At 40.7% G+C, this 67897-nt stretch overlaps 1 protein-coding gene across 1 annotated transcript; it reads right to left on the bottom strand.

Moving 5' to 3' along the window:
* Positions 1-21526: 21526 nt before the first annotated feature.
* On the bottom strand, positions 21527-57456 carry SLC25A22 (solute carrier family 25 member 22). The gene is made up of 9 exons (XM_018556041.1): positions 57303-57456; positions 55392-55517; positions 49687-49742; positions 43784-43874; positions 37404-37519; positions 34742-34898; positions 30480-30634; positions 26432-26507; positions 21527-22073 (listed from the first exon to the last, which is right to left on the bottom strand). The coding sequence occupies exons 1-9, from the start codon at positions 57320-57322 to the stop codon at positions 21920-21922; spliced, it is 951 nt and encodes a 316-aa protein (XP_018411543.1). The 5' UTR covers positions 57323-57456; the 3' UTR covers positions 21527-21919.
* Positions 57457-67897: the final 10441 nt, after the last annotated feature.

Below are 67897 nucleotides of genomic sequence, written 5' to 3'. Positions count from 1 at the left end.
CACACACACACATATCACCCAGGGAACGGCAATATCTGGTTGTTGTACAGGGGCAATGAGGGCATGCTGGGACTTGTAGTTCCCTAGCTGATATGTTATGAAGCTGTATTAATTACTGTCCACCTGAAAGTACTACAATGACATTATAGAACTAAGAATAGAACATAAAATAAAACTTTTTTTTTTCTAATACTCACCTGATCCCTGTATCCACCAAGCGCAGCCTCCCGTCTCCCACGCTGTTAGAAACTTTACACAGCGTGTGCTGGTTACTACTTAAACCTGCGCGCGCTGTGTGCAGCTTCTGAGAAGATACGCTATTAGCGTAGCGGGGAAGCCGCCTGGGCATTTTGCATAGCTCCCACTATGCTAATAGCGTATCTTCTCACTGCACGCGCCAGTTTAAGTAGTAACCACCACACGCTGTATGCAGCTTCTAACAGCGTGGGAGACGGGAGGCTGCACTTGTTGGATCCAGGAATCAGGTGAGTCGCAGTGGCCTCGGAGGAACGAGCGGCCGCCCGATGACAGAGCCGCGTCTGATGCGGGCCGGCCGGGTGCATGTGGCAGAGAGGCGGTGGAGGGAGGGAGCCACTGCATCTGCGGCCAGGGGCTCCGTTTAGCGGGGGTTGGTGACGGCGCCCCCCCTCAGCCTGGGGCAAGCGCACCCCCGCCCCCCGGTTGTTACGCCACTGGACGCCTGCACATACATGCACCTGAAGTTTAATGGCATCCCAGTCTTAGTCCGTAGCTATAGTCTGGAATCATTCAAGAGGCTTTTGGACGATTTCCTGAGAAACGGTAATATACAGGGGTACAAGTACTCCTAAAAACGAGATGACGCGAGGATCTTTACACCCACACACACACACAATAGGTTGGACTTGATGGACATATGTCTTTATTCAACCTTGAATACTATGTAACTATGTAACCATAATCCCTCCTCTACCAAACTTTACACTTGGCACAATGCAGTCAGGAGAGTACCGTTTTCCTGGCAACTGCCAAACCCAGACACGTGCATCAGATTGCCAGACAGGGAAGCGTGATTCGTCACTCCAGAGAACACGTCTCCATTTCTCTAAGATCCAGTTGCGTAGAGAACACGTCTCCATTTCTCTAGACTCCAGTGGCGGCGTGCTTTACACCACTGCATCCGACGCTTTGCATTGCACTTGGTGATGTAAGGCTTGGATGCAGCTGCTCCCCCATGGAAACCCATTCCATGAAGCTCTCTATGCACTGTTGTTGTGCCAATCTGAAAGCCACATGAAGTTTGGAGGTCTGTAGCTATTGACTTTGCAGACAGTTGGCGACTTCTGCGCACTGTGCGTGGCCTACCACTTCGTGGCTGAGTTGCTGTTGTTTCCATTCATCAGGCCGGCCATTGCACCCGCCCACTGAGCACAGAGGTGGCTGGAGGGATGGTCCACGCCTGTTGAAGCAACACAGGTGCCAGAAAAAGCTGTGCCAGATTGTGAATCTGCTGTGGACTGGTGCAAGCAACATCTGGCAGCGGTGACACCAGCCAATACAGTGAAAAATCCTGCTCTGACTACTCGGAGAGCGCAAGGGGCTGAACAGAGGCCCAGCGGGTGTGCAGTTGTCAATAGCAACGCCCGTGAACGCAGGGTTGCTGACTGCATGCCATGGAGGTCGCCTACAGAGGAGTGGAGCCAAACAAAGATGCCTGGAAAGAGGATCCAGTGCCGCCAAGAGAGCCAGTACCCAGATAGCAAGGATAACTTGCTACAAACTTGTGGCAGGGTGAAATTGTAATTTTGTTAACTTGCTGCACACATTCCCTGGCAAGTTGTAGACTTGCAGAACACTCGAAGCACAAGTTCTAGTTGACACTTTTTGATTTTGTAGCAACTTTGCTTGGCAAGTCTACAGCAAGAGTCCTGCAGGTCTTAGCAAGAGCTCTGCAAGCTCGCTGGTCTGGAGACTTGCAATGCAGACTTGCTGTAATTGTGCAACAAAATCGTGAAGCTTGGCAAGTCTGCAATAGTTTAGCAAGTCATTTTCAAACTTGCAGCACAATTTCTTGCTATCTGGGTAAGTGTCCAAGGGGAGGGTGCCATCTCTCATGGCAACAGGGAAGCATGTGTCACGTGGAGAGAGAGTCCAGCACAGCCAGCCAGTGCCCAGAAGAAGAGCGCCATTTCCTATAGCAACGGGTAAAAGATTATCACCATGAGTGAGAAGCTACAGAGGAGATGTGGCTCAGGCTGACCTGCGTGAGCTTCAGCGTGACCTGACAAAAAGTTATTTTGATAAAATTCGGCCTGCACCCTGTGGAGTGTGTGGCCAGCAAGGGCAGAATATGGTGACATGCCCTGAGCTGTGGGGTCCACCACAGCCATCTCCCTGCCTGGAGTGTGGCCAACGGGGGCATGGGATTGCAACATGCCCTGTGCTATGGGGCACACCTGGAGATGCTGGTGGGCATGAGAGGGAGCCTGAAAGCCCCAGTTATGGTGCTATTTTGCCTACTGTTGTCCATGGCAACGCTGGGAAAAGTTTTATGGAGCCTACAGGAGGAGATAGAGAGAAGTAGTCAATGTCATCGCTCACCCAGCGCTCTCAAATGAAGACAACTTGGCTACCTGCGGTGGTTGGTAAGACTGTTATGAATTAACTGTCTGCTTGAACTGATAGTGCTATAGTGAAAGAGACTGACGGTAACACAGTGTGTGAGCTGGGTGTGACGCCAGCTGTGCAACCTATAGAACATTTTGCGAGAGACTTGCTCCTACATAATGCGTTGTGTAGTGGTGATGCCAGAGACAAAAACGCATGCGACAATGTGAGGCAAAGCAGGACTGAATGTAGAGGGCAACTTACTGCCCCCACACCCGGAACTTCCCCACACCGCTGCCGCACCTCTGTACCTTGCCGCCCCGAGGCCGGGCCACGGTGGCCTTGTGGGGAATCAGGGCCTGGCAGGGGTGCTGTGAATGCAAAGACAGAAGGCTGGATGTGCCTATATTTCTGTGTACGCGGCCGATGCGTTCCACACTGGGACGCAGACGGCTCGCGAAAGGAAAGAACGTTACAGGACCCCCCCTGCAAGGGAACACCACCGGGGTTCCCAGCCGGCCCCGGTTTCAGGGGGTACCGAGCATGAAATCCCCTCGTGAGTAGGGGTGCATGCACAACTCTAGCGTTCTCCCAAGAATCCTCCTGCGGACTGTAGCCCTTCCACCTGACTAGATACTGAAGGGGATACTGAATGGATTTACCCCGTCTCCTGGAATCCAGTATCCGCTCAACCTCGTACGCCAACTCCCCATGGACTTCTACTGGAGGAGCTGGTGTCGGAGTCCTGTGCGGGAAAGGATCAGCTAGGTAAGGTTTGATTAAGGAGACGTGAAAAGTGGGGTGAATCCGGAGTCCAGGAGGGAGCGTAAGTCTCACGGCATTAGGATTAATCACCATCTCAATGATGTAGGGACCGATGAACTGCCTCCCCAGTTTCCTAGAGGGGAGTTTCAGCCGCAGATTCCTCGTGGAGAGCCAGACCTTGTCGCTGACCCGGTAAACTGGAGGAGGCCGTCTCCTGAGGTCATAGTACCTCTTCTGTCTCTCTTGGGCGAGGTGGAGGTTGCGGTGTAGGAGTTCTTTGGTCTCAGCCAACTTCGACAAGTAATCCTCCGCTGAGGGCACATTGGAGGGGAGAACACCGTCAGGCAGCTGAGTAGGATGGTACCCGTAATTCGCGAAGAAAGGAGACAGACGAGTGGAGGAACTGGCGGAGTTATTGAATGCGAACTCAGCTAGTGGAAGTAGGTCTTTGAATGCCGTCTTCCACTCATCCCCCTCTCTGACTCTGATCAAGTTGTAAGCACCCCTTAAGTCTAACTTCGTGAACACCTGGGACTGTTGTAGCCTCCCTATGAGTTCTGGTATCAAAGGGAGAGGGTACCGATTTTTCACCGTCACTTTGTTAAGTGCTCTGTAGTCGATGATTGGCCTGAGGGTACCGTCTTTGTTCCTTACGAAGAATATCCCAGCACTGGCTGGGGAGGTGGAAGGACGGATGAAGTGGGGGACTGACTTTAGGTTCAGCAGCTTCTCTGTCTGGAGCTGGTGGTGGGGCATTGGCGTTTCTGAGTGCCCGATTTTCCCGCCTGATGGCCTGCACTGTGAGGGTCAGTGCTTCAACCTTTTATGTCAGAGCGAGGACATGTGGGGTGAGTTCCGCTGAATCCATCGCTTTTTTTTAAGGGTTCCACTATTCTGTAATGCTCCCTTGGATGGAGATAGGTGAGATGGATTTCAGCTGCGGAACTAGGCAGGAATTCTTATAGGGTATGGCAATCAGGTTATGACCCCAGGCGTCTCTCTCAAACTTAACAGAGAGTGAGGGGTTTAACGCATCATCTGCCACAAAGCAAAGGTTTAAGGATGTGACCCTGTCTGTGTTATTCCAGTCATAACAGGAAGGGTTCCATATGCATCAAACTATAAAGGGATGAATGTATAAGTGTAGCAGTCCCAGGAGTGAGGGACCTAGAGTGGTCCAGGTGGTACTAGGGTACAGGCAACTATACATGCAGATAACAGCAGTCACTTTAGAATATAACCCACATAACAACAAAGTCTTATGGCGGAATGCCTTTCCCCCACAGGGGTGAGTACTTGCGGTTAAGTGCTAGCACTTGGTGGTCCTAGGAGCTGGAGTGGTGGCGACGGCTGTTGAGTGGCCGGAGATCCTGTATGCTGCTGATGAGTAGTGAGGCTCCTGAGGTCGGAGGGGCATCTGACCCAATAGTGGAACGCTCTTACAGCGTTCCTCGTGTAGTTTTATCGCCGCGAACGCGGAAGTGGAGTCCCGGAGCGTGACGTCACTTCCGCGAATCACGGTGGAGAGCAAGGAACCTCCCCTTCTAGAAAGGAGGCGCCCTATGTGACGCGGCCGATGCGTTCCACACTGGGACGCAGACGGCTCGCGAAAGGAAAGAACGTTACAAAAGGCTAACTGCTGACAGATCACTAAAATTAATAAGTATTACCTGTTTGTTTTGGAGAACCAATGGGGGGGACCCTGTTAGTCAGGAACTGAACTGGATTTAGTTAGCGGCTTGGATAATCAGATGTTTTGTTTGTTTTATGCTATGGACTAGTTGTACAAAGCCCCCTGCATTGAAACAGTGTTTTCTTGCTGCCTTGCCGATTAAAAGTACACGACTACCCTGCTTGGACTGTTTCTAGGTGCCCCCGTCTCATGGATGGTTTACCATGGTTACCAACAAAACCAGTTGGGCCTGCCCCCATTATAATATATATGGTTTCCCATCTGCCACATATTTACATTACAGATTAAAACATATCAAAGCCATCTGCTATTTTTAAATATTATTTTCACTTTCTTTTTTAGTACACATGCAAAAATAGATGTCAATATCTTGTTAGTATTTTAATCATTAGCTGGTTTGCTTGGTGTGATTCAGAGCTTTGACCTTGAGCCAAATGAGTAAGTACAGTTTAGGGCCAAATTGTATTATGTAACATAGGTTAGAGTTATTAAGTGGGCACACAAATATAAAAAGTCAAGCCGAATAAAAGAAAGGTGACTTTCCAAAAATGCTAAACTAATTCTGGATGTACACAATCTGCTCTGAGTCCAGCCAGTAAATAGGTCATGTCTTTATACTTGTAGCTTGTAAATTCTACTTTGTAGTAATTGTAATCACTTGATGTTGGTAATACATTTATTTTTGTGTCTTTGTTTAGCTGTAACAGAGGCACAAATACAATTTTAATCTGTTCCCCAAAGTTGTTCAAAAGTCAGAATATTGGCATATTTATGTTACAATGAATGGCGAGATGCATTCTAATAGAGTGATATTAGCTCCTTTCTCATTGGGTCATTCATTTTGGGAAAGGGACTGACCGCTTTCAAATAACAGGTCACCTGTCTTCAAAGACTACCAATGAGATTAGATGTGTACTTTTTCTTTTAAAACATCAGCAGTCTGGTTTCATAACAAGCAAATCTTTTGGGGCCTCATTTTCTGGTGTGGGCATATTTAATCAGCCAAAAAAAACAACTTTCATGACCTAGAAGGTGGAGGATCCAAACCTGCACTAGTCTCCAGTTTAATTGTAAGGAAACTTTCCGAAACCACACAACACTGAGACACAAGAGATCGATTTTGTGATCAGATTTAGGGCCTCTTCACACATGCAGTATGTTTAATTTATTTTGTATTGTGCATTGCATTTTGGATTGCATATGCAGGTGCATTGTGGTGCGATGGCAGCTACTGTATACTTGGATTGGGATACCATTCTAAATGAATGGCACAGCAATGGCAGTGCAGAGCCATTCATTTAGAATGTAGTAAACATAGTACTGTGTGCTAATATGTATTGTGGAAACAAGCAGTAGACGCGCATTTTATTCTGCATGGTTGCAAGAAGTAGGAGTGAAGCCTGCCATTCAGATGAACTGATAAAAAATGTACCGGTATATGACCCCCTCGTTATTCTGTCACCACCTTCTTCCATCCAAGTATGGAGTCTTCAGCTGTCTTGATTTGCCGGTCAGGTAAGATGTAACTACTGTGCATGCGGTGCCCACAGCATGCTAAGATTGTACACTGAGGTGCACAAGTGTACAATTAGAAATAAATATGCTAGTTGGCGGAGAAGAAGCATTTAGGGTACAAGAAACATATGGGGAGTGCTTTACTAAAGACAAATAGGCTTTTCACTTTACAAGGGAATTTGCACTTTGCAGGGGAAGTTTCCCCTTAGCTTAGTGAATGAGGTGAAATTTCACTTTGCAAAGAAAACCCAATCATCAGCAAGGAAAATTAAAAAAACATTTTTTTTGCTTGCATGTGATTGGCTGATGGAAGTCAGCAGAGCTTCACCTCATTCACTAAACTAAGGGGAAACTTCGCCTGGAAAGTGCAAATTCCCTTGCAAAGTGAATAGCCTATTTGCCTTTAATAAATCAACCCCACAGAGTCACAGTGAAAGTTACCTTCTAGTATCTATTAATAAATTAAGTTGCACTTTAAAGTTTTGAGTAACGTCCTACCTTTTAGCTATTACAGGGCACAACCCTACCGCATTCTAATGTAGTGACTTCTCTCTACTGTTAACTGCCTAGTGCCTATGTGCTTTGAGAACATTAACCGATTTGTACTGCTACATCTCCATAGATTACATGTGGCATCTGCTGCAAGAGGTCCTGTATCCATCAGCACCTTGGAGGAGCATTGTGAGAATTATACCTACTCAATAATGCAGGTCAGTGACCAAACCTGGTTTTGTAGCTCTCCTCCAACTGTGTCAGTTTAACCCATATCGGAACTATGTATATGTCCACTAAAGAAAGATATGTGCATGTAAGTATTTAGCGTTTTGCAAGTTAGAGTAGGACTGGACACAGGGACAACTTTTACAGTTCTGTGAAAAAGAATGTACACCCTCTTTGAATTCCATGGCTTTAAAGTGACATTAAAGTAAAAAAAAAACTCCCCTCCCCCCAATGTTAATGTTAGCACTTACCTTAAATGAGGTTTCTTAATCCGATCTTCCTCTTCTTTCCTGATGTTTACATCTGTCCCTCCAGCGGTGCGGCGGCTCTCGGATCCAGCGCTGACTCCTCTCTGCTTTCAGGCACTTCCGATCCAGCAGTGTCTGCATGCGGGTGCACGCGTCCATAGACTTACCTTGCGTCTCTGCTCGTCTCCCGCCCGAAAATCCAAACTTTTCTTGGACGGGAGCGCGCGACAAAAACAGGGTAAGTGTAAACCGCTGTTAAATCGTTTAAAAAAAAAAAAAAAAGCCTTTTGCCAATATCTACTGCTTGGTAGCAGTAGATATTGGCAAAAAAAACGGAGGGTTTAGAACCCCTTTAAGTATCAGGACATAATAAAAATCATCTGGTCCTTAGCAGGTCTTACAATTAGGTAAATACAACCTCAGATGAACAACACATGACATATTATACCATGTCATTATTTATTCTTCAAACATAAAGCCAAAATGTGAGGCCATCTGTTCGTTTGATTTTTTAAATAGTTAATTGGGTCAAATCAGCTCCGAAATATGAAAAGAATCGAAGGGGCAGGATGAAAATTTTTATTGAATGAACAAAATAAATTCATGAAACTCCATTCATTCATTGACACAGGGACGGTTAAATTAAATGAAGCTGCCCAGCTTAAGCCACAAGATTGAGGTAGCACAATCAGAACCGGCCTCCACAGGACTTATGTGATTCAAATGCTGCTGAGATGTAAAGATAGGTCACCAGCAGTCCAAAATGCAAAGAAAATAAAGTTTATTGCAAATAACGTCACATAGGTCAAAATAGCCAATGTTTTGAGGTAGGGACCCTGAAACGTTGGCTATTTTGACCTCTGTGAGGTTATTTGCAATAAACAATATTTTCTTTGCATTTTGGAATGCTGGTGAACTATCTTCACAACTCTGAGGTTCTGCATGGTGGTCACTACGGGCACCTATCTTATCTCTACCGGTCACAGTGCTGTATGGTGTGCAGCAGGCACTTTCATCAAATGCTGATGAGACTGCAAAAGGAGCAAGTGTCCCAATGTCCTACTCCTGAAGGTGGCGCCGTAACCCAATGGTCAAGATCTAAAAATCTCTGCTGCGTCCTTCAATGAATGAAAGGGAAAGGATCCTGGGAATTATTTTTTGCCTTGCCTGGAGTTCAGCATTAAAAAAATCTAGTTGACCAGTGCACAACTTTAGTTGAAACAATGTAGTTGGTGACATGTAATTATATGCACAAATAAAGGGCTGAATAAAAGGTTGATAAAACATTGTCATTTAGATTTATTGTACATTACAATACATCAAACAAAATTACTATCTACTCTCCTGTAAAACATTGTAAAATAACATTTTGTTTTGTTTTCAAAGCAGCATTTTCAATGACATGTCATTGTCCGGTTAAGTACAATACTTTTCACAAAATTAAGCATGACGAGTTCAAACAGAACATAAACACTCACACAAGTAAACAAAATATAGGAGTATGACTGAAAGGAAAATGGAATGCATCAGACGCAAGGTAACAAAAGGTTCTTCCAAGCATGATCTGTTAACACAGCAACTTTCCCAATGTGTATCACAAAATACAGATTGCGTGTAAGTGACGTTTAAAGTAACGCCTCCAAATGTCTATTATCTGACAACAGGTGCATTGGTTGTAGCAAAGTAATGGTCACTACATCAAGACAAAACATTCTACTGATTCACATGAAAGACAGCAAACTTTGCAAAGTACAGCACAAGTAACTCAAAAAGGAAATTTCCAGAAAGAAAATGGGGTGAACGTAAAATGAAATGACACTGGGTCTATTTCAGCAATGCAATAGTGAAGAAGGTTGAGAAACAATTTGGGGAAAACTCTGCCTTTTTTAACGTGCAACTGAAGCCAAAACCTTGTTCTTAGTCTTGGATAGAGTGGAGAGGGATTAGAACACCCGTCAGGTTTTTATTGCTGTCTGTGTCCCTGTTAAGGAGGTCCACCATCCCCGTTTGTCCTGGTGACTGTTATCAATGAAAGTGAAGGAAAAACCCAAATTTTGGATTGCCATCTGAACAGTAACAGATGAGAAATCTTTCAATGGGGACATTAGTTCTGGTGACTCTGCTGACCACAAGTGATGTCTCTCACTTTGGAGGGATGTCCCCTCCCTTGCTGTTGTTGCTATCAGACAGGGAGCTAAAGAAAATCTCCCCAATGGTACAGAAATGGCAAAACACCCTGATGGGGTTATAATCCTCCCTTAAAGGAGAACTATGGGGTCAGTGTTTTTCCCCATAGTTCTCCTTAGGGTAACGGGAGGACACAAACTAGCGTCCTCCCGTTACCCTAAGCTCAGTATACCGTGAGCTACAGCTCGCGGTATAATGAGACGCCGCACCTGGAGCGGATCCCGACTTAGATGATGGGATCCGCCCAGCTGCGTGAGTGACAGCTGGCGCTGCCTATCTAGAGGCAGAGCCAGCTGTACCCGCCCCCTCCCCCGTCCGTTCCGCCAGTCAGCGCTGGCAGATCGGAGCGGGGAGAGGGGAATCCAGCCCCTCCCCCTGTCACGGCAGAGAGCCGTGACAGGATCGAGAGGTGAGGGAACCCGGTATGTGTTCTCTCACCTCCCGATCTACTGAGCCGACCTGTGACAGTCTCATTGTCACAGGTCGGCTTAGAACTATGAGGTGAGTGGAAATCACTCATGTCATAGTTCTCCTTTAATATATCCAAAACAAACAAACAAAAACTTTGGGATTCAGTTCGACTGTAAAGCACATATGTAGACTTCTACTGCATTAAAAGACAAATTAGCATTTTTTTCTCTTAAAAGGTTTTCATAAAATAATGTTGCTGCAAGAATATTCTGAAGTCAGCATCAAAGGCCCCCCATACAAGATATTGCTGCATGATGTGCCTTAATAACACTGCATATAACACACACACTATCATATTGGGAGAACTGAATCTGTATCACAAGCGAGAAAATGTCCTGGGAACTTTCATATGGTATTGTTATGACTCCTGGTGGTAAAATATTTTTTTGCACAATGCGGTTCTGCTTCAGAGGCAGTAACAGTGAGATTACCTGACTAGTACTGGATGGTGGTTGTGCATGTTAGCTGGCCAAGTAATAATGAAGGGACTCAGTTATTCTGTTCAGAAAGGTTAGATCTCCAAGTGTATGAACAGCTTTTCTTAAACTTCATACATCAGCTCTACCTGTTCCCTGCATAAGTGGGACTCTAGCTACAGGAAACCCTGTACCGCTATTACACGTCTGATAGGAACACTCATGCTACAGCCAGATCCTTCGGCAGCTTTGGGAATAGACCCCTATATCTGCTTTTCCTACATGCAAAGCCTGGCCCTGAACATTACAGATGAGTCATACATGCTGCTATCCACAGTAGACCAACTGAAAGGCCAAAGGTTGCACTGGCTAGAGGACTACCTTGCACTGGCTAGAGGATGCCTCTTGACAAAACGTTCTAACCTTGCCTGTGCCATGGAACATCTTCAGTCACCTCCAGCTAACTTTTATTTCAACATCTGCTTATATTTTATATATGACCACAAGTGCCATAGTCTGAAAGAGATAGTCTTTCCTAAATAATTCCAAGAGCATTTAAAGCACATGGCTTAAAAACAGGGATTTACTGAACTGTTGCATTACATTGATCATCTTAGAGTCTTCTGTACAAAACAAGTACCATTTTCCACCTACATAACCCTAATCTTTCACTGCAAAATATAATCAATTGCCAGCAAGGGGCTTTGGTCCGTTTAATGGATGAGTGCCGAATCTCAAAACAGCAATTTATTTGACCTGCCTTTTAGTACATGCGTTTGAACTGCTTTTGGTGCATTTCCATTACTCTGAGGCAGCTCAAATGGATATGAACAGACGATACTCCATCATAAACAACGTAGATCAAAAATTTCCCAGAAGAAAGCAGAACTCCAGCAAATCCTTCTTTTTGCTTTTGGGGAAGGATTAAACCTTTTAAGTTTTTACTGTCCAATGTGTCCCAGAAGAGATTTCCTTTTACTTTCTGTCCTGGTGACAATGTTTCACTTTGACAAGAAGTAAGGGGAAATCTCTCTATCAGGGACAAAATAGCAATAAAACACTTTTTAGCAGAGTAGGGAAGGGTTAGAACCCCCATCAGCTTTTGTATCACTGTTTGAAATGTTCCCTTACTTCATGTGCTGGTGACAATGTTGTCAACAACAAAGGAAGTATGGGTGAATTTCCTCTATGGGGTTACAGACAGAAACACATACCACCCAGAGGTTCTAACAGTTCTCTATTCTACCAAACCTAATAGTTACAGCGGATTTACACATAAACATCTGCATGCTCATTCACATCAAAGTCAATAGAGGTCAGCTGACTTGCACTTGGACCACGTTTCATAAGCATATGAAATGCACAAAAACACAACTTGTCAACACGATTCCAAAAACTGGTTGGCAAAAAAACTGGAGGGTATATCTGCAAATACAGATTTAAAAGGCAGAAAATGTCACATTTTGTAATCCAAATGAAACATTATGATTTGAGCATGCTTCTAAATCTTGAAGGTTAATGACGAGCATCCAATTCATATTTCTATATTGAGTAATCATTTATCAGAAATTGTACCGTGAAAGCTGAATATCTGAATTAGGCTCCTAGCATCATGGAACGCACATGGCTTTAAGTAAGGTAGCAGAATATTGAATTACATCATTGGTAAGTAAGTAGGCACTGTCTGAAATATCTGGTCAATAATAATAAACTAAGTTCCACCGCTACTTAATCATTCCAAGCTTATAATACACCTTAACAATGTTATAATAGGACCATAGTGGCCAATAAAACAAGTTAAGATACACCATTATATATTATTCTAGAAATGAATTACATACAGTATATTAGTCTAGTAGGAGGAACTTACTACACAATATTCATATACATCTTTCATCTACAGTACATATAGTTCATCTATTTAGGTGCTGGTATATAGATATATACTGTATAGTAACAAGTGTGTTTATTTGGACTCCTGGCTAAATTCCTTTCACAGACAGCTTCAACCTAATTGTTTGATTTTAATAAAGAGACCCTGTCAACAGACCATACACTTCAACACTTCAAAATGTATGTGCATTTGACTTATTTTATGCATATTTTTTTCCCTCTAAAAGCTTTTATTGCCCAGAGAATACTGCTCTGCACCGCCATCTTGGATATGATCAGCCCTAACAGACTCAGAGCTGTCAGTCAAGTGACACTCTATAGTATTCTCTTTTGCTCCTCCCCAGCAACTACATAAAAGTTATGCAGGGTGGGGGAGTTGAAGCTGGGTCAGGACAGACAGTAGTTAGACACTCCCAAGAGCAAAGAGGGCTATGAACTCATATATTTAAAGGCACATTACAAGTGAATCATGATGATTTAGAGCCCATTCACACTATAGTGTTGTGCTAATCGCACAGCACTGCTGTCCCAAAGCATGCCTAGCATGCGGTACCATGTGCTAAGTACATTGTATTGCCATTTATTTGAAAAGCACCTTAAAGTATTTCCTCCGGCCATGCATACCACAAAAAAGTAGCACTAGGTGAGCCGTGCGCTAACAGTAACATGCATTTATCACAATGCTATATTGTGAACAGTCCCTAAGTTTTAACCTGTAATGTTTTATTTGGTGACAGGGTCTCTTTAAGGAATTAAAGGAAAAATACAGGCAAAATGCTCAAATTAAATACGAAATATGGATAGGCTTCACTCCTAGGAATACAAAATAATGTATCAAACAGTGTTTGCCCTGTAACAACACATACGATTTGCTCTGTACACCAGCTAATCAGTACATACAATGCAGTACAGTATAACAGTGGAATCTCCCTCAGGTACGGAAGAGCCTTACTAACAACTTTGTCTCGTCAGAGAGAAATTGATTCAGCAGCTTGTAGTGCAGGTACTATTGTAACACACCAGCAACACATAACACCAAGTGCACATTATCACCTGATATTACATAAAGCAGATTGCATGTTTCTTTTGACTGAAGCTCTCCTTTAATAAACATATACCCATCCCTTAAAACATATCTAAACCCCAAAACCAAAATACTGCAGCATACCACTCCCTAGATGTGATGGCTGCATTAGTTTTCTATTTTCAAGCTAAGAACATTTTCAGCAAGTGCAGAATCTGCCGGATGATTTGACATAAATACTGTTTATAACTTCCTGTCTTTCTTGTGTAAACTACTAGTCCCTTTAATCCACCATGCAATGAAGATGAACAAAGGTAGACACGTTTGAAGTCTTTCCTAAGTGACAACCATGGCTGCCCCCATTGACTAAGTGGAAATATGAGTGTAACAGGACAGGAAGTGTGTTATTTACAAGATTGCCAGGTGTAAATAAAGGTAAAGAGCCTGAAAAAAAGAAAGCTAATGCAGCCACCACATTAAAGGACTGATAAGATGCAACATATTATTTCTTTTTTTTTTAGTTGAATAAAAAGAATTTGGTTGCACGGGGTGCACAGTGCATGACACGTCAGGGATGTCAGTTTTCATTGGGTTAAATTGAGCTTGTACTCAAGTGCCCCTGTCATTGTCTTCAGTCTGTCTGAGCACTCCTGCTATTATCTCCCCCAGATATGGTGTGTAATGTGGCCTGTAACCTAATCTAATCCATACACGGTTCCCAATGCTTGACCTAGATGTCAATGTCATGAGATTAGGTACACCTTTAAAATGTAACTAATGTGTGATATCTATAAACACATTATTACATTGTATTTTTTTTGAAGAACATATTTCAAATACTGCATTACATATATGTTATCCCTTTAGTGCAGCAATAGCTACACTTTGGCCCTCCAGCTGTGGTGGAACTAAAAGGTCCATAAGGCATTGCAGGACTCTGACAGCCACAGGCATGACCTCCAGAGGCAGATGCATTATAAGAGGTGTACTTTCACCAGAGCTGGAGGCCTGAAGTTTGGCTACTACTTTAGTGGCTTTCAATATGGCTGTTGAATTAAAATCTCAGCGTCTTAGAATGACAAATGTTACTCTACCAGACCTAACTGACAGATTTGCAGTGAAAGAGCGAAGTGAAAGTGTAGCAAAGCATAGTCCACTGTGCAGCAATAATAAGCAGGAAGCAGAGGCTGCGTATATGTACATAATACACCTGACACTTTCCTAATGGCTGTGCACACTTCAGACACAGCATGTTCTATCTTATGTGCATACACTTGGAGGTGTATTTATAAATAGTTTGCAGAGCCATTTGTTCTGCAAAACTGCATGTACATTTGTTCTGTGCAAGTGGGGGACAAAAACAAATGTTATTAGTATGTTTTCTTTCCAAGTTGATTGTAATCTATTCATAAGATTAGAGTGAATCAAGAAAATACCACATTATGGCCACTAGATGGCGACGAGGGTCATAGGAAGTAAATACTTATTTTGTATGATCCTTGGCTCCATCTATTGGTCTTAATAGGGTATTTTCCTGATATTACATTTGACCTGGATAAAGAATAAACATTAATTTTTGCTCGAACAGAATGAAAGTACATGTATAGTGCCGCGGAACAAATGGCTCTGCAAATTATTTTTTATAAATACACCCCTTAGACAGTGACCAATAGTAGTAGCCCATGATCCACCTCAGAAATACCCTCTCTATGGTAAAGCCATCATAAACTCTATGCAGGAGTGCAAAACATAGATGCCCAATGACGGACACATGAGAACAACCCCTATACTTCTTTACCATAAATATACAGATTGTATAAATGGAGTGTACGTTGTAACTGCTGGGTATCGTGCAACAGTTTGCAGCATAATACAGTGCAAATAATAAACATTCATTTTCAAGATCCTTTGATGATATAGGCTCACTTCTATTTTTTAAACATGTATAGGGGTCCCTTCACACTTGTAAATGTCACTGCATTGGGTTAAGGTGCATTGTGTTAGGGCAGCCCATTCATTTAGAACTGGCTGCCATTGCAAGGTACCGTGCAAAAAAACCCACTGTCCCTGCAGCATGCATTCCACATTGTACGGAATGTGCATCCTGGTGTGCAGAAGCACATATGAGTTGCCATCTACTGTAGTTGTAGGCTGGGGTTCCATTCTAAGTGAAGGGCACCATGACACAACGCACAAAGTGCCAGGCATTACCACGATGCATAGGTGTGAAGCCAGCCCATATGATTGTGTTTACCAAGTTCCCCTGCCCAAACAGCTGTAAAAGTGCATAGTGATTATATTCTGATTGTTATTAACCCACTGACTAAAATAAGGCTGCATGGAGTCAGTCAGATTAGAAGACCTGGTGATTATCATTTACCATTAGCAATTCATCTGATGTGTGAATCATTCAATGGTTTTTTTTAATATATCTTAAGGCAAAGATTAATCAGGGTTTCTGCAATGTTATTAATAATGAAACAATGCCATTGTTAATTGGTGGCTAATCATCCGACTCTCATATTTTTCTTATAAGGGGCCTATCTGGCCAGTTACCATTACTGGCTTGTATTCAAAGTGTTCTGCTCCAGAGCTGTCATCATTCTGCTTACTAGCAAGTCACTAACTCGGAAAAGCATATGCAAATCAGGTGTTGTGTGTGACTGTATCTTGCCAAGTAGTGAATCAAGGATAAGTATGACAGCTCGGAACATGCACCCTCTGAACCAAGTCAGCAACAGCAGGTCACATATACCTGTCCTGACTAGTGACAGTGGTGACTCCCAAATCCGGTGCACCTCTTAAAGGAGAACGTAAAACAAGACAAAATTCATCAGTAAAATATATCAGGATATAAGTATATGTCCACTTGTTTATTCAACTCCTAAGTCCTACCATGCATGGAACATCAGCTTTTTGGAAACAATTTTACCCTGTGTTCTAATCTAGTGTTCTAAAATGAAAAATGTTGAAGGTATAGTTTGTTATTATTCATGTACATAGGGCCAGCCACTTTTCCTTAATTTGTGCCAGGCTGATTCTCTGTTATTATATATACAATGATCCCAAGAATTCAAACCACTGTGGGAGATTACATTTCAATACTCATCAAAAAGCTTGACGCCACACTAGGCCACCAACCCACTTGTTTTCTAAAATATCATATTTTATTGTATTAAAATGTTTGCTTTCCTTTTTCCCTATACAAGTATACATAAGGGTCCCAGCATTTTTTTTTTAAGGTACATCCCATAGTGGTAGCTGTGTAGTAATCCTTTCTATTCAAATCTGATCCTTTCTCTCTCTCTTATCTCACCTATATAATAATCTTTTCTTTTTCCTCTTTCTCCTTATTGTCAGGATTTTTCTCAAACTCATATATCATCTAATCCTGATCAGAAAGAGAGAAAATACAGAGAATAAAGAGAAAATAGAAAGGATCACTACACAGCTACCACTATGGGATGTACGAACAAAATAAATGCTGACACCCATGTGTATACTGTATATATGTATAGGGAAAAAGGAAATTACATTTTTAATAAAATAAAAGTTGATCATTTTAGAAAACGATTGGCTTAATAACCAAGTGCGGGGGCCAATCTTTTTTGTTGAGTATAAGGCTTACAACTAAAGCCTGATAAGGTTTAATGATTGGTAGCCAACAACATGTGATCTGGGCTGCCTAGAAAGGGAGCGGCATTTTGTTATTCATAGTAAGAAAGATGTAGTTCTTCACTTACAAAATGAATGTGATTTAATCACATTGACCTGTTCCCTATTGATTACTGTGACATGGCCACTTCAACACTTTATCACATCTAGTCCCCATGAGGTATACTAATCAACAGCATTGATTTTGGGTGTGATTGCTTTTTTTTCAAGTCAGCAGGATTTCCATGCATGTTGAGGATAGTTGTCCTCATGCCACAATCAGATTTTTTGAATATTATGGTAGGTTGTAATGTGGAACCAAATGGTTATCCCGAAGCAGGAGATGCATGCTGAAGTTTATGTTTTGTCTGTAGTTCTCCTTTAATCCTAAATATATATCTATATAGATATAGATACAGTATATATATATCTATCTATCTATATAGATATATCTCTCTATATAGATATATCTATCTATATAGAGAGTTACAGCTAAGCAGTTTTATTGTTTTGGTTTTAGCCAGCTATGACGGGTGGCGACGGCTGGAGTCCTCTAACCATTATGATGGAGGAGAATGTCCATGTCCTAGCTATGACAAGCCTATTGAAATGTTACATTGACAATATGGAACATTTTGGGTCAATTTTCAAGTATAGCACAATAAGTGGGTAAATGATTTGTAAAAGAAACGTTTTCTTTCTATGCAGCCTCGATAGTTTAGCTTTGGCTCAATACTACAGCATAAGGACATTTAAAAAATATCTTTTCTACAAACCTACAGAGTTTTTAACAAAAAAATAAATAATATACCAATACAATCTCTGCACACATGTAAAGTACACTTTGCTGCTGATGCTTGTGACTTCAATAACATCTAAGGGGCAGTGAGTGTGACATTCACCAACATTTTAATACAGGTGAATCTTCCTTATACATGTGTTTTAAATTACAGGAAACGATTAACTACCTGGTGAATGTCACATAAATATGCCCCCAAGCATTAGCCCGTAGATATTAGATGTACATTTAGAAACCAAGAAACCATTGTTTAGCCTGCCCATGGTGTGAATGAATGAATGAACATACCTTTACAACCATCTGGTTCACTAGAAAGATATTAACAGCATTCGTAATTTAAAAAAAAATACTGAGCTGACAAAACAGGATAAATATTTTTTTGTTGTTATACTGTTGTTGTTTTTTTGTTGTTGTTTTACTGTTTTGTTGTGTTCAGTATTTTAACTGCATTATACAAAAAAAGTCAATGGGTGGTAATTATTGAGAACACTGATGGACAACATGAGCTGCAGATGCCGTTTACAGTGCTGTCATTTGACAATGGATCACATATGGATGACAGATATATTTCTTATGTCTATGGGTGTCCTTAAAGAGTCAGTCCATTAAAAAAACCTTGTTATTTCAGTGTTCTGTAGAAGCTGGAAAAATAAACCACCTACAATTCCCTATATCTCTCAGTGAACTCTGTACTTGATTACTCAGGTCTTCACAACTTCTGAGGCCATCATGGCATTCCTCTCTTCCTCTTGATTTTTCTGACTATTTCATATTATGCAGAAAGTAACAGAAGGAATGTGAGCACCCCAATGGATAGAGATCTCCCGTTCTACCCTCCATAAATATAAGACAGCAGGTGCCTCAGTCCTCTACATCCCACCTATAACTACGATATCACTTTTGGGTGAACCGACCCTTTAAATAGTGTGCCGTGCCACATGGGTCTGCAACACATTGTTGTTTTCAGAGACCACAAACAGATTTGGTCCTGTACTTTAGTAGCTTTAACATTCTACACAATGATAAACTGAGATGTAATGCTTGCTCTGCCATATGAATACATCTACACACCACAGTATATACATATATATTCACAGAAAAAAACAATGGCAGTACGATTGTATTTGGTTAATAACCAAATCTTGTGCTGTATTAAACGTTTTCCATCTTATAGTTATAGCTCCACAATGTACCCTACCAAATATACTTGAATTTTAAGGGGTCAAGAAAATGACTGTAATTCTCTAATCAATGTACTTAAAGTCTGACTCTAGCCATTTTTTTCTTTTACTTTTAGATAAAGTGGGAAGGGGTTAGAACCTTTATTTATTTCGCTGTCTTAGTACCAAATGGGGAGATTTACTCCTGGTTAGCCCTGATTTACACGCGCAGCGAGCATTTGTATAATTTAGGAGTTGTAAAGTCCCAGCATATAATCACCTATAACATCAGAATTGTAATAGGAATACATACTAGAGTTGTTTTCATAATGCAATCAAAGCTTACTTGAAAACATCCCTTTTATGTAGTGAGTGCTGCCTTCTGTCTGCCCATCACTTTCAACAACTTGATGTGATGCAATCTGCAGTTCTCAAGACTACAAAGCCCATAACGCATTGCTTCCAGAAAGCAATGATAATGTTACATTGTTCAGACATTTAGTTGTACTTCAGAAGGCAGGCTCTGAGAGGGTTCTAACACAAGGTAGTATGTACTCACAGGGCTGAGTGAAATTGTTTCAGTGCATTTAGGAAGTCCATCCTATGTAAATTTACTAGAACTATAGATTGATTTTTAGTGTTTCACCATAGATACCCTTTAAATACAGGAGAAATGTATCCAGGAAGTATAAACAAAGTTTATACTTCCCAGATCAAATTCTACTGTGTTTTAATGCATTTGTGTTTACATGCATTGTGTTTACATTGCTTTTACAGCGTTTACACACGTTCAGAGTATCTAATCTAACCTGGACGCACAGATTTCTATTCTTTCTAAACACAGTTAAACTGTAAGTAAACATACAGTGTGAATGAGGTACACCATTTAACATTTTACATGCATTTATATGTGTTTACAAATGTCCTACAAATGCATATAATAGCATGTCCGTGTCCATGAGGCCTTTCAGTTCCAGTCACCACTGCCCATGAAATAGGAAGTGAGGGCATTTTCCACAAAGGGAACACAGACAACAATAAAAATGGCAGTGGTATTAACACTTCCTTTTACTGTTAAAAAAATGTTGCAATTGCTGTTTGTGTCTCTGTTGGAAAGATTTCCACTTAATTCCTGTCTTAGTGACTAGTGCCACCATCACTGGGGCGCTAAGTGACAACACCGCCAACAGCTTCCCCAGTTGAAACAAAGACAGCAAAAAAAATGGACACAGATTGTAGCACTTATCCAATTATCTAAAGTAAAATATTTTTGAAGGAGTTTCCACTTTTAGGGGGCCTAGGGTGACAACACTTTAGAGGTAATTAGGCAGCACTTTTTAAACTGGGCCTCATACATAAAACGTGTCTGAGACAAAAAGTTCTGTGTAGCCAACAGTGACCAATCATATTGCGGCTGTCGTTTCATAAGCATGCTAAAAGTACATAGAAGAATCTCTCTGATTGACATGACCAACATAAACATTTCACATATTTTATACATGAGGTCAAATGTCTTTCTGTGTTATTACAACACAGCATAAAGTGGCCTAGTGGCACGTAACTGGAATCCAGTGCATCTGCCAAATATACCATACTTAGGTAAAGGAATGATCAAACAAAGACTTATAGATATCAAATTTTGTTACAGTACTTTGGTCCTAAACAGTAACTCCTTTAAAAGCATTTAAAAAGGAACTCTGGCAAAATCACAAACTTACCCTTGCAGTGGGGCTCCCTCTGCACTGCAAGGGTTAAACGCTCATTTTGTCTAGGGGGCCCAAATAAAGCTGTATTACTCACGAGATCCTCGGTCGGTTGCCGCTTACCTCTCTCCCCCTTCACTCTGGAATGTCCCTTGGAGTCCTCACGTCTAATGCGAGTCAATAGACCTGCATAAGAATTGATTACATTAGCGGCTCTTAGAGGTCCTAGAGGGGAGAAGAGGCTACACACACAGGTCTAGCAGCCTGGCGGGATCGAGGATCAGGTGAGTAAATCTGCTTTATTTGAGCCCCCTAGCAAAAACAAGCACTTAACAATTGCAGTGCAAGGGTAGCCCCACTGCAAGGGTACATTTTTATTTTGCCGGAGTTATTTTTTAAATCAAGCAGATCAACTATATACAATGAAGAGAACTATTTTGTGTATTGGAGTATATTTTTGCACTAGCCTATCAATTTTTTTAAAATATCTAGTTGCCTAGTAGGCTTAGAGTATAAGCTGTATATATGTGTATGCATGACATGTACTCTTTAACAGTAGGTATCCTGATTATTCTCTGGTAAACCTAGCACATATAAAATCACAATCCCCATCATTGTTTTTTGCTTGCTTCAACTATTCATATTGATGTCTGACAATTTAAATTTGCAAATAAATTAACCATCTAAAATTGTGGACGTGGCCTTCCACGTACGGCATGTTGCAGGTCCATGCAGCAGAGCTTAAAATAACAACATGATTGTTAGGTCTGAATCAGAGACCTTTACCATTTAACATAATAAAACAAAATGTGTTCCAGCAACGTAAGCCATAACAACCAGACGTACTACAGCTTTCTTGCCTGTCAGGTTTAACACTGTGTCCTGCTTGCCAGTGTGGAATGCTACCTAACTAGCTGCAAGGCTCTGCAGGTATTCAGGACAGATCGCACTTGTGAAAGAAGGTCTTCCAGCTTATGAACCCACAAGTGACAAAAGGCAGGGCCAGGAAGTGTCCACACGTGGGCTGTGTGGCAAGAAGAGCTGAAGTTAGGGTGTTGCTAAAAGAAGGTGACTGAAGGTTGTCGTTAATCACGCTTGGAGGGTAAGAAGCCCAGGATAAATTCACCAATGCCTACAAAATAGATGACTTGTGCAATGCCAAAAAGTGGAGCAATAACCAGGGCTCTGCAGTACGCCCCCTTCAGGAAGGCAGCGGGACCCTCGCTCCTCCAGATCTTCCTGAAAATATAAAGACATATGTTGAAGAAACAAAATTCCAGTACAATACATGGCAAATAAGCAGCAATTAAAACTGTTGAATGAGAGATTCTAGGTCTTATACACACCTCAACCATTTGCAATGATGCAACATATTTCTCAAATTTACTGTAAGTCAAACATTTTTTGCATTTTTTTATTAGAGTTAAAACTTCTGTCAGGACTTGGAATTTGAGAATTCACTTTCTGTCCAGCAGACACAACAGAAAACTTTGAGGAAATCCTTGCAATGTGAGGTAAATCCAGCTGTCACCGGAACAAATGTCCCCATTAAGATGGCCATACACCTATAGATTTTCTGCAGATTTTCTATGGTCAGATGGAAAAAGTGCAACAGATTCCTCCATCTACACTAAACTGTATGGATGGAGGAATCTCCTGCTGGGCCAAGCTTCAGTATCTTGCTAGTCGGCCCCACTGGCTGTCAAAATACCTAAACAATCTGATTGGATGCAGGCATTGTTCAGGTATTTTGAGAGCAAGCGGGGGCGACTTGAAAGATACTGAAGCTTGGCCCAGTGGGAGATTCATCCATCCACACAGTTTAGCGTAGATGGAGGAATCTGTTGCACTTTTTCCATCTGACCATAGAAAATCTGCAGATAATCTATAGGTGCATAGCCAGATTTAGATATACAGTACCTTCTTTTGCTGTTCTTGTGAACTCAACTTTTTGTGTTTTTTCTCTCACTTTCAGTCTCAGCGACAGTGCTTACCAGGACAAAGAGAATTAATCTTTCTAGGAGGGACACACATATCAAAAAATCCTAAAAAGATCCAACTCCTCACCATTCTATTCAAAACTACAAAAAACGTTTTGCCTATGGATACACTTTAAGGTCTTTTGAAACTGAAAACAAGCTTCAAACTTAAAGAAGTTTCCTCATCTGTCCCTAATGCTAAAGAATCCCCAAAATTGAAAGCATATGTAAAGTTATTTTTTTAGTTTTGAATAGAGTGGGGCTGCATTAGATCCTCTGTCTGATTCTTATTTCTGAATGGTCCTGGTGACCATTATCTCTGGTACAGGAAGTGATGGAAAATCCAAAATGTTGGACTGGTCGCAAAAAACAGGTGAGGGGAAATCTTCTAATGGGGAAACTTCTTCTGGTGACAAAAATCTAAAAAAGAACATCCCCTCACTTTAGAGAAACCTCCTTTTACATCCTGTTGAGGCAGGAAGCGAAGGGAGATCTCCAAAACAGGACACAGACCGGTAGAGAAACCTACAGGGACATCCATCCAGCATCTGACCCTAAATACCACTGATAGGAAGGGCATGGCTACTGGTAATACCGTATTATGGCTCGTAAAATAGAAAAAGCCAGCGTCAATAGTGAACCACAGTTGTTTTTTGAAGGCATAAACATGACAAAAAGTGCCAAAGAACATGTTCCTCCACCAATGTTGTGGGGCCTTATACGGCCCCTTTCTAAAGACAACAGACAAAGCACACGTTTTGTCTGACACCTTAAGAAAGCGGTCCTGTGAAGTCCCAAAATGTTGATGGAGGAACATTTTTTTTGCCACTTTTTCTTTGTCACTTGTCTCATTGAGCCCTCAACAAATAACTAAGGCTCATTATGGGACAGTGCTTTTTCTATTTAATGAGATAAAAAAAAACCTAAGGATTGTTTCAACCATTCTCTGCTCTATTCAACACTACAAACAAGGTTTTGGCTAAAGCTTTGACTTTACATCCCCATAAGGTATATGTAAAGCAAAAATCTTTTGTTCTAGTTGTCAGTTGTCTGGTTTAGCCTTTGGGAGATTTCCTCTCACCTTCTGTTCCTTGACAAATTCTTCTTACCTAAACACATAATGCTGAACTCCATGCATATAATCAACACGATTTAATGTAGTTAGGCATTCCTTTATAAATAGTTAAATGTATCCTTACATAAAATTAAAGTAAATAGTTGAATTTGGCTAGGACGTATGCGTTGATGCATGTTGCGGTAATCCATGTTTTAACATGTTACTGGAATGTATAAGTCTAAATGGACAATAAAGTTAAACCAAATCCCCAATTCTGTGACCTTAACATTAATCTAATCCCTATTCATGACAGCGCAGTACCAGGATACAATGACATGACTGATGCACTTTATGACTAGCCCATACTAGCAATTCTGATATCTGATCCATCTCCATTTGTGGATTGAGTGGCCAATTCTGTTATGTTCCTCCCTTCTTTTAACAAAACTCCAGTGTTTACTGTACTCTATGCAAGTTCTGTGCCCAGCCTAACGGGCTCACTAAGCAGGGTTTGGTGACAGTACACTGAATATTTTTACGCTATCAGTCGCAGCCACATACATAAAATATGGGCTAATGTCTTTGTGTGACAGAGCTGCTCTTTATTCCAAGTCTGACCTACTTTATGATCTGCCCTTGAGAGAATAATATATAATAGATGAAGAGAAGGACCCAATCAATTGCCCATAGTAACCAAAGCGCACTTGTCATTTTTCTTTGCAGCCTGAAGAATGAAAGAAGAATGCTGATTATGGGCAAAAATATTAAATTGTCTTTACCTCCAGCTGCTTGCAAAAGTTTAAAAGCATTGCCAGAAGACATGGAATGAACTGCATATACATTGCCCACAGCTCCTAAGCACATATGCAAACTATGCAGTTATTACAGAGTTTCATAGTAAGTCAGTTTGAAAAAAGACACTTCCATTGAGTTTATTTTACAGGGTTATTTATTATAAATATTATTGGCCAGCTGTATTCTGTGCATTTACAGTAAATCTATTCTACATTTTTACTGTTCTCACTGCAAAGAAGCCTTCCTGAGTAGGTTAAACACTTCCTCCAAGAGGGCCCCCTTGTCTTATGACTTTAAAGTCAACAATTTTACACCAAGCTATATGAAACAGCATTTTTATAAGGTGATATATCCCCCCCTTGAAACAACTCTGTCGCTATTTTTAAAACATAGAACAAATGCCTCCTTGGAAATCAAGCAATTAACACTTAATTGTCCTGCAGACCGTGCCTCAAAATTCAATTGGGTTGTTGAGATAGTCTTGCTGAAAGATCTTCAGCATCCAGCACACTTTTGGGTGTTTTGTATGCCTGGTCCGGCACTGTGCATTGCGGTTCCGATCCTGTGTCCTGTGGTGATGTAGAGGCAAGCAGAGGAACCCACAGAGTGCAACGAGGAATACCAGCATCAGACACTCCAGGAAGTGTTGAATGTTACAAAATGTTGAGCAAAGCTTCTCTCTTCAACTGGAGGAGTTCAGCAGCACAGGTAGTGGGTCAGGTAGGTATCAACTGCTTGCTGTGCAGGGGGGCATTAGCTTTATGTCTTAAAACCACCAACAGAGTAGTTGTAATCACCTCTTCTCAAGGAATAACACATTGAAGCCCAACAAACAAACCCATGAAGTGCACCCCCCCTCCCCGCGCTGTAAGGGTTGAATCCTCATTAGGTCTAGGGGGGTGCAAAAATAGGAGATATTACGTACCTTACTCCCCACTCCAGCACTTTCCTTTTCTCCCTGATGCTCTGGGCTAGTTATTAACCCTGCACTGTATTGGAGCAGGCAAGTATGCGACCATGGCGGGGTTCACCTTAGAGAGAAGGCTTTGCGAGAGCTATCACATAGATAGAAGGAGCCTACTGGAGCAAAGCGTGAAGTAAGTATCACTCCTTATTCCTGCATTCCTAGATTTAACGATGAGATAACCCTTGCAGTGCTGGGTGGGTGGGGTGGTTGATGGCACTGCAAGGATTTTTGTTTTGTGCCCAGAATTGTGCTTTCAGTTCAGCTAATCTTTCCTCCATGCTCCTTAATAATTTAGTTTGCATTTTCAGGACTCTTTACAGCTAGAAAACATTTTTTTAACTGGTTATTATTTTCAATATTTTATATAGCCCAGGGTGCTCAATACTTGCAAATTCTGTTACTTGTAATGACAGGTGATATGAGATGTGCCCATCATGGTCTTTTTCACCCCTGTGACAGACCTGCTAACTTTCCTCTTCAGCTTGCCAATACTAAGCACCAGAACATGCACAGTAGAAGCATAAATGCAATTGCTTTGTGGAAAAGGAAACACTTTCTTATTGTTCACACAGATTATCCAACATGATGAAAGTTTTCTGAAGGCAATTGTGATTATTTTTGATAATTGGATATGCTTATGTACAGGACTTTACTAAAATGCCCAACAGAAGCAAGTTTGAAACAGTCCCATTGAAACAGACAACAGCATTCTCCTTCAGTATGTGTCACAGCCAAAGGCCAAATACAGATGGCCATATTTGTGTATAAATGGACTACCTCTGTCAGCTTGACATTTTACCTGGCACAGTCTATGATTCCTGAGTAAGTATCTTCATTTACTCCTCGCTGCAATGTTTGTAATCTTGTTTTAATCACTGGGAAAAAAAAATTTGATGATTAAAAAAAGGTTATTTATAATGTTGGTCATTACTGTACTCATGTAAACATACACCCTATATAACGTTAACAGTGTTCTCCATAATACCACTAAAACACTAATCAGAATTACCGTTGGCCTCTTACAGCTTTGGCATTGTTACAGTACGACCCAGCACCGGGCATTTGTCAGTCTCAGTAAGTGTTTATAATAAGCTGTTTTTGGATAACGCTGTATGTATGTATGTAATTATCTTCCCTCTTCTTACATGATACACCATGGGCTGTAGAGCTTTTACCCCATTGGTTTAGATTTTCTGCATATACGCAATAGAAAGTGATGGCATTCCACCTGCTGCATGTACTTAAATAAAAGTCTGTCATTATTTTCTAAGATTGATCCTTGTCCTTAGACTAATGCCTACTCTGGGTTGTCCTATAGGAAATCAGGGCTAAAGGAAGGAAACCTTCACTGTGACAGACAGGCCACACAGGAAGGTCATATAAGTTACACTAATATATTACACTTACTGCTGCTAGGCCAAGGACCACATTCCTGGATTTTATTCTAAAAGCACACCTATAACAGGGGTGGAATAATGACTATGGAATTCAGGAGCCAATTCGTCCAACCAATTTGTCCATTTTTTTTTAGAAGCTAGCTCCATTGACAACAACTAGAGAAAAACTGGAATGTTGGGCACCAGCTGTAATTTTTAAGGAGCAATGGCTACCTGTGTACAAGGGCTGGACAAACTCCAATGAATGCTCCATGAATGTTTGAGTGTCCAGCAGAGTAAATCTCTTATGGTATCATATGACTGACAGCCACCGCTCCCCACAGGGATCCCCCCTCTGACTCGAAGGACATACAGGGGAGGGAGCGGGCACAGCTGACTCTGACTTTAGATAAGCAGAGCCAGCTGTGAACTAGGTAGTGGGTGGATCCTGACAATATTGTTGGAATCTTTCCCTGCTGCAGGTTGGCACTGCGTTGTGTTAGCATATAGCGGACAAAGCCAGCTATTTGGTGAGTTTGGGCTCACAGGAGGACATTAGTAAGTGTCCTCCTGCGACCCAAAAAGCAAACTAACTAAATGGTTTAGTTCTCTTTTAACAACTCCTCTTAAAGTTGATCTTTACCCACCAATTCCTTGTCTCTCAAAACAGTTACTGTTAAGGCATGCCAACTGTCAAGGTTGCCAGTGTGCTTATTTCAGCTCTCCACCAAACTTTCAAGCCCTGGTGTCATAGTTGATCACATGTGCAGCACCACGCAACTGCAATCCAAATAGAGGCTAAGATGGCACCTTCTTTGGCTGTAAGAGATAGTAGGTTGTAGTTCTGCTTTAACCTTCATCTTAGAAAGAGGTAAAGAAGTCAGATGATAAAGCCTGTTTACTTTTTTACACTTAAAGTGACTCTTGTTGCACCTAAATTAAAATAACGACTCATAAGACAAAGTAAACAACAGAAGGACACGGTTGATGCCAGAGCAGCAACCTGTTAAACATGCAACTAGAGAGCCATCTGTCACCTATTTAGAGAGAATGGAGGAACTCTGGCTACAAAACATAACCACTATGCAATTATTTCATAAAATATAAACCCCTTTTGTCACAGGCACATGTGAAAAATACTTCTTTCTCGGCATGTCATTGGTAAGTAGACCTAAACCAGGGAAATTGTTTCTTCCTATGATAATAAAGTGAGTAGTCACTATTTTGCTCTATGTAAACTGTGGTATCAGTATACAGTGAAAAGGGTGGACACAGACACATAAGACACTGTAATTATTAATAAACATGTAGCCTGCAAATTGGGTTTACTTCATTTAGTTGACCAGTTTTAAGCAGTGGGAATTCAAATTGCCTTCATCAACAAGCCTTCCATTTCCCTCTGCTAAATGTCATTTATGCGGCCTGTTCTCCTTTCAGTGGTTGCTCTCAGAAGTAGGCTGATAAAAAAAGACTTTCAGTACTCTATATAAACCATCTTTCTTTATATGCTGTATCCCTCAGGTTCTTATAGGTTCATGGTATACTTCTGCTTACTTAGTAGGTTCATCAAAACATTTTAAAATTTTGGTAATCATACATAACTTAATTTGTTTGATGTTAAAAATATATTGGATTGTTTAGAAAATATCATACACAGTTGGAGTTTTTTGCCCCTTACATTAAAGGGTATTTTAAAGGATGTGAACCATACCAGGGGTAATTAATTTTTTCTTCATTCATTGGTTTGAAGTAGAACATTTAACAAACTATGAAATTGGCAATGTAATCATTTACAGGTATATATACCTGTAATGTAAGTATTTGATCTTTATACATTGTCAAGAGTATGATATACATACATTGCTTCAAATAGCATGCACAAGTTAGACATACCATTCCATGACAGTAGAAACTTTAACCTAAGACCAGGCCCACTTAAGTTGGGGTGGTGGTCCAGTCGGAAAGTGGATAGAGAATGGAAGGATAGAAAATGGAAAAGGAAGAGATGAGGGAATCCCCTCAAACCTCAATGATCCAGTAAAAAGTGTTAAATTCATGGGTCTCACGTCTTTTCCAACTTGATTTGTGTATTAGGTAAAGTACGTATGAGTTTATCATTGATCATCACCCAATTTAGTTTGTGTTTGAAAAATATATAGAAATAGTGGGTTTCTTTCAATTCTTTGCTATCACTCTGCTTGCAATTAGAAATATATTGAAAACCAATCACTTGGTAAATTTGAGAAGATTCTGATTTCATTTAAGAACTAAGCAATCTCGGGGAATGTGGCAATGTGAGCCTGGGTTACAGAATATATTGTATTGTAATTCTTACCCTTATTGTATTGGATTCTTATCTAACTTTTCTAGACCTTAGGGCATTGCCAACAAATGTGATACATGGGCCCCAGTTGACCAAAGTCTCTAAAACACAGTGGATATACTTCTGAAACTAACTTACAGGGCCTGGAGGGAGCCATATCGAACTTCATCAAGGTTTTGTAGTCCGATTCTATCAATTATGTATTGACTGTTATCCGTAATTCTAATAATTGTTAATGGTCTCTGGGATTTTCACATATTCAAACATGTATTTACACAAATACCCTGTCTTCTATCTCCCCTCGGCCCTTCTTCTTCTGTACTTAAGATGAATAGTGGTTTTGTACACATTTAATTTCCTTTTTTTATGGCTACGACTGATCAAAATAAACATTTTGATATTTAAAAAAATATTTATGCTTGTTTTAGTTGGTAAATATTCAATATTGCAAAATGTTTTTATGCAGTCTTCTATGCAGCCACTAAGGGACCTCCAGACCCCTTTTCCCATATTCAGCTATTTTCTCTGTCAGTTGTGTTGAACCAAAAGGACCTAATTCAGCTACCACAGCAGGGACCTATTCCTTCTCAGATGGCTTACTAGGAGATTTCAATCAAACACAAGTAGCCTCATACAAGCATCCTTCTCTTTAAGTAACCCATTATGCTTTTAGAATCATTTGTCCTGTATTAAATGTGTATTTGTAAAATTATAGTTTCCCTTTAAAAGTAAAAATCTAACATTAAATCTTACTACCCCCATCTTAGATTCTAGAAAATACATACCTGTACTTTAAAACCTTAACTGAATAAGACAAAGAACAATATGAACCAGTGTGGTAACTCACAGCAAATCACCTTTCATTGCCCTAAATGCTGTTCAGTAAGCAAATATGATATCTGACTGGCTGCTATGGGTTACAGCACACTTAATTGCAAAAAAACCTGACTGTGCATCTCTCAGTGCACCTACTTGTACCATCTACTGATTATTTCACATGAATACAGTGTTTTATATTTTTGCAGTGCTGTGATTCAAATGTGTGTATATTAAAGGCACAAGCAGCAACAATGGCAACATTTGGCACAGGCTGCAATGTAATCTGTGACTACCCCTCTATGGTGTCAGCACTACCCTACAAAACTTACCATCACATGGATTAACAGCAACAGCAGCAGTGCTCCCTGCTGCACAGCCAGCAAGGAAAGACACAAAGAAGGGAGATTTCTCATCTGGAGTTTTCTGACCAAGTTTGTTCAAGTTGGCAAAGAGGGGGAAATATATTATTGAAAATGGTACATCCCTGAAGAGAATAAAACATGCTGATTAGATTAAAGAGGATAAAACAAGTACTTTATTAATAATATAATAGTAATAATAATAATACATTTTATTTCCAATATTTATCATAGTTACCCTAAATGGAACTAAGAAGTTGTCTCTTCAATGTATTTGCACAAGGCTGTCTCATCTACATTTCATGTTTTTATTTTTGATCCTCTGGATCAACAGGGGGTAATTGTGGGCATAGCATTGAGTTTAGGTTTTTCTTGCTTTTTTTCTCTCCATATTTATAGGTTGAACTGGATGGACATGTGTCTTTTTTCAACCTGACTAACTATGTGATTATGTAACTATGTAAAAGGGAGCAGAAAGGCTCACAAAGATTACTGATTACTGATCTTGTAAATCTGCTAGTAAATAATGGCAAATGACAAGTAGAAGTAGGATATGTTACTGTTTTAACTTTTCTTTTCCCAAAGTCATGTTTTACTGATAGCAATTTGAGTAGCCGCAAGTCTGTAGCCGATTACAGAACAATGAGCTACACATGGTCCTCTGTTTTTCTTATACCTCTAAAGACGGAATAAATTAGGTGAAAAGGAGAATGCTGCATGTACAAACCCTACTGTACACGCTCCAAGTTGCAGACATAATGGTATGAAGGTACAGACAAATAAAGGTATTCGGCATTTTTGAAAAAAGGTTTGAGGCCTATAAGATCACTGATTAAAGTATATGTACACCAAGTCATTAAAATATCATATCAACTTTAACACGTTAATGTAATTTCAAAAGTCATTTTCAATATTTTATTACTGTAATCTGAAAAATTAATTAAAATTATGCCTGGTGATCCTTCCGTGAAGGTTCATGTCTTGGGCACTTCCTGTTATAGAGAGACAACCCTCTGTTCTAACAATTGTTCTTCTACTCTGTCACATGGTTTTCCAGTGGAGACTACAAGCAGCTTTGATGATGCACATTACATGGGCAGGATCCTTTGTTGTCACCATCCAGAAACCCACCCTAAGAAATGCCATGTTGCCAATGCTAGCAAGCATGCATTTAGATAGTAAGTATGTAGAGCACATTATGAACAATAGATGGAGCTGGGGATAATAGAAAATAAATACATGTTAGTAATGAGATACAATGCATTTATTTCCTATAATCCTCAGCTACATCTAGTGGCCATAATGCAATATCTTCCCCATTCACTATGTTCCGTATGAATTAACCTACTGAAGAACACTCCACCAGAAGAGAAAATACACGAAGAACATTTGTTTTTGCCCAAATCTTACAATAGTTGATTAACTCTCACCAAACTAATTTAGCTGTAGCTTCACTGGATGAATATATAAACTATGCACCTTTTTAAGAACATAGGTCAGGTCATAGGTTAAATGTTAGGGTCATGTAAAGTATTAGGTATATGTTTCATGTTTGGGGCATGGATGTACATTTTATTTCCATTTATTAGTCAGATTCCAACAATAATTAAATAGCCCTGGTAGTAAATGGGTTAACGTCATGCATGAGGAAAGTGTATAGGTGTGTTGAGCTTAACGTTGTTTTTCCAAAAAGAGCGAATGGCTTCAAGACGCCTTATTCTGATAGTCTTTGTCTGCCAGTGACAGGTGCATTTTATGGTTTTTATCACTATGCTGCAATTTTGTTGTCTGGCTTTAAAAGTCATTGCAATCGCTGACAAAAGATGCCGGCGCAGATGAAGGTGTGAGAGTGTGTAGACAATCTGGCAGAATTACATAGCACATGATCACAGGCTTGGTCCAGTTATTTTGTATTGGCAGGCTGTAACACAGAGTTATTCTGTTCCATATATAGAGCGCTGCTATTTTATCTGCGTCCATCAGTAAGTGTGTTCTGTATCCAAGACAAACTGTTGTCCTTAATCTAAGCCTGGTTCATGGCCTTGTGTTATAATACATACTGGGTTACATTCCACATAATACAAACTACAGCTGATTTACTTCTTCTGTCTAGCCAGATATACAATATATTCCTGAATATGTGTACAACAAAACTGCATTTATGTTCTACAAAAACAACTTGTAATAATGAGGTTTTAGGGCTCACCCAAGAAAGAACCCCCATCATCTGTATAAAAGCAAATGGCAACAGATGTATAAAGTTGTCTCAGTTCCTATGTTAAAGTAAAGTTAAACTCTCAATCTTTTTTTCAATAATGAATTCCGATCAAACAAATATATATTGCCCTGCGAAGGATGAGAGGGGAGCTGTGTTTGTGGAGACACATGCAGCTTACTAGCACATACAAGGGTGGCTCCATAGGACCCTGCAAGGGAAAGGAGCCACCCTAAAACAGAATATCAAAGCCAGTGTTCAGGGGACCAGCTGATTCTGCAGGTAAATTAAACATTTAAACATCAAGGAGCAGCATCACTTGAAAGTCATTATGGGCCAATTTACACCAGATGCTGCATTATTTGCACAGCGTCTAGTGTGCGGTGCCCTGACACAATGAAGGTGTGGCGTTCCTGGCACATTGCATGGTGTTCTTTTTGTTTTGGAAGAACTTTATTGAAATCTCACAAGTGACATTTTGTTCAGTTTTACAGGCACACTGGGGTGCGAGGCACTTGTACTGTGTCACATCCTGCTGTGCTGAAAAAAAGTACTTTTTTCAGCACACACCACCGCATTCCCATCGCAACGTGGTTGTGTGAACTGATCCAGTTTGTGACAAGCCAAATTGGTTTGTCTTACGTTGGGGCTGTGCTGGAAACAGCCAGTACTGCCCCAACGCATCTGATGTGGATCAGCACTTATTCAGCGTTTGAAATAGCTTAAAAACATTTTGACTTTAACATCACTTTAGGTGAAAGAGACTGCCAGACAAAGGTAATAATTGTAACAATAACTGTAAGGTTTCCCTTAGACTGCGCATGAGAAATAACATTGAGTGTATAATTTATAACCAATATGGTCACACCAACCATGTCAGACTCTAATGTGGTTTAAAGTGGTTGACAGGTAGAAGAAAGCAAAGGTGCCAATGCCTCCAGATTTAAATGGAATCATGGAATTAAAGAATGTGGAGCAGATTACCTCTCAATTAAGATTTATGCTGCCTGAATCTGTGTAATTGAGCAAGGCTTAAAAAGTTCCTCAAAGAGTGCTGTTAGACGGTATAGGGCTGCCGAAAGTTATATCCTGTGGCTCACTGTATAGATGTGGGAACAAGAGCTGTGTCAACTTGTGGTCAGCGGGGAACAGACTCTCTGGAGGAAGCTGCACATGCACAGACTTTCATCTGGGTGATTCCATTTTATCTGAAGACATTGTCACCTTTGTTTTCTTCTACCTGTCAGCCCCTTTTCACCCATATTAGAGTCTGACACAGTTATCGTTACTCTCTATTGGTAATAAATAATACATTCACTGTTATATGCAGTTAAAGGAGAACTATGGGGTCGGGGCTTTTCCCCATAGTTCTCCTAAGGGTAACGGGAGGACACAAACTAGCGTCCTCCCATCACCCAAAGCTTAGTATACCGTGAGCTACAGCTCGCGGTATACTGAGACGCCGCAGCCGGGACAGATCCCGACATTACTGTCGAGATCCACCCACACTGGAGGATCGGACAGGGGAGGGGGGGATCGCTGCAGGGAGCCGTGAGTGACAGTCACGGCTTTCTGCGGGGAAAGATCGAGAAGTGAGCGAGCGACGGTATGTGTTCGCTCACCTTCCGATCTATTGAGCCGACCTGTGACAGTTTCATTGTCACAGGTCGGCTAGAACTATGAGGCTGAGGGATTTTCACTCGCCTCATAGTTCTCCTTTGAAGGGAAACCTTTGCTTGATACAATCGTTACCTTTGCCTGGGGCTCCTTTAACTTACTATAGAGACTGAGACAATTGTATACATTTGTTGCAATTTGCTTTTACAAAGATTAAGGGGAACCTTTCTTGGGTGAGCATTCAACCTATTACAAGTTGTTTTTATTGAGTTTTTCTTGGGTGATAAGGGCAGTCAATATCTAGAGGTTGAATAAGCTACCATCTTACAAAAAAAACTTTATTCATGCTCTGAGCACCACTATTTTTTACTGTTTATCTCTGGATTTATGTTCTAGTTACCTTAAAAGAGTAGCTCCCAGACCTTTGTACAATCCAGCTATCCCTTTACTCCTCAGTAGTTCCCGGGAGATTGCAATGGCTGTAGGCCGTGCCAGACTGGCCTCTGCTGCTCCACTGTTTGCTCCTGCTTGTCCGGCCATGATTTTCTTCTGAGCAGCTGCCAAAACACAAGTAATAACAAAATGTTACTGTATTTAGCGGTTAATAACATGGGTGCCAAAAGGGAATCCTTATCAATGGTTTATTAAGCTTGCTGAAGGCCCCCTGAGTGTAGGTTAGAAACGCTAAATGAGCCTTAATGCACACAAAATAGTGAGGTGTGAGCTACTGTACATATCACATATCTGCATCTTACGTCTAAGTGTACCTTACCTTTTCTCTGCATGTAGCACGTGCATGTAGAACGTCCTGATCAAATTCGTCCTGCCATTTTTAAGCAGCTTGCTCAGTTTACCCACCGCTGTCCGAACACGCTGCTAGCAAGGAGATGGAACTTTGTGTGACAGTGCTGATTATTTATTTATTACAGTAAAACATCAATCTGTGTGATCTATCTGTATCTGTAATGAAGCCACTGTTCAGAACGGGACCACGTGCTGTATGCACTTGGTCCCCTGTGGGATTTTAAAAAAGTTTACATATTTTCATGACAGTTCTTTTTAAAAGTGGAATTCTAGGAAAACACAGTTGAAGTAAACATATGTCAACTTGTCTTATCAAAGGATTTGTAACTTTATCCATCCACTTTTGTGATTCATACAACTCACAGTGCAGGCAGGAGTGTGACAAAAATGTCTCTGTTAAGGTGCCCATACACTTCACAACCATCGCAAGACCTTAGTCTTGTGGTGGTTGTAAAGTAATTTAACCTCTTGCCGTCCGCCCGTTAAGAAAAATTAGCATGCTCCTTAGACAAAAGACGTGCGACCGTACAGTAGAAACGGTCGCACGTCTTCATTCACACTGCACGATTCTCGTACGATCGCGGGATTTCCCGCGATTCTCGTACGAGAATCGTGCAGTGTATGGGCACCTTTAGAGTAAAAGAATACAGTGATAAGTCGCCAACTTTGTTGACTATGCTCTGTCCACCTGCCTGCATGCTCCCTTTCAGTACTTGGACATACAACAGCGTCTGACTGGCTCCCAGTGCTGTGCCTCCGTCTGCTGTGTAGGTGATGACAGCAGGCAAAATTATGACTAGTATTTTGTAAAAAATATATTGTAAATTGTATGTAAAAAATAAACCGCGCTTTTTTATATCTCTCTGGAGTTCAGTTGTAAAAATCCTTGCACATTTCAAACATCTACCTAAACATTTATCTACAGCTCATCAGCATCTTAATGTAACTGTAGACAAGAACTGAGATCAAGGAAGGCATCTGCTTAATTTGAATGTTTCATGTTTTTACTGCTAGCGTCCATAAATGTTTATTTCTATACTGCAGGGTACTTATGCAGTCAATGGGGATCACAAACTGCTAGACAAAATAAATTGGGGTTAATTTACTAAACGAGTAAAGTGAATGTGTACTTAACAACATGAAAGCTAACTAGATTTTGTAAATACACTGAAGCTGTGTTCACCTTGAATACCCAACCATGTGCAAAGGAAACAGGATTTGTCCTTGCACATGACTGGGTAATTGAAGAGAATGCAGCTTCACCTTATTCAATAAGCTAAATTTACATCCATTAAGTCTTTAGTAAATGCTAAGTGAACAGATTCTACTCTGGTACTTCTATGTAAGTAAATCAACCCCATTAAATCAAACAGGTATGTGGAAAACACAACTTTCCTTATTCTTCCTCCGAGTCTGCAGTTACAGTGTAGACACAGACATTCTGCATGTAAACACAGCAAAGTTACACTGCCATTGGCTTATACTTAGGGATGCACCGATACTTTTCAGATACCAGTGCCGATACTTGGCATTTTCATGAGAACTACCAGGGTTGCAGCGGTTGCAGCTGGGACCTGCCTCTGGCACTCCACCACTGTCCTGAAATCATTAGTCGATATTGTTTTAGAAAAACTGTCACATGACAATAAACAAAAATTTATCAGTACTTTGTATATGTAAGTACTTGGGCAAGTATCAGTACTTGGAAAAATGGTATCAGTGCATCCCTTCTATATATTTATAAAAACAAAATCATACATTAAAACAGAGATGTACAAATCCCAGGAGCTCCGTGTGCTCCTTACAAATGACAGCTGCCTCCTAACTTTTGAATTTTTCTCTAGTCTAGTCTTGGAGCTCAAAAAGTATCTGTACTTGTACCGAGTATGGTACTTGGTATCGGTGCAGCCCTACTGATAATGGCAGATTCCCTTTACTTTCTTACTAGAGACACACCAGGAAGTGAGAGGAAATCTTCCCAAAGTGGGGGGAAATCCCTTCTTAGTCAATTGTCATTGGAATAGGTGATCCCGTTGGAAGATTTCTCCTCTATTGCTGTTAAGGTGACAACTGTAAAACATTTGGATTTTCCTCAATTTCTGTTCTAGTGACAACGGTCACCAAAGCAAAAAGATGGTGAATCACCCCAGCACGGATGCAGACAGCAATATAAACTGGACAAAGGTTCTAAAACTCTCAGATTCTAAATCTAAACAAAAAGTAAAGGATTTATTCTGTATGAGTGTTATCTGAATTACCCAATCTTCCTGCATCTTGCAGCTGGATTTTCAGCATCTCCATAGGGGTGGTAACAATTACTTGGCATGTGCCAGCACCACATCCAGCCAGCATCTCCTTAAACAGTGTCAGCTTCCTGTATAGAAAACAATTAGAAAACAAACTAAATCATGTATAACAACAATACAAATTTATACATTTTAATGTGCAAAACTCATGCATTTTGCTGCATAAAAATACAAGTAGAAATCTCACTCCTTCCCATAGCACTGTTCACGTCTATGCAATGCAGTTTATCTAAGGTTAGGGGTACATTGGCAATTTGTAACCGCAGAGACTACACAGGTCCCCTGAAGGAAAAATCACTTTAGTGCTACTTCAGGAAATTATTGGACAATTGTTAAGAAAGTGGTCTCATTAATCTTGCAGTATAATCTACATTAAATTCTATGGAGGACAGAATGTTAATTACCAATTCCTTCTGCTACGCAGCTAAATTGCATGTTGGTGGGACATCAATTACCTAATTGTACAGCTGCAAATCTCTTGTGTATCAGCTCCTATTAATGTGACGCAAAGGAAATGATTGATCATGCGCACAGCATCCAATAAATTTTTGCAGCTAAACGATTTGACCATTTGTTCGCAGTCACCTTATTTGTGGCATGTTGAAATAAACGTGCTTCTGATGAGCTGGTTGTCAAGTAGTTAAATCACTGTTACGCACATAAACGCTAGTAGCGCGCACCAAAACAAGCATTTTTTTATGCTGGATTTTTCTGCCAGCTTCCGTAGATGGCAGTATTTTAATATGTGCATGAGCCCTTGGAAGCATAAGGATTAAACACAATGAGGGGAATTTATCAAAACTGGAGCAGACAAAAACTGGAGCAGCTGTGCATGGCAACCAATCAGCTTCTCCCTTCAATTTGTTCAGTTAAGATTTGAAAATAAGACAGAAGCTGATTGGCTGTCATGCACATATGCTCCAGTTTTTGTCTGTTCCAGTTTTGATAAATTCCACCCAGTAACTATAGTGCTTGTTTGGTTATATGTTGTATCTGTTCAAACAAGTAATGCTGTGCTGGCTGTGACAGGCCCTCTTTAAGAAAAAATGGGTCACACTATTAAGTGCAGCTTAATAACACAGAAAGACAGTGGGCATATCAGAGAGGAGAGAAGAGAGAGACAACACATGGTAACAAGATAGTTTCAGTCAGTGTGATTAGAGTGTGTTCCAGTTGCATGGAATTTATGGGCTGAGTCATTGTGATATTATGTACATTTCTCACCAAGGACGCTGAGCCAGAATCTATTCTCAGCCTGTTTAATTAATGGAACTGCACACACTTATTAGCTGCTTTGCAGCAGGTGGCTGCCCAATCTGTGCTATGGATCTGCTTTCTATGTCTAATTGGGCTTGTAAAATAGGGAACTCAATACGACAAAACTGGTTTCTGAATTGCAGTTCCTGATTGATAACTGGCCATTTCAATTATCAAAATGTTGTTTAGCGCCAGCTTGTGCGGAAACGTAAAGCATAACCATCCAGCACAGCCACAATACAGCTCACATACTCTGGGTCAGGGATAAGCAACCTCGGCACGCCAGACATTGTGGAACTACAAGTACCATGAGGCATTGCAGGACTCTGACAGCCATAGGCATGACTCCCTGGGAGGGACGATGGGATTTGTGGTTTCATCACAGCAGGAATGCTGATGTTGCCTACCCCTGATTTAGGCTGATCTCTGCTTAGTCCAGTGCCAGTAGAGATGAGGCTGGGCTTGGTGGGAACTCACCATGTTCGCGTAAGTTCACCCAAGCCCGCTCATAACTCTGCACCCTGACCAAGTCAGTTGTGGAGAGGTGTCTTCCTTGCCCTGCAGCTATGTATCACAAAGGAGTGGAAAATGCCCCAACGGCAACTGCCGACACTGATTGGGAGGGGGTGGCAGTTAGAGGTATGTGTGCTTGCCACTTTTGTGCTGTGCTTCATCTCTCTGTCACTCTGCTCTCTCCTCCCATCACAATGTCTTTTGTTAGCACATGAGCACTACAGCATAACTGATTGGTTCCTTGTGCCGTTTTCCTAATCCCAGGACTTAGTTATATATACCCCCCTACGGATCATATATACCACTCTATGCCATATATATACCCATCACTGCCATTTCCACTATACATATCTTCATCATACCCTCATAACCCCTCTTTACTATATTACACCCTATAATCCATATATACCCCTCTATACATAAATCTATATATACAGTATATCTATATACTGTATATATATATATCTATATATATAGATATATATATATTTATTATATATATATACACCCCAATATCATACATTATGATATAAGGGGGATATATACTATATATAGGATAGAGGGATACATATAAAGTTTAGGGGGTCTATATAATTGGTGTAGAGGTGATTGGGGGACCAATTTGCATTATTGAAAGCAAGGAAGGTACAGTTACAATTTTCATGCAGTGCCTTAATTTGTTAGTTAAAAAATTAACAAGTTTGACTTGCATCCATGAGGTGATATTATGGTAACAGTATCTAAAATACAGGTATGCAATGGGATGTTTGGAAAGGGGTACAATTTCAGTGCTTGCCATAGGCGTTATTTTCCATAGATACGCCTCTGATTATAAGTAAAAATCCCATTCATTCCTATGGGGCTGGTTCACCTCTATGTGCCGAACTTTAGTCCCTGTTCATACCTAAGAGTTTTGTCGCACAAAGCTAAGCGCAACAAACTCTCAAGACAAGAAATCCGATTGGCTTGTCTTCAGCGCGACAAAGTGCTTAATACAAGGAATCCCATTGGCTTGTCTTCAGCACGACAAAGCGTCCAAGACAAGGAATCTCATTGGCTTGTTTTCAGCATGACAATGCGCTCAAGACAAGGAATCCCATTGGCTTGTCTTCAGCACGACAAAGCGCTCAACACAAGGAATCCCATTGGCTTGTCTTCAGCACGACAAAGCGCTCAACTTTAACAAGTTTGACTTGCATCCATGAGGTGATATTATGGTAACAGTATCTAAAATACAGGTATGCAATGGGATGTTTGGAAAGGGGTACAATTTCAGTGCTTGCCATAGGCGTTATTTTCCATAGATACGCCTCTGATTATAAGTAAAAATCCCATTCATTCCTATGGGGCTGGTTCACCTCTATGTGCCGAACTTTAGTCCCTGTTCATACCTAAGAGTTTTGTCGCACAAAGCTAAGCGCAACAAACTCTCAAGACAAGAAATCCGATTGGCTTGTCTTCAGCGCGACAAAGTGCTTAATACAAGGAATCCCATTGGCTTGTCTTCAGCACGACAAAGCGTCCAAGACAAGGAATCTCATTGGCTTGTTTTCAGCATGACAATGCGCTCAAGACAAGGAATCCCATTGGCTTGTCTTCAGCACGACAAAGCGCTCAACACAAGGAATCCCATTGGCTTGTCTTCAGCACGACAAAGCGCTCAAGACAAGGAATCCCATTCATTTCTATGACCCCTGTTCACACCTGAGCATTTTGTTGCAAGCAGAAAATGCCTGTCGCAGGGAAAAGTACATGAGCTACTTTTCGGCAGATTGCAGCGCTTTTTGATCCCATAGACTTCAATGGGAAACGTTGTGTGACAAAATGCGCAAAAATGCTTAAAACACGCTTTTCCATTGAAGATAAACCATACCATATAATATGAATTATTGCTTTTACTTTTGAAGCTGTTTTCACATACTCTTTTAGCACTTTTATTACAGAATAATGTGAATATAACCTCTATCCATTTCTGAAGTAGGACATATTTAACCTTTTAAAATTATTGGTTTAAAAAAAATGATGTAAAAACTAATAAAAACTGCTATGAAGTACTTCATGCACATTTTTCTATTCTCTTATAATAAAACTGCAATACTGCACACAAGCATCAGGTGGCAGCAATAAGTAGAGCCACGTCTGCCGCAATATAATAGCATACACAAGCTTTTATTTTCCAGTACATGTTTCCTTGTTGCCTGGGGTAGGTTAATCTCTAGTTCGCTCATGTGGCTGTCTGCTACAATACAAATGGTTTTTAGGTAGAAAGTAGCAGAAGGTATGTGTTATCTTTAACTGAACAATAGACAAATATCTGCCTGCACAAACATACAGTATCTATATAAGATGTGTCTTCTATCCCCCATTCTATACTAATGATGTGCTTGTTCTCCTCTATCTTGTACCTCTTATACACCCTGTGCCTTCTTTTTACTCATACTTCTCCACTTCCTAATACACCTAACAAAGGACCTTCCTCCCACCATCTAATTCACAGGAAAGCATTTACCATCTCCATAGAAAACCTGATGATGAATGTGTCACTTTGTGTAAATACAATGAACAGGTGTGGGGCTGGAAAAGGGGAATTCTTTCTCTTTCTCTCTCCATCCATCTCTCACAATTAAAGAAAAACGAAACCAAAAAATTTAATATATTGCAGCCTACATGTTCTCATTTAGTGCCCTTGGCTTTCTGTTGCTCAATCAGTGCTATTGGCTTTCTGTTGCTCATTCAGTACCCTTGACTTTCTGTTGCTCATTCAGTACTCTTGGCTTTCTGCTGCTCATTTAGAGCCCTTGGCTTTCTGCTGCTCATTCAGTACCCTTGGCTTTCTGCTGCTCATTCAGTACCCTTGGCTTTCTACTGCTCATTCAGTACCCTTGGCTTTCTGCTGCTCATTCAGTACCCTTGGCTTTCTGCTGCTCATTCAGTACCCCTGGCTTTATGCTGCTCATTCAGTGCTCTTGCACTTGAAACCACTTGCACTTCACATTTCCCTTTTTCTCCAGCACACACTCAGTTCTCTCCCACTTTATTTGGAACATAACATCACATTTACTTTGTAAAAAAACAGAGTTTCACTTCACCTTCTTTTTATAAGAAAAGAAAAAAACAAACCTTCATTCACCTGCATTTTATATTGAATGTGTGCGCTCACTTTACCTTAATTTTAGTTAAGCCTTGAAGGGCCGCATTCATTTAAGGGCCTGAGTACAGTTAGGTACTGCATGTGGTCTCCAAATTCTGTTTATCAGCCCTTTGTACAGCAATGCTTCACAATGTTTGTCACCTTAAAGAGGACCTGCACATTTACTTTAGCATTACTTCATTAAAACAATCACGCTGAGTGACTTCAACAAAAGACCAATCAGAGAAAATGTCACATGATCATTCTCTAGGCATTGGTCATGTGGTCTCTGCTGATGGACAGGATTAGTTCTCAATCAGAACTGAATGTCAGGCCCTATAGGCAGCAACTGTTTGAACAGAGTTTTAGCAATGGCCATGCAACCATCACTGAATTCGTAGAAAAAGGAAGGTTTACCTGATCTGTTTTTACTGTTTGTTACAATCACTCGAGTTGTCTTAATAAAGTAATGTTAAGGTTGCGGTGTAATAGAAAACAATACATCTGCATTCGGATCAATAAACAAAAAAATTATGAGTACTGAGAAAAAAAGCTGTGTATTTTTTTTTTTTTAATGGATGTGTGCATGAGCCCTAAGCATGCGTCAAAAACTGTTTATGCTGTTTAAAATTACTAAATGAGAACTGATTCTTTATTTTCCTTCTACTGAACATATATCCTCTATTGATGAAATATCTTCTTCTGACACCATCTTGTAATAAACTCCCCCTTCTCCTCTTCTCTCTCCTCTCTGCATGTTATGCTGAGTGTCCTCTCTGTTTAAACAGCCTCCCCTTGTTATTCTGTGCTTCCACCTCTTCTCCATCTGTCTCATTCCTATTTCCAGATCTTTCCAGGATCCATCAAGTCACGGTTTGCATCTGGTTTTTTTTTCTGTTTAGATTCTCTCTCTCTCTCATATTCACCTGCAGCAAATGTTTGTTGAATGTCAGATACACTGCTCTTTAAGCCCTCATTCACACTAGAAAAGGCTGGCACATACAGCTCCGTGCAGCGTGCACGGCCGTATCGGGCAGTTCCTGGGAAGGACAGGAGCTGTGTGTGATTAGTATGCAGCTCCCGTCCTTCTCTATGGGAGTATGCGGCCGTTCGCCGCCCTACGCTCACCCGCCCTGCACGTCCATGCGGGTGTCCGTACTCGTACGCTGACAGGATGGATCCCGTCTGCGTCCGAGCCAGGAAACACGCTCCCGTACGGACCTGCACTTGGGGTGAGGGTAGGGCGGCATACAGGCGTGTAGTCTCATAGAGAAGGACGGGGGCCTACGTACTAATCAAACGCAGCACCTGTCCTTTCCGGGAGCTGCACGATACGGCCATGAACGCAGCACAGAGCTGTAAGTGTCGGCCTTTTCTAGTGTGAATGAGGGCTAAATATGCCCCAGGTCTTACAAGTTCCAGCTTTACTTACCCATCTTTGGATAGAGCCTGTCTAAAGAAGTCATTTGCTGCTAACTTGATTGCCTTCTCTGGTGTAACAAGGGTTAAATTTACAGCTGCACCTACAGAGAGAAATGAAGAATTTAATGCTGAGAGAAGCTGTAACTACTACAACACCAAGACTGTGCAAACCTGGCCAGGCAAACCCAGGCCGCACAAACAGCAACATTAGGAGATAAAATACATACATGACATGTTTTAACCACCAAAGGCTCTATATTTCTTTTGTGCAATTTGGGTACCACTGCCAGACAAAACAGCCAGGTCCAGAAGCTCCCTGCAGTTAAAGTAGAACGCCATCTGAAAAAGTTTTTCTTTCACTATCTGATCGAACTGCGAAAGGTAAGTACTTCTGTCATGTTTTTATTGCAGTCTGCATTGGAAGTTTCTCTCACTTCCTGTTGTGTCAACAAGATAGAAATTTAAGAGAATCTTTCCAACAATGACAGCAATGAAAACAATTTTACTAGTAGAGTGGGGACAAAGAGAGGATTAAAAACCTGACAGTTGTGATAATCCCACCCTCAGGCCTCGTTCACACCGGACGTTGCCCTGCACAGCATGAAGGGACAGCTTCTGCATTTCCATAGAGTTACATGAGCTGTCCGCATCGGGAAACGACCCTTCACGCTGTACGGGGCAATGCCCCTTGTGTGAGTGAGGCCAATTGCATAAAATAGACAGAGATAGAGCTCTACTTTATTTTTTATGTCCTAGAAGGCAATTCGGTAAGCCATTAAAAGAAATGGGAGAAGCAAGGGGCTCAGTGCTGTGGTAAAGTATCTGATAAAAAGGGCATAGAGCTGACACTCAGAATTACAGACTGTATCTGGTGAAATAGAATCTACTTGTTCTTTTTTTTGAACATACCAAAAGTATAGGTTTGCTTTAACAAAAAACAGGGAACCATGAAGAATAAAGAATAGGGATATCAGGATCAACAAAAACATCCTGTTGACCTTAACAATGAGATCCTGCAGTGCTGGGGATCTGGGTCACATGACCTAAACCTGATTTTTGCTGACGATTCTGCTGATGTCAATGTAATATGGAGTTATTTCATCCGACCCTAAACTTCAGCACTTTTTATCAAAATTATGTAATACTCTCTCCAACAAATTATGTAATACCCTCTCCAACAAGAAATGTTCTGGTAGTATTCTAAATTAGGATTGCAAGATGTATCCTATGAACATAAACTGATCTTCAGAGAGTAAACTAAATCTATGGCTGAATGGCAAACTTTCCTAGCCACAGGGGTTAATTTACTAAAGTAAACTAATAAAGTAAATGAGTAAAGACTGTTGCCTTTGCAAACTTCACTGAGCTTAGTAAATCAGGTAGAGTTGTATTCACTTCAATCAAGCAATCATGTCCCATCAAAAACATTTTAAACCTTTTTTTTTTTTTAGAAATGTCCATATACCAAATTGGGTATTAAAAGAAGTACTCCATGAAAAAACATAATTAACCTTTGCAGTTGGGCTCCCCTGCACTGCAAGAGTTAAGTGCTTGTTTTTGTCAAAAATAAAAAAGTTATACTCACCAGAAGCTCTGAGCCAGCCAGCTGGGAAGAGAGGCTGGAAGGACCGTTTAAAAACAAGCTGGCTCCACACAGTTCGGGTGGGTATAACTTTTTTTAATAACCTTGACAAGAACAAGTAATTAACCCTTGCATTGCTGGGGTAGCCCCACTGTAGGGGTTAATAAAAACATTTTCTTAAACGAGGTTTAACTTATTTACAAATGTACACTTTACAATGTGAACATACTGTACATTCTGAATAGGGAACATTCATATTGCCAATGAAAAGCCTCTATTACTTTAGTAAAAGAGCCCTATGGTCTAGACTTGGCTTCAGAATTGGATCCAGTCCATAGTGCACCCCAAACATTTCTTTATGTTTAAAAGAACTTTGTTCTGGCATATTTATGGTACAAATGCAAATCTTAAATTTTTATTTTTTAAAAAAAATGTGTTCTGTGCACATTCCAAATAAAAAATGCAGCTTATACTGCAATACTCACCTCCTTTCCAGCACTGTCCCTCCCTCAGACGCAGTGCTCTGCAATACAGTGATAGTCCCCTTCCCAGTTAATAACACCCAGCATCATTTAACCCACCTCCTGTGAGCCTAGAAAATCAAGGAAACCCCCTCTGTGGACGTATTTTCAACCTCATTGGACTCACAGGAGAATGCTGCTGTGAACGGCACTCACATTATAAAGTGAGACCGTTCCCAGCAGCACTCGGGACTACCCATTGCTGAAGAAAGGAGAGGAGAGGGTCTCTTTACATGTCCTGACAGAAGAATTCAGGAAAAGATAGTATGCGCACAACTTTATTTTTGTAAATAAATGTGACAGGGGTACCCACCCAGAAGTTGAGCTTTATTTTGGTACCAATTAAAAAATTGAAAGAATAAAAATGGTCTGTGCTAATATGTTTATTGCCAGCTGCAATTAATGTACAATTTCATTTATTTACTTCAGGGCTAACATTGGTCTTGTTAGTAATGTAATCTATATCTCCCTTTATGTCATCAACAGAATAGTGGGGTTCATTAACTCAAGACCAAACTCTCTCAATCAGGCCTTTTTTGATTGGGAACAGGAGATGATCGGGGCAGCTGCCCACAGATATCGGGTAAGATACTGCTTGGAGAAGATAGAAACCCTTTTCTAATTGTTAAAATGTTCCCAACACAAGGCTGGCACTGGGAACGGCTACAGTATGTGTAATGGATTCCTGAGTTCCTGTTCATGGCCATCCTAAATTTGATCATTTAGACCAAAGTGTAAATCCCTTTTATAACAATATACATATCTTTCGACCATCTAGGGTGGGTAATTATAGTCCAAAAGGTCTTAACCTGATAGCAAGGTTGTCTCTAATTTAGAAAAGCTGATTTTGCAACAAGAGAAATGTGAAAACTAGTTTATTGTTTGAATTAAAAGTGAAATCTGTCTCCAGTGACGACATACAAATGTCAGTACGACATCATCATGTAGCAGAATTTTTAACCAACTGTTATCCACTGGTTTGGAATTTTTGGTGAGAAAGAAGGAAAGCTAATGGTGGCCCAGCTTTTACCTCTTCAACCTTATTACTTACCTATCAATTTGATGGATCGCCTCCCTGGTCAAATGGATTGCCTCACTGGTCTATAGGTTTTAGGCTACCCTAAAACCTATAGAGAAAATAAGAACTGCACTACAAGAATATGTTTGAACGTTTGTGCAGCCATAGCTAGATGCCTACAATGTATTGCTCTAGCCTTTTTAGAACCTTTGAGGACCTTACACAGGAACTTAACAAGCCTTTCAGTGCACTGTAAACGTGCCTGTGCAAAGGTTTCTGTCATTTTCTGTAAGTTTTGATAATCTTCCAGAATAGTCCTTGAATAACCTTATTTGGCATGCGCCCTGATCTTTTGCCAGGTTCCTGGATAAGCCTAGGTGCCACATACACCAATGTTCTTCCTGGTCCCTGGCTACACCTTTGCCTTCAAACTTGATGCTGCTTCTTTTAACCTGTTGCCAATGTGTCAGGGGTTGCTAGTGGGGACTGCCTGAGGTACAGAACCTGGGAGTTGCCATGCAGCCTAATTCTATCTCTCTCCCTGTTTTGTGCAAGGATAAAGACAGGGCAATTCTTACACCCAGTGCTAATGGTCTACGTGTACTGCTGACATGGAGGATTCATCACTATCTTTGACAGAATCTAGCTTACCTGAGCCATTAAGATGTGAGATTACCCAAATGTATTTTCTTTATGCATCTACAGTAGACACCTTAAAAGTGTTTCATCTAGACTTTTTGGTACATGAATTGTTCAAAAGGTATCTACAGTACTTAATCAACTAAAATGGCAACTACATTACTTTTACTTATTACTGCTAAGGTGATTAAACGGAATAATCACTTTTCTACACTTGGAAACTGGCACAAGGCTATTCCAAATAATTATTAATTCAATGTGTAAACAAAAGTTAACTTTGGCCAAACCCAAGGAACATGATGTCAGCACAAATGAAAAGAGTATGTACAGTGCGTAACTCTACAAATGCACGTTATAGAAAATAAAACATTTGAAAAGTGAAGTAGGACAATTTAAAACTATCCAGAAATCATACTTTCATAAACACAAATGTTTCTGAAATCTTTGTTGTTTTTGAAATATAAATATTTGATCATGGCCTCTCATGGTGCAGTTTCCTTGGGAAACTGGGCCAACCCCTCATCAAATAGAGGTAAATGTGAGCCAGACATAACACAGAAGTTATGAAAACTGTAATGAGGGAAACCTTATATTAGTGTTGCATTGTTAACTGACCCTGAGTGGTCAAATGTTTTCAAAATGTTCCTCCTGGATCAATACTCTCAGCTGAACAGCCTTGGGAAACTTGTTTGATTTTTGTATGGAGACAAAGAAGCATTAGCACTGATGAGGAATCCTCCAGTTCAGAAGGTTTTTGTTTGAAAAAATGATGATCCGTGTGTACAGAAAGAGTTCTTGCCATTGCTTTCGCCACAGTAAAATGATCAATTTGCCAATATATTTTCATGTCCTTTTTAGGACAAGCTCCCTTTCCTTCTTGGAAACTCCCTTTTGTACAAACCTCTGCCCTTTTACTATTCCTAAACAGAGGAGTGTCAGGTCTGAACATAATGTCACGTGTAATAGACATTTTTTCAGTTGCTTTAGTCCTGTTAGGCTTTCACACTGTACAGAAAGCCAATTTTTGTTAGATTTTGCATAGGTCTCTAACCCCATGGGGTGATTCGCCATCTCTATCTGTCCTGGTGACCATTGTTACTTGACAGAAAGTGATGGACAATCCAAAATCCTACAGTTGTCATAGAACATAAATAGATTGGAGATCTTCCAGTAGGACACCTGTTCTAGTGACAACTTTCTAAGTGAGAATATCCCCTCACTTTGGGGACATATCCTCTCAGTTCACGTTGTGTCTGTGAAAAAAGAAAGAAAAGAAAAAAACTGATGGGGTTTAACCATCACAAGGCCCATACTACAGACATATACAGGATGTGCATGTTAGAAAAACTGCCCAATTCCTTCAAAAAATAAACTGACAGGCAAGATCAGCTGGCATTTTCACAATGCAAATGTAGTGCACTTTCATCTATGACAGTGCGATTGCTATGTTTCTGTCAAGTGACTCAAACATATCATGAAGGCAGGATTAGTCACAAGTGGGAATGTACATATCATACAGAATAGAGACACAACAGGTATTTTACATGGCCATGACATTCATGTCTATAGTCATTTGGCCCAACATCAAAATGGTCAAATCAATGCCATGCAGGTCAAACCAAGCTGCTTTCAATTCATGCCATATACCAACACCAAATAGTGCAATGGGCCCTTAACAGCAGAGGGCATTCAGCAAGACAACAGAGTCAAGTATCCACTAAATGAGTATTAGATAGCACATATGACATATATAATACAAGTACCTGTTAGGTTAGCTGTTTCCCAACCGCTAATCAGGAGCAAACCTCTCCACAGAATGTCATTCAGTGCAGTAAGCAGGTAAGTTGTCAATATAAACAGATGTGTTTCTCTAGTCTAGTAGTACACAGTAGGGTCAGTATCCAAACACTCTGGCTGCAATTTTTGAAGGGTACCCCAGCACAGGTTTCCAGAGAAACCGTTTGAGTTTTGTCTCTCAGATTAAATATTGAATGTTAAAGACTGCTGGAGGCAACAGCTGCATTTTCAATATGGATTTATTTTCATCTAGTGTTGATATATCAGAAACAAACCTTAATTTTAAACCTTTTCTTATAAACAAGTCCTTATTATATGTGTTGATAATAATGTATATATCTCAGTATATTACTCACCTCTGTACATGCCAAAATATCCTTCTGAACGTATTGTTTTAATAAGGCAGTCTGACCTGCAAATAAAGAAACAATCGTCATTAGCTGAACATTATTCAAACATGGTGTTTTATATATCTTAAGTAGGCAGTCCTGCACACTACATGTCACATTTTGATCAAGAGTCATTTTATCTCAGTTGTGTGGTAGGAGTGCATCAATTCCCATTAAACTCTGCACTGAGTTGGCATCATCAGCTTAAAAAGCAATTCCAGACAACAAGTGAATGAAATGATTGAGCGACTCATTTTATCAAATAAATAACTACTGCTCTTAGGTCAGAAAGTTCACTCAATATACTTTACTTAATCTGAGTGCCGGGTAATCCCGAGCAGAATAAGCACGCACAGTGCAATAAAGGGTCAGTAGGGGGGCCAAGGGAGTGTACTTCCCCATGCCGTTACTGTGTAACAACAACAGTCATATTTAAAATTTCAAGGTAGGTTTAAATCTAAATGATGGTTATAAGAAGCTCTATGGGAATTGACATTTTTTACATTAGGTTTTCTGTATGTGTTGGAACAGCAAAGAGGGAGTTCCAACATCAGCAGCAGGAGTTGCTAAAATAAATCAAAATGGTGGCTGCTTACATGATCCCTAACTGACCCCCAGCATTCAGTGCATGCCCCAGAGGAATCTCTCTCTCTCCCTTTCCACCTCTGTGTATACCAGCTTTAGACATGTTAATAAATTTAATACTGATCTGATTGATTTTGTTTAATAAATATTCACATAAAAGGGATACTCACAATCCTTAGTAAGACCACCTTAGAACTAATCTGCCCATCATGCTATAACATCGGTAGGCAACCCCGGTATTCCAGCTGTGGTGAAACTACAGATCCATCATGCCTCCGGGGAGCCATGTCTGTGGCTGTCAGTCTTGCAATCCCTCATGGGTCTTGTAGTTTCACCACAGCTGGAGTACCGAGGATGCTTACCCCTGCTCTAAATGGTACAAAATTACTTTGGGCATTACTCATCACCACATCCCCATAGCAGAATACTGAAATAAAAAAGACGGACACATTGATATACAGTTACTGTGCCACCTGCAGGATCCAAGTATTGGATGTCAATCAATGTAAGATTTGTGGGGTCTCTCCAAAAGTATTATGCAAATGTGTACAGTAGTTACAAAGCTGCCTAGAAAATGGGCAAAACATGTGAATCTGCTTGATTCATGCCAGTATATGAGCACTCCTAAGTAGAACTTGACCTAAATCTGGAAATGTGGCTCTTACCTTGGCTGTATGTTATGCATATTTTACAAGCAGTACAACACATAGGAGCAGTTGTGATAATGTTCCAGCATAAGCACTAAATAATGTTAATTTAGTGCTGAACTCTGGGCACAAATACTTTCATTCAAATATAATTCTCAGTAGTCACATAGGATGTAGGTACACTTTACATGCACCAAATGTCCTTAAAAATCCAGATATTACCTTTTAAAATTAGCAGCACATCATCACTGTGTTGCACATATCCTGTGCAGAAAGCAGAGCTCTAGGAGGGACCCAGCAGGCCCCCACCCACTACAGGCTGCCTGCACAGAACTGCAAGAAGGGGCAGAGTCAGGACCAGTCACCAGACAAGTCCAGCCCAGAACACTGGAAAAATGGCTCACAGTTTCCACTTGTGAACTAACCTTTGCCTATAACATTTCACTCAACTTCAGTTTGCATATTTTCTTTATGTTTGTGTGGTCCTGGATTATATCATATAAAGTCCAATATATATATATAGATATCTATATATATCTATATATCTATATATAGATATATACACACACACACACACACACACACACACACATACATATATACACAGTATATAATGAAAAAAGAAGGTCAAAACAAATATTTTCTAGTAGAAAAATTTGTGACATTAGTTTTCAGTTCAGGTTTACTTTAATACATGCTGATAAAATGTACTTACATCACACTGACCTCTTTAACATTTATATCTAAAAGAAACACTGCAAAAGGAAAACATCCCGTTTAACATTTACATGTGGCATATTTCCACAGAATATACTCTTAACATGATGTTGTTGCTAGTAAATCATTGGAAGTATTATCTGCTTAATGATCTGGCCTAAAAGCCTTTTTTTGTTATCATCTTTCTGTGCAAACTCAGCATCAAATGTTTTGTGTGGTTTCAGCATCATATGACTTCTTCCAATCCTCAAGGACGTAATGGAGGTCAAAGCCTGGGAGAAGTAAAAAAAAACACTGAGGTTGCCCAGTCTCTTCTTCCATTTCATCTTCCCTAATTACTATTAAGATTGATTGTATTTTAGAACTGAAAACATACACAACAATTTGCAGACATGGTCACTTTTAGGTTATCTGACCTAATGCTACATATGCAGTACAATAGTAATAACTGATACATTATTGTCGTTTTAATAGTAGAGGTGCACTGAAATGAAAATGTCAAAAACGAAATGAAACAGAAATGAAAAAAAATGTCAGGCCAAAACCGAAAATGTTTTTTTTTTTCAACTATTTTATTTTTACTTATTTTTTATAAACATTTGCATTTTTTTTATATTTTATTTATTTATTCATTTTTATTAGATATTTTTATGTTTTACTTTACTTTTAGGGGCTTCAGGGAAATATTAGGAGTCTAAACAGACCCCTGATATTTCCTTTTTAAAATAGAAAAAGAGATTGAGAACACAGAGTCCTCAATTTCTTTTTCTGCAGCTCCTGTTATAAATGAACAGGAATCCTCTATACTGAGTGTTCCTGTTCATTCATAACATGTGGATATAGTATATTTACTATATCCACAATCATAAATGAACAGGAAGTGATGTAGATCACTTACCATGCATTCATAATTCAGGACACAGTAAACATACTATGTCCTCAATTATTTACAATTACTCAGTGATCACTGAGTGTTTGTACCGCTCTCCATCCTGACAGCTGTCACATGAGGCTGGGCAGTGCAGGAGGAGAGCTCAGCCTCCTGTGACAGCAATAGCTGTCTCCGCCAACAGCCCCGCTTTCCTGATCTGGGACAGGAGGCTGATCGGTGTGGGAGGAGAGATGGCTCCGCCCACGGCGCTCGGCCTCCTATGACAGTTTCTCTGCTCCCCGTTGGGACACAGAGCAGCGCCAAGCGGGGAGGTGAGAAATCACAGATGCACTGCTATTTCGGCCAAAAAATGGCACTTTCTGCATTTTGCCAAAAGTGCCATTTTCAACTGATATTTTTCGGTGGCCGATATATTGGTGCATCCTTACTTAATAGATAACTTTCAGAGCATGTACTTGTCTAGACATAGGAAGGTAATGTTCAAGGCAAAAATATTTTATACCTATTGACCTTTTGAAATTACAGCATGAAAAGTCCCTGATCAGCTGCGATACAACGAATCAGCAAAGGTAAAAAGCACCTTACTGAACCCTTAGAACATACAGGTGATGTTTGCTAGTACAATCCTGCTACTTTAATTGCCTATAATTAATCAGTACCCATCAATTCACATATGGTTACAGGTAGCAGTGATTGCTCACACAAATATGGAGCATTGTGTGACCATCAGTGATTAAAGGAGTTGTAAAGTCCCAGCATATACTATCCTGTTATAACATCAGCATTGTAATAGGAATGCATATTATAGTTGTTCTTTGATAATGCAATCAAATATTACTTGAAAAAATTCACTTTTATGTAGTGAGTGCTGCCTTCTGTCTGCCCATCACTTTCCACAACTTCCTGGATTCCCAGTGTGCTTTGCATCTCTTTGCCTGCTGCTTGATGCGATGCATTCTTGATTTCTCAAGACTACATATCCCGCCATGCATTGTTTCCAGCAAGAAATGATGATGTAGGAAGTTCAGACACTGAGTTGTAGTTCAACCGGTAGGATTAGTTAGAGTAGTGACACAAGGAAGTGCATATTCAGGAAGGTGAGTAAACTTTTGTCGGTGCATTGAGGAAGTAATCCCTTCCGAACAGAGGGAGACTTCCTCTGACCGGCAGTGCCGCGAAGGAACATGGAGCCGGCTTCCCAGCCAATCAAGAAGCCGGGAGGCGGGTAATGACTTGCAGGCTGGCTTCCTGATTGGCCAGGAAGCCGGCTTTCCAGCCAATTAGGAAGCTGGGAAGCTGATTCCCGGCCAATCAGCATCGAGCTGGCCAAACAGCATGGAGCCGGCATCCCTGGCAATCAATAAGCCGGGCGGGTAATGACACACCGCCCTGGCCTCCTGATTGCTCGGGAAGCCAGCTCCATTGTAGTGGAAGTACTGGTATCGGTACCCGGTATCGGCAAGCACCTAAAAACCGGTATCGCTGCATCCTTAGTTATTAGGATTGGGATAGAACCTATGGAGAGTCAATATAGAGATACATATTTATTTTTGGTTTTTTACCACAGATACTCTTTGTTTCAGCATTCTACTACATGCTATGCTCCATTCTAGGAAGGGATAGTCTGGTGCACTAAAGCAATGTCCTGATAAAGATGTCCTGTTAAAGATACTATGTCAGGTCTCCAAACATATTAAACTACCAGTTCACTTCAACAGAACTATATATACCTCTCTGGTGGCCCATGTTGCTTATCTTCCCTCCATTCCAGCACTGCAGCCTTCACCAGTCTGTTTGACATTCCGGGAATGTTGGATGTCTGCGTCCCCCTCCACTGGCCATGGTTCCTTCCTCCATGACCTCCTACTTTCCTAAAGGACACAGCAGTAATGAAGAGGTAGGAGAAAAGAAGCGCAGCACACAGTCGGGGACAGCAGGCATTCAATACTCCTAAAAATGTTGAATGTCGAAGATGGAGGCTGCATAGCTGAAACGGAAAGAAGGTAGAAGACAAGAGATGTTTGTTTAGAAACTTGGCAGGGTCTCTTTAAGCACAGAGCTGGAAGACTGCAATGTCCATGTAAATATCAAAGTACATTGTTGACTGGAGTGTAACTTTATTTCAGCAGCGGTACTGTGACAATGTTGCTTGGTATAGGTGTGGGCGCGGCAGACATTCCACCCTGGTATCCATAAAATACTGTATATAAAGCATTTGTCTAAAATTGAAATATCAGTTGTGGTTGTCCGTTACCAGACTTAAAATCAGTTCCTCCTGGAATCCAGTCTGTTTAGATGGTCTTGTAAAAGCCCTATCCAAAAAATATTTTATTAGTCTTTGACTGTCACTGACACATTTGACGATCAAAGACCAGTGTTTAAAGGGAAGCCTAATCTAGTAGGTGCTGATATTTAGAATGTAATTATAAAAACAACAACCACTGTCAGGCTGGGTTCACACCTGGGCGTTCGTAATATGCACGCTTTTGCCCGCACGTCTTTACAGCAATTTTGCGGTCCACGAAATGCGCGTTTGACGCACGTTTACCAAATCTATAAGGCTGGGCCCAATGAATACGTGCTGAAATCCGCCCCAAAGAAGCTCAAGTACTATTTCGAGCGTAGGGCGTTTTTCAGCGTGACAAAACGTGCTGAAATACGCCTAGGAGGGAACCATGCCCATAGCAATTACTAGGATTTGACTTCTTGAGCGTTTTTCAGCGCTTCGATCAGTGCTGAAAAACGCCCAGGCGTGAACCCAGCCTTAGAGTTTTTAATATTATAGGTCTGAAGAATAAATGGCAAGAGCCAGTGGTAACTGTTCTACTTACATGCTGGTGTACATTCGTTGGCCATTTTGCTGGTTCTGTAGACGAGTCTTAGCCAAGTCAATGGGAAAGACACAGGTTACCCCAATCAGTCCAGCTATTCCTCCATTTATCAGCTTGGCAGGCAAACTGCAGAAAGAATAATAACATAATGATGAAGTAAAATGCTATCTATCAGTTACTGTCTGTCTAACTAATGCCCTGTTCATTAATAAAACTGTGTGCCAGAGAAAGAGCCCTGTGATATGTCTTCAGTCATTAGGGTAGACTAAAAGAGAGCGACTCCATCAAATAAAAATATGAGTTATGGAGTAAAGTGCAACTCCAGACAAATATTGAAAACACACTTTAATCCAGCAATGTATTCATTCATTTTTTTAATTGTATATTTAAATACATTTAGTATAAATATCTGAATATGTTTTTATCTGGCGTCTCATAATCCTCTGTACAGCAGCACTCACACATGGAGAGAGAGTGTTACACCTATAGGAGCGGAGAGCACAGGGATGATCAATGTTACCAATGTTCTTGTTACCCACATGTCACACCTTTTGTTGCCTGATGAAGGGACTATATACGGTTCTGAAATGTTGCATCTAAATGTGATACCATGTTTATCTGACCTTAATAAACTACGAGAAGATAAAATGGACCCTGGTGTGCTGGTGGCTTATCTTTCTACTGTATTTAGAACTCTAGGTTTTAAAAAATGGTTTGACTGGATTACAAAACTTTACCCTTTCATTAACTATCAGAAGCAAAATCAAAAGGAATTTCTGGATGGCTGGTGTAGGTTGGTCTGCCTCATTACATAAAGGACTTGCTCTAACTGCTTAGAAAGTGTTATCTAGAGTTCAGCTTTATTTTGCTAGTCATTTCTATCTAAATGTGCTAGTTCATCTTACACTACCCTCTCCGAAGGTTGACAATGCTTCTGTCATAGGGTGGCTCCTCCACAGAGTGCAGCCACCCTCTGACAGGTAGTGTGTTACTGGCCAGATCACCAGGTGAAGATAAAGGAGAAAAAGTCTAAATAAAGAAAGCTAATGCAGTCACCAAATTTAAGGTTCGGTAATCTGTAATATATTACATTTTTGGTTTTGGGTTTAGGTCGCTTTAAATCAGATTGGTTGTTGTGAACAGTGCATCTGTTTTCTCCTTTCCTCCACTGTTAATGGATCTGTTCCACGCTTTTCATCTATGGTGCTTGAATAGGGAAAAGATTGTAGATATACTGCATGGGTCATAGAGCTGTACTATGAACTTTGAAATCTCTTTGCTAAGAAAAATAAAAGGCACTTTACCTAAGATCTAGGATAAGAAAGAAAAACTGTTCCAACTTAGACTGCACACAGATACAGAATTACTGATCAGGTCCTGAAACAGATGTTATATATTATTGCCTATTATATTGCAATATACAGTAAACTCCCCGTTATCCGGCATCCACAGCGATTGGTATATTTCAGATAAATGTTCTTTCTGGTTGCTTGAGAGTTACTATAAAAAATAGGTCTAACTAATGCCATACCCCATACCATATAATTACATAAACTCTGTATTGACTTCATATTAATATTGAAATGCAGAAATCAAAAGCAAATTAAGACACACTGAAAACAAATTAAGACAAATAGGCACACAATCTTTTCACGGGTAATACATGCCACAGAACAATGAGTAACTGGATTTTGTTTCTGGTTAGATGAGAGTTCTGATTAGTTGAATTCTGGATAACCGAGCGTTTACTGTAATACGTTTGGAATGGTATCTCCTGACTCTTTCCCAGCTATACAAATAAACGTTTATGATCAGAGAAAGCGAACCCCTACAATGACCCAAGCCTCTCATTCTATGCTATAATATACATCACAAAAAGCATTTCAGAACACTTGCTGGTATGTTACTCACCTAATTTGTTTATCAGCCATTTAATTGTAAACTAATTCAGATAAAAATCAAGGTCTTTCCTCCTGTAGCAGCGATTGCTCAGGTCTCCGGAGTCTGCCAAGTTCCTATGAAAGACAAAGCAAAGACAAGCTATTCATTGATAGCAAGCAAAGCGCCTAATCCCACAATCACCAGCATGTGTCACCTGAAGACTTTGCTCAAGAGCTGTGCGCGGTACACCCCTCCTTTCTCACCATACATAGAACTTTCAGCTGTATTTAACACATTCCCTTCGAATGGGATCCTCCACCCAATGTTATATCATTTATATTAGTAAGACAGAAAAAATAAGAGGGTAATCGCATACAGTTTCTTGTTGCCAAACAATAGATCTTGGGCAATAACCAGTAAAAGAAGACTTGTCTTCAAAATAATGTAAGTTTCTCATACTATTTTCTAATATGTATTTATTTATATTTATACAGTATAAACAAAAATGTTAATACAAAAATAAAAAACAAGAAAAACAAAAACATCCTGTGGATAGTAAGAATAATTTTATATATCATTTAAATGGTTGGTGGATGGACAAAATCATCTCATGCAGCTATTCAAGGACTGTTCTTTCATTTGTCTGTTAGGCATACTTCCTAATTTTCTGAGATGAGAAAGAGGAACACCTTTCAGCGGGGCCATCCCTATAATAAGGCAGCCTGAGGCTGTTGCCTCTGGCGACATCTCTTTGGGTCCCGTGGGGGTGTGTGAGGCAGAGCAGCATGACCGTTCTGCTGCACAATGTTTGCAGTATGCCTGCCACCCCCTTTCCGGCCAGTGCGTCCCTGGTTGCTACATGTGTAAAGTCCTCTTAGCAACCTGAGATGCTCTTGCATCTTGCCCAGCTCCTGGCAACCAGTGATGTCAGTTAGCTGGACGGAACGCTGGCCAGAGCTGGGTGGTGAGATGATCATTGCGCTCACCTCCCAGGCCAGGCTCTCCGGGTCTTCTGGACTGCGGCTCAGAGCAATAACCACTGCCTCAGCAGCCTGCAGCACCTTTACCGTTTCCCAGCCGATCCCTGCCAGAGAAGGCTTTCTACAAAGCTCCAACCAGGCTCTCCTTTCCCTGCAGCTCCCCAATTCAGTTCCTCAGTGGACTGGGACTGACAGTGGTGAGAGGGGGCAGCAAGAGCTGGGCGGCGAGATGATCCGAGCCCCCAGCTAACCACCCCACCCCCCATAGCATGCACCACCAGCAGCCTCCACCCTCGGAACATGCACCACAAGCAACCCCCCACACGCTTCAGTTGGCGAAAAGGCTAGGGACATCCCTGCCTTCCAGCATGATGCATTTAGGAAATGGATACACCTCTGCCATGCCTCCAGTTATATGGGTAATTTTTATGTCAAAACTAAATTGCTTTTTAAACCCAGAATTGTTTTTTTCACCCTTACTTTTCATACATACTGGCTTAAGATATCAAAAATAATAGGAGATGACGTTTTTAGTGCGGAATAACACTTTTGGTAGGTAAATAGAACATTTTCATAGACATCTGTTCATCAGACCAAAAGGAGGGACAACTGAGTAGGGACAGAGGGATATGGTTCCAAATGAGGGACAGTCCCCCCAAATCAGGGACAGTTGGAAGGTGTGCAGTTAGGGCCCATGCACATTGTTGCAGTACTTTAGCACAACGTAAGGCAATGCACGTAATGCAGTAAAGTGTGCTGCAGGACCATTCCATATGAATGGCACCCAAACACAGTAATCCAAAGCACCCTCAATGTACCTGTATTGTAGCCCACTACACCATGAGGTAACAAACTACTGTGGGTCGTGTTGTGCTGCAAAATAATAGCGCAGGTTTGAATTTTGATGCACTATGGTGTGCCAGTGGGCAATATAATGTGTGGTTGACAATCTCCGCAAGGCTGCACATATATCTGATTGGGTCCTAAGACAATTGTCAAGCAGCCACACTGTTTTTTCTTAGATTTAACCTGAACTTTAGACAGATATAAACATTCTCCATTTTAAGTTTATAGATTTATTAGAATTTTTTTTTTAAATAAAGTAAGCCTTTTGATAGAGAAATACATGGGTTTCCATTACTGAACTCCTGAAAGTTTGGCGTGGCATAGATAATCATGCGGGTGCAAATCAATGGATTATAAAGTAAACATGACACAGTGAAGCATTTAACACACATCACAAGAGTTCATTTTTTGTTTGCCTTATTCGTTTGTAAAAAAAAAAGCCTGTGACTGGAATTCAGCTTTAAAATTCTTATTTATTATTATTATTTATTATCTGAGTTATATCAGACTCACACGTCTTGTATGCTGAGCATAAGTTTTGTCTAGGACATATTGCTTAAGGGTGATGTTCCACCAAATTCCCATTTAAAGACAAGCTGTGTTCTTGGTAAATACCTGTACGATTGCCCCCTTTGACTTGTGTGCCAAGCACTAGTCCCAGAGTAGTCGCATCACTGGCAAGGATGTTGCAAAGAGGATTTACTGACCTGGGAACAGCAGGTGGCTAGAAGCTACCACTGTAAGCATTTGCTAACATATTAAGGTATTAAGGTATGTCCCCTCATGATAATTTCTTTTAAGTGATCACTCCTGTGATGGAATACAATCACAATAAATATTAGCTAACTAAATATGAGATTGTAGTCCATCACAGCAGTGAGCTTGGTGCGGTGACTACTTTACAACACACAGGGACCATGGGGAACAAAAGTAGCCACCCTCCAGAAGGAAGGACAGTGTCAGCACCAATTCAGAGATGATTTGAAGATCTACAGCTGAGTGATACACAAATAAAGTACATTTTTGTTAATAGTTAGGGTACATGAATGCATTTTTTAGATTTGATTGATGAGTTTAGTGTCACTTTAACCATTCCAAGGGTCAAAAAGAGATTAAAAGCAGTCCAGACAAAAGCCACTTCAGGCCACATTTTTGTATATGACCACATTTTACTAAGACTGGTGGAGTAGTAGTAGTGTTTATGAATGGGAGGGGTCCAATGACATAATATATAGAGATTAAAGCCAGCATTGATGTTTTATTATAACAGAGTACATTAACATTAAGCAGTTCACTGGCTCTAAGACTGACTAGTCCTCTGGCAAATGTCAATACTACCAGACCGGCATACTGTCATCTGTTGTGAAGTCTGCGTTTATGTAATAGTCATAGTTCACAGTTCACAAGCTATGACATAGAGGGACCCCAAGCACTGGCATGCCTTTCCTGGAAAACCCCAGCAGGCTTATTCCTTAAGACAGTCTAAGGAGCAATAATTATGCAATATGATTTACCCATATCAACCAATCCATTATTTATTAGTGAAATATATCCTCTGGTAGCTATGAGTTGAACATCATCTCTAATACCTGAAATATCTTACCCAATTAGCCTGTGTGAGCATTGGCAATATTCTATTATCTGACATCCAGCTATTATTTTATGAGGTCCCCAAGCGGCATGATATTATGTCACCAAGATGTCACCTTCCACTATGGATATACAGTATTTCACATATAACTACTCTATATATAAATTAGGGTTGCACAGATACCAAGTACAGTACTCGGTACAAGTACGAGTACATGTACCGATACTTTTGAGCTCCAAGACTACACTAGAGAAGTACTAGTACTGATACATTTTTGTTTATTGTCATGTGACAGTTTTTCTAAAACAATACAGACTAATGATTTCAGGACAGTGGTGGAGCACCAGAGCCAGGTCCCAGCTGCAACCGCTGCAACCCTGGTAGTTCTCATGAAAATGCCAAGTATCTGCACTGGTACTCGAAAAGTATCTGTGCATCCCTAATATAAATAATAGGGAAGATTTACAAACTGCTATTAAAAAAGGACAATCCCTCATCCTACTTTTAATCCTGCAATCTTTCTTTCTCCTGAGATTACTTATGTGTGTGAAGATTTGAGTATTTTCCACTTCCCTGTAAAAGTATACTAAACCATTGTAACAAAAACATATCTGCCTAACAAAGGGTTACTTAAAAGCTCCAATCTCAGAGGTGCAAATTAAATGTTCTCACTTTGCTGTCACATGCATATTAACTAAACAAACTGTTTTGTGTGCCGGTATAGGTTGGGCAGGGGCATAATAACTAATATGAGATTGTGTTATTTGGGCATACTGTATATACTACACTAGAAAATAACTGTGTTATGTGCAAGATCAGCACAAATACATAAAAAATGCAGAGTTACAGAAAGCAGTACAAAAAAAGAGAAGCCACTTGATTTGGTTAAACACGTCAGCAGAAATTGTTGAGCACATACCAGATAGTAATGTAGAGCAGAGATAAAACGTGAGCACAGTGCAATTTTTCTTGTACAATGTCTGCCACTGCTTACTCTCCTGAAAATGCAGGCTGTCCTTATGATACTTTGGCATCAGAATTTTCTAAGTGACTGACCCAAAATGAGTGCAGAAATAAGAAATTCTGAATTTTCCCTGACTATCATTTGCTATTCACACATAAATGATTCGAAGTGCATCAACAGATTTTTATGTTATTTATATCTGAGCAATACAAGAAAAGAACAGATGACTTTTTAGGCACCACCATGGCCACTTCAATTTATATTAAAAATATTTTATTGTACAAATCTCTCATAAAGTCACATGATCAAAATAAAAACATCAACCTGTTTAGTCTCACTCAAAAGTATATGAGCCTTTGCCTCACATAGACCCGCAACCCCTCAATATATCATGTAGTTGGACCAGAATAACCATAAATATAGCCTACAAATACCATTCTAAGTACATGTTAATAATGACTATACAGGTTTCCATGGAGGGGTGCATATTTCTTGCTCTACGCGTTTTGCTGTCACCACCGCTTCTTCAGGAGCTTATGGGCATATAGTCATGGCTCAAAAGTAGTTCATACATCATGGCTCAAGAATCAACATGGTTATGTAAACGTACAGGCAGGGGGAACGATGCATCAGATCGACTGGGTGGGGGTCCAGGCACACTCGGCTAACACCTACCCAATCCCAAAGCGAGTCATTACCCGACCCCCCGCTTGCTGATCGGGAAGCAGGGTGGCGAGTCTTTACACGCTGCCTGGCTTCCTTAATGGGACTTCCGGTATTGGTGAGTACCAGAAAAAAATATCAGTACTCGTACTCGATACCCAAAAAACGGTATCGGTGCGTCCCTAATGGAGATGCAGATGTGCGCCCTCACACACTGTTTGCCGAAGGTTCGAGTTTTGACAGCCGCACACAGACAGTGTACAGCCTCGGACGCAGATATAAAGGATCTAGGTCCGTACACCGACTGTGTATGGATCTCACAACTCTGAGCTGTGGAAAGTGGTGTGTGAGGGCGCACAGCTCCTAAGTCTCCATAGAGTTACATGAACTGCCCATATGCTTCTTCCTGCAGCTCCGGGAGCATCATCAACTGGCCCTTCACGCTGTACCAAGCAATACACCCCATGTGAATAAGGACTTAGTGCTGTCTGTGTACCGTATTTTATATGTATTCTACAACTGACAATGGAGATTTTACAGTGCACACAGTCAATGTAGTGTATTCTTCGGCACAGAATCATGCTAATACTGCTGTCTGGAGGATAACACATTAAAGCTCACAATTCTTTTTTCCATACCATTATCTCTACGACCTCTATGCTTGTGAGATGAACTGAACTTCCGGTAGCTTGATACTATATATAAAAAGCTGTTATCTTGATTTGACAATGACAAGCTATTTTGGAAGCCTGCTGAAATATGAATTGGAAATGGTTTCAAAGACTTTTATTGTCCTTTGTCTGCTTCGCATCATCCTACATCCATAAGCTTCCTCTGATCTTCTTTTACTGCTGATCATCAGGTCCTGCTGTGCTTTTTATACCTTTAACCATGTTCATTCATTTGGATGTTTTTTAGTTTGGTTTGAAGTTTCTGTTTCACAAGATCTGCAGGACATCTTCTCAGCAAGTTTCCTTTGCAAAAAAAAAAAAAAGTCCTGTTCTAGATTATATTCCTATTGGATCGTCCCCTCTTAGGGAGGTAGTAGGGAGGATTAAAGGCTAGTTTTCGGATTGGCTGATTACACCCCTAACAAGGCGGTATTTATGGTCAGGGAGAAACATTCATTAAAGCGCTGTAGGAAAGTATTGTCTCTTCCTTTGTAGTTAACCCCTGGACTGCCATATCCAGTTGATAGTGTACCGTTTTATATAATCTATCAAGCTCAAGTGACCACAGTGTTAAATTCACTGTTTTATCATGGTTTGCATAATGCATATTTACGCTGTTTATGTTATATTTCCAGTATATGTCACAAAACACCTAAAAAACTACTAAATCTATGCCAGCTCCAGTCATCTTGGAATGCCTAGAATACTGTGGTTGCTGGGACCTGGAAAGCTGTAGTATGCCCTCCATGAGAATGCCTTCATAGTACATGCAGAGTCTGAGCGAACAGGATGCATCCTGGTGTGGAGACACCCACTGGAACAGATACATGTTTCTGCTCTGCGCTGGGAGAAGATTATTTCCCAAAGGATGTGATCCCTGCAGTTGTAGAATATTATTTAAAGGAAACTTCCATTGGTTCCATTGCTGATCTCTCCTTCTGAAAATAATAGTTCTCTGCTTATAATGGTGCTCCAATGGCTTCAGCACATTCTACGTCCCTGACTTAGAAAAGTATGCAGGTTAAAGTTGAACTGCAGTATAAGCAAAGATTGTCTAAATAGAAAAAGCATGCATATTTTTACTTGAATCTCTGTGTAGGAGCTTACTGTAATAAAGGACAGTCGCTGCTGCTCTCTCTCCTTGTGCAGGGTGACTGGTCTTGTATCTGCCCACCTTCTGCAGTTTTCTACAGGCAGTCTGTAGTGGGTGGGGTTTGCTGGCTCCATCCCACAGCTTTGCTTAAAGCATTGCTATTTTTACAAGCTAACATCTGGGTTTGCAAAGCATTTAATGCACATAAAGTAGATTTAAGTCCTTTGTGGCTTTTGAGTAATATATGTAAATTAAAAATTTTGTGCATGGACTTCAGCTTTAAGAGTTCTGACTTTACAGCAGTTCCTTATCTGCATGCTTGTCCAAGGGGAGTGTCTCAAAATGATGAAGCCAGAGACTGCCAGGGAATTAGAACAATACTATATGCCACTACTTTGTACTGTGTGGTAATCACTTCAGTGCCCCCCATGCCCTATTGACAGTGACTCCGCTTTACTGAGTCTCCCCTTTTTTTCAGAAACATATCTAATTTCTGTGTGTTTCCTGTACACGTTGTCCCCCGAAGACTCAGAAAGATGACACTGTCAGAGCTGCAACCCATAAAGACCACATATAGAATCATGTCTATAACACTACAGTTCTCTGTATTCCTTCTTATCAGCACTGCAGGTACTCACAGCCATAAGCTGACCAAACATCCAACATGAATATAGCGAACAGAAAACCATACAAGCCAAAAAGTATCAGATATAACTGAAAATTGTGTACTGTTAGGCCCCATTCACATGGGACTATAAGGAGCGGCTAGGGATTCCTCTGGCAAGAACCTATAGATTCTTGCAGCAGGTATCCCAGGTATGTCCGAACAGAAGCGGCCGCTGTGCCCATTCAAGTTAAAGTGACACTATACTCAGGAGTTAAATCTTAAAGATGCATACAAGTACCTTAACTATTAATAAAAATGTATCTTATTTGTGTATCACTCGGCTGTAGATCCTCCAATCATCTCTGAATTGGTGCTGACTTGGAGGCTACTTTTGTTCTCCGTGGCCCGTGTATGTTGTAAGGTACCCACCGCTCCAAGATCACTCCCCTGAGGGACTACAATCTCATGTTTAGTTTACTCATTTGTATTGAAATTGTAGACCATCACAGGACTGAGCTTGAAGCGGCGGCTACTTTACAACACACACAGGGACCATGGGGAACAAAAGTAGCCCCCCTCCAGAAGGAAGGACAGTGTCAGCACCAATTCAGAGATGATTTGAGGATCTACAGCTGAGTGATACACAAATAAGCTGCAAGTTTGTGAATAGTTGAGGTATTTGAATGTATTTTTAAGGTTTAACTTTTGGGTTTAGTGTCACTTTAATGACAGGGTGCCCATCTCTCAGTCGCAGTCTGCATGTAATCATACATTAAATGATTACCTGCTGTTCGGGATAGGTGACTGTCCCTGGACACAGAGAGACTATGTCCAGGATCAATCATCTATTACACACCGCAGGTAATCATTCCATAGTCTGCCACTGATAGATGTGACTGCTGTCCCCCTGTCATTAACCTGAATGGGCACAATGGCCAAATCTGTACGTACACAGCCCAGATTCCTGCCACAAAAATCTGTTGGTCACCGTTGTTGTCAGTCATCGCTCTCTGCAGGATGATGATCGGAAACTGAGCAATCAGCTGTATGTGATCGCGCAGTTCTTGATCAATAGAGCCGGCGTATGACAGCTGCAGTGTCACACATCATTTCTTAATATGGGGGTGAGTGCATTTCACTCTGCCCATAATTCTCCTTTAAATCTTGTGTGAAAATACCTAACAAAAAACCCCACAAAACAAAAAACTTCCAGTAAAGAAGAGATTGCCCGTGAAGTCATATTTCATACAGACTGCTTGCTAATTGATCTTCTGATTCCTAAGCAAGGGGAATGACAATTTCTGAAACTATCTCTAAAAAATGCACATCGTTGCATTGGCCGCATGGAAAAAAAAACTTTTTTGGGGGGGAAAATTTTTTAAAATCATAACTGACTGAAATAGTTTGTTAAAGCTGGCCACAAACCTATAGATTATCTGCAGATTTTCTATGGTCAGATGCAGAAAGTGCTACAGATTCCTCCATCTACGCTAAACTATGTGGATGGAGGAATCTCCCACTGGGCCAAGCTTCAGTATCTTGCCAGTTGGCCCCACTGGCTGTCAAAATACCTGCACTGTGCCTGCATCCAATCAGATTGCTCAGGTATTGACAGCCTGCGGGGCCGACTAGCAAGATACTGAAGCTTGGCCCAGTGGGAGATTCCTCCATCCACACAGTTTAGTGTAGATGGAGGGATCTGTTGCACTTTTTCCATCTGACCATAGAAAATCTGCAGATAATCTATAGGTGCATGGCCAGCTTAAGCTTGTTTTATCAGTTTCTACCAATATTGGAGCTTCCTGTTAAACTCCAGAGACACACCCAGGTAGAATTCAGGTCATTCCTTCATATCTAGTTCCTCATTGTCATACTAGCCTAATGTGTCATACATCGTATGGCAGTGTTTTTCCATCCAACCCTCATTCACCGTCTAGACTGTGCTGCTGGATGATGTTGCTATGGAAACTGACTCCTTTCTCAGCTACTGATACCCAGAAGCATCCATTCCCAGAAAAATGTGTTAAAAATGTAATTATCAGTGAGAAGGTAAAGCCAAAATGGGATAGAAATAGTTAATGAATGTGTGAAAAGCACTATTAGCGAGAAAATAGAAAGAAGACAGCTAATGTTGTTCTGCTGAAGAATTATATGATTATATTTTATGTATGAAATATTTGTATTGCTTCTTGCAGCCTCGCACCACAACAAGGCAGGCAATCGCTTATTCTGTGAGAGCAAGCCGGCTCTCTCTGACACCTTCACTCCCCAGGGAAGATATAAATAAACATCCCATCAGTGAGAAGCTTGTGTGAGGAGATAATCTGCTCTGTGATTGGAGCATCTGACCTGCGATGATGCAGCACAGGTGGGGAGGGGAGAGCTTGCGACATCAAAGCTTCCAGTGTCGTAAATATGGGTCATGTATCAAACAGAAAGATATTCTCAGCTCTGTATACAATTATGTGAAAGGATTTTTGCTTTTCCAAGAAAAAAAAGACTTTAAATTGTTTTTTTCATAGAGTACAATCCACTCAACCCAAATTATTATGAAATAAAAAAGTCTGAAAATCTTTTCCACTATCAGGGTCTGTTCACATCTGAGCATAGCATGATTCTGTGCAATGAACGCACGCTACCACACAATGCACCTAGCAAGTGTTACCGTTGAATGGCACCTCAACGCACTCAAACCCTGCTGTTGCCAGTTAGTTGCTATTAGCGCCCGCCATCCGAGCAACCAACCAACCACTAGCAGCCAGGTAAAATTATGTTACATGTGGTTGGATGCTAGGAATTAATTGGCCCCACCCCTTCTCTACCTGTGCCACACTGGCCCCGCCCTTTTCCACTTGATGTTCAACTATATGGTGACCTGCTAATGTTGCTACTTCACTGCAGGGGACCGGGCGGAGGGTGGCTCTGATGCAAGGAGGGTCTATGGGGACTCTGATGTGAGTTTGACTTGCATTTTTGAGTTGATATTAAAGTCATCTACAATATGGGTGTCAGTTTTTGGAAAGGGGCGCAATTTCAGTGCTTGCCATAGGTGCTGTTTTTTGTAGATACGCCTCTGGTCCATCGCGGGTTACTGTGCGACCTAGATTAGCGGTCCCTGCCGGTGGAAACAGCATCAGTGAGGGATCTGGATAGGAGAACTCAGATGAGTATAACTGGTCTCACCGGGTAAGAAAATGAAATGCCTAGCAG

Source organism: Nanorana parkeri, unplaced genomic scaffold (assembly GCF_000935625.1).
Source record: "Nanorana parkeri isolate BGI_ZX_2015 unplaced genomic scaffold, ASM93562v1 scaffold222, whole genome shotgun sequence".
Lineage (NCBI taxonomy): Eukaryota > Metazoa > Chordata > Amphibia > Anura > Dicroglossidae > Nanorana > Nanorana parkeri.
Note: the sequence above shows the minus strand (reverse complement) of the source record. Positions and strands in the feature narration are given on the sequence as shown.

What these genes read in the sequence shown, in the direction of transcription:
- SLC25A22 (XM_018556041.1), bottom strand. Translation starts at nt 57,322, where the DNA reads ATGGCTGATAAACAAATTAG. An exon ending in GCAAGATGCAGGAAGATTGG is followed by an intron (nt 34,899 to 37,403) that starts GTAATTCAGATA and finishes GTGTTTTGGCAG; the next exon opens with CTGCTCAGAAGAAAATCATG. An exon ending in GGAATCATAGACTGTGCCAG is followed by an intron (nt 22,074 to 26,431) that starts GTAAAATGTCAA and finishes TTATATTTTCAG; the next exon opens with GAAGATCTGGAGGAGCGAGG.